The sequence below is a fragment of the Lynx canadensis genome, chromosome E1, assembly GCF_007474595.2.
Source record: "Lynx canadensis isolate LIC74 chromosome E1, mLynCan4.pri.v2, whole genome shotgun sequence".
In the NCBI taxonomy this organism is placed as follows: domain Eukaryota; kingdom Metazoa; phylum Chordata; class Mammalia; order Carnivora; family Felidae; genus Lynx; species Lynx canadensis.
Genome location: NC_044316.2, coordinates 22,941,023 through 23,007,646, shown reverse-complemented (window position 1 = coordinate 23,007,646; position 66,624 = coordinate 22,941,023). Strand labels below are relative to the sequence as shown.

Sequence of the window (66,624 nt, the reverse complement as noted above, 5' to 3'; positions counted from 1 at the left end):
TTGCTTTTCCTACTCCGATGCTCTGTCAAAGCTACAATATGCGTAGTTCAGGTTTATTTCCGGTTCAAGCTCACACTTGGGATGGCGAGCTCTCTTCCAAGTCCCTCGCATGTCAATGACGGTTTCCAGCCACAGTCGCCCAGTATTTTGAGGTACTTGAGACCGGATTTTAAAAAATACTCACTTCCTTCTGGCTGGTTCAAGGAATCAAAAAGCAGGTTTCATTTTTTTATGACACCTTTGAGTAGCTGGGTCACCTTGGGAGTCTTACTGGGGCTTTGGTGATGATGTGACAGGCTGTCTCTAAGGATCTGTGGAGGGTGAACAAGAAAACAACCAACCATTCATGAAAGCAGGAGTGGAGATATTACCAACACAGAAACTATTTAAGAATCAATCCATTCCTCATGCCTCAAGGCCCCTCATGCTGAAATGATGTCGCCTCCTCTGGGACACTTTCTGCCACCTGCCTCTGCCCATGGGGGTGCGGGCCATGAACTGCTCTCACGAGGCTCCCACCAGTTCTTGCTTTTGCCTCGGTTCTCCTGCTCAGCACACTGTATCAGAAGCAGTGGGCTGGGGGGGGTGGGTGTATGCACATCCCTTCCTCCAGAGGATGAGCTCCCTGGGCTGAGCAGAGTGGGTCTAGACTGGCTCAAGCTTCCTCGAGAAGTTTGTGGGTGTCCGAGAGGAAGGAGTCCCAGGGCACACGGAGAGGCAGCAGGTTAGAAAGAGGCACCTTTGCAGGGCTTTGCTTGGGGTCTCAGGATTGCATGGATTTGGCTCTAGGGAGGGCTTTGAATATCATGACGGTGTCGTGGTGAGGTAAATCCTGTCCACGGCACAGCCTGTGGTTTTTCTGAGCACCCTAGATTTTTCCTGAACACCTGTAGCCTCTCCTCTGTGACCCCCTGGCTGGCTGTCATAGGACTTAACACACTCATTCTTCCATTCAGCAAGTTCTTCTTGAGAGCCTCTTAGGGACTGGGGATAAATACTGAGCAAAACTCTCCCCAGCTCCTACCCCCATGGAGCTTACAGACAGTGGGAAAGGTTTACAGTCTTTGTTTGGGACTGAAAGTGTCCAGTACATGGTGAGCTCCTCGAAAGTACAGGTTGAGTTGTATTTACTTTTCAACATTTCCATTTTATTTTATTTTTTAATTTATTATGTAATTCATACAGCATAAAATGCACTATTTTAAAGTGGGCAATTTAAACCATCTTAGTATATTTGCAAGGTTCATAGTATATAGCCAGTATATTGCTATCTAATAGCAGAACATTTTCACCCCCCCCCCCAAAGAAACCCCACACCCATTAGCCATGGCTCCCCATCCCCTCCTGGCCCCCAGGCCCTGGCAACCACCAATCTACTCTCCGTTCTGTGGGTTGGCTTTTTCTAAACATTTCACGTGAATGGAATCATGCCATATATGGTCTTTCGTGTCTGGCTTCTTTTATTCAGCAGAACCTCACCAAGGCTTATCCACACTGCAGCGTGTGTCTGTACTTCGATTCTTTTTATGGCCAATAAATTCCATGATGGGAATATCCCACCTTCCACGTAGTTGGCCACCAGTTGCTGGATGATTACATTGACTTTTGCATCTTGTGCCTCCGTGACCTCTTCCTGCCCTCTTGCTCTTTCTTCTTGCCTCTCTCTCTCTCCTCCATTCCTCCTTCCTTCCCTTGTTCACACTTTCCTCTCTCAGATGCTTCTTATCCCACACCTACTGTGTTACGGGCACTGTAATTAAACATCTGATTAAGGCTCCAGCCTGAGGTAAACTGAAAGGCACCGTGTACAATTCTTTTAAACGAATGCTTCATTTTAAAATAGTTTATAGATCTGCAGGGAGGTTACAAAGATAGTGCAGGATTCCTGTACGCCCATCACCCCGTTCCCCCTGTTGTTAACATCTCACACACTATGGTGCATTCATTCCAGCTGAGGAGCCAGGACTGTGACAGAGCTGTCCCCTCAACCCTCCACTTTGTTCTGATTTCACTAGTTTTTCCCTAACGGCCTTTTCTTGTTCCGGGACCCCATCCAGGTGCCTTTAATCATTGGGTCTTCTTAGGTTCCTCTGATCTGTGACAGTTTCTCAGGCTTCCCTTGTTTTTTGATGACCTTGATAGTTTTGAGGGGTACTGGTCAGCTTCTTGGTAGAATGTCCCCCAGTTTGGGTTTGTTTGATGGTTTTTTCGTGGTTGGACTGGGTTTTACGGGTTATGGGGAATGGCCACAGAGGTGAATAAAGGCACAATTTTAAAACTGCTGTGAAAATGGGGTGCTTGGGTGGCTCAGTCGGTTGAACGTCTACCTCCAGCTCAGGTCATGATCTCACGGCTCGGGAGTTGGAGCCCTGCGTCGGGCTCCGTGCTGACAGCTCAAGCCTGGAGCCTGCTTTGGATTCTCTGTCTCCCTCTCTCTGGCCCTAACCCACTCGCATTCTGTCTCTGTCTCTCTCAAAAATAAACATTTAAAAAAAAATTTGTTTTTAACTGCTATGAGAAGCCCTAAAACTAGGAAGTGAGACCAAGTCTGCCAGGATGACTCAGAAAAAACAAACAGAGAAACTTTACTTTTGAGACCTTCAAATGATAAGAGTGGTCTATGGAAGGATCCCCTGGTCTTTTTTCCAGAGCTGTATGCCCACTATCCCCATGGTGGTGAAGAAAGCCTTTTTCTGACACATAAACACAACTTGACATCTGTTCTTTCTCTCCCCTTGGCTCTACGGTATGACCTTGGGTGAGTCACCTCTTCCTTGGTGTCCGAAGAATTAAGAAGTCGGAACCAGTGACCTTCAAGGCTTCTTCCTGCTCTGACAGCTTATGCTGTAAGAGGTGATTGATTCTCCAGTCTCCTCAACACCCAGCTCATTCCAGAGTTTGGCTCCCCTTTCCTCCATATCAGTCCCAGGAGCTTGTCTTCACATGACATATGTCCCCAGAGAATATGCCCACCCCACCCTCATTTTGAAAGCCATCTTGGAAAATGAACTCTAGAATTTTGCTGCGAGGATCTCCGCTCTCAGGAAGCCGGTGAGTGCCCCAAAGTGGCAGTGCCCAGAGCAGGACCCCTGTCCTGGCTGTCCCTGCTCCCCTGCTGACACAGCACAAGGGCCAGAGTGATGAGGGTCACAGGCAGATCCACACGCCACACGACGTTGGAGACTCACCCTAAGGGGGCTGTTTTGGTTCAGCAGCTCCTGTGGCTTGAATAAGTTAATCACTGATGACAGGAGATTAATTTATAACTGGGCAGCAGACAAGATAGTTCAGGCTTGGGTGGGGTGGCACTGACCTGTGGCGTGGGGCATTCATTACTCAGAAGACGCCTGGTTTGCAGCTTGGTGCAGAGAGAGGCTGGGAACTTCAGATCTGCCCTGGTCCCTAGAGGCCACCGGGACAAAAAAGAGAGGGGAAAATGTGCCGACGACTCCCCTCTCTGTAGCATATTAGCTGGTCTTAGGAAGCCTTTCCGGCCAACAGCTGGGCTTATTAGAAAAGTCCAGTCTGAAAAGTCCAGTTAAGAGGGAGTGTCAGCCTGCCAACACAGCCCAGGCCCGTTGACTAAACTGTGCGGGAGGGGAGGGCGGGAGGGGCCAAGCATGGAAAGACAAGGCAGTGCAAAGACGGGGAAGGATAGTTGGGAGTCCGGAGTGGGGCGTGGGGTGACAGGTGATTCCCACAGTCTGAGGCACCTAGCCTGTGGACTGCTCACTCCTGTGGAGGCGGGTCTTTGAGGCTCTACCCTCCCATCCCACGTGCAACCCCTCTGTCATTCCCACCTTGACCACCCCATTCTGGGCCCAAAAAAGACATGAATCATGATGTGCAGATCCTTCTGTGGCCTGAACTTCATGCCCCAGACATTGCTTTTCAATCAGGTAAAAAGACCCTTTCCTGCCACACTGGACGCGCATGGCCCCGGTGTCGTTTGGGGGTGCTGCTGTTTTGCCAGCTTCAGCAATCTCCTATTTCTAGCCAGGATGGTTTGGAGTTCTTAAGTCAAGCCTATTTCTCAAGGAAGCCCTTGACAATACGGCCCAGGGTTCAGAAGGTTATTCCGGGAGGCCCCAGTCTCACTAGAAAAAGAAGATAAGAAAAAGCCAGAAGGTAAATGGAACCAAAAGTAGGAATGGGGCCTGATTAAAAATGGCGGTGGCTGAAATGGCGGGCTTCCTACCCAAAAGGGTCCTGGGATCCCAGCTGAAAAGTGGGTGATTTATGCTTGATGGTGTACCAGGGGCCCAATTCTTGTCATTTCACTTCAGTCCCACTGCCCTTCCCCCATAAGTGCACCCCATGCAGTCACCTGTTACTGTTTTTGTTCACATGGTTCCTTCAACCCAGAACGCCGTTCTCTCCTTCCTTCACATGACTCACATTTGCCAAGACCTGGCTGAGGCATCATCTCCACTAGAAAGCCTTCCATGAACCTTCAGGTCGGACTTGGTCTCCTTGTATTTGGTGTCTAACGTTCCTTATATCCATGGGTTCCCAAGCCCGATAGGCAATTCAGCATTGCCTGGAGGACCTTGTTCAAAAATACAAATCCTAGACACCCGAATCTCTTGGGGCAAGGCTTGGGAAGCTGTGTGTTTTGGATGCCAGGCCAGGATTGGGTATGTCTTTTCTAGTCTGTGTCCCCTGAGCCTGGGCACAGGGCTTAGGTCATGGAGATTGCATGTCACTGTGCCCAAACTTCCCCTCAGCCTGGAAGAAAGGGACGCAGAAGTGCACGACCCACGCCCTTTGACTCACGCTGTCTCCATCCATTCGTAGCTCCTGCTTCGTGCCCCAGACACTGTCCTCGGGATATAACACAGTCTGTCCTCATAGAGCTTACAGGCTAGTCAGAAGACGGAGGCAAATCGATCACCTACACACACGTTATTGCAAAGTGCAGCGTGAGTGTTCTAAAGGACTAGGAAAGCTGTTCCGAAACCCTGCAGCAGGCAGTGGCATAGGCTGAGAGGTCAGGGAGGGCTAACTGGAGCCCTACATGCAGGGTAGTGAAGGACAGAGAGAAGCAGGGGGCAGCCTCTTACTGGGTTCTTCTTAGAACCATGCTCTTCTGGAAGGCAGCCAAGAGGCACTGGGGGTTTGTTTAAACACCCTCCAGACACCAAGATGGTCTCCAAGAGGCGCTTCTCACGACCCAGCCTTCACTTCTGCCTTTCTGCTGTCTGCTCTTGCCATGAGCCTTTGGGAGATGATGTATTTGAAAGCAGAGGAAACACCTATTTCTCCACGCTGGGGGCTGCTTGCCCGCAAATACAGTGCCCTTGCTGGATTACAAAAAGGTGCATGCACCTCCCTTTGAACTGATATAATCTCGCACGCGGCACACAGCTTGACTGGTGGATTTAAGTCACCCTCCACCTTCACCTCCCTTCCCCCTCATCAGTGGAGCACTCTTGTGCAGTGAACAACTTGGACAACCTTCCGTGGTGGCCCTGCTGCAGTCTCGAGCAGAATGTTCTGGCTTCTTGGCTCTCCCTTATAGCTGGAAGATTCATTTATCCTAGAAGGAGATAATTACAACTTCCATGAGTGTAAATCTCTTTGGACATTTAGAGAGGAATTTATATGTATTTTCTGGAGGACTGGGTGTTTTTCTTATCTAAATTGAAAAGAGGATTCTTTTAAATATGATCCAAGAGAGCTCTTTCATATGGTAATCGCACACACTCTGGCCGATAAGCCCTAGACTTGGCATAAGGTTCAAAGCAGAAATTGGGCTCAGATGAGGCACAGGGATGCTTTTTGATCTGATTTGTTTTTAGCTGCTGACACTGGGATAATTTTGGCTCCTGAGTGGCAGGGGGCCTCAGAAACCTAGGGAAATGAGATCTTTTTAAAGAAAGTCCGAACTACTTAGAATGGTTGGAAGGGTCCTTGTCACCTCTGGGAGCTAGCAAAAAGCAGCATTTTCGGGTGTAAGAGCACTCTTGTCCCACGCTAGCCACACTCAGAGGATTTGAGCTTGAGTGGCCCTTGAGAGGCACCTCATCCAGATCCTTCTTTTCGCCCGTGGGGAAACTGAGGCTCAGGGAGCGCAAGTGGATTGGCCGTGAGTGGCAGAGCCTGGTCGACACCTGACAGGCGCTCTCTTCTGCACCCAAACCTTGCTGGTGTCCAACAGTGTCCAGTATGAGGATGGTATGAGCTAACTGGGTGACTGCGTGTGTGGGGAAGGCAAGGAGGGGGTAACGTAGGGGTTAAGACATGGAGTCTTGCTGAGGCCAGTGCGGCCCCTCCTCTTTCGGATGCGAGAACCTGCTTTTGTTACTGAAGAGGGTTAGGGATAAGCGTCATCTACAGGAGTGGACACTGGGGATGGAAGTAAGGGAAGATGGAAATCCGTCTGACAGACACCAGACCTGCCACATGGCTGTTTCACAAATGATGGTCGTAGTCGGTTTGGGGTGGGGGAGGGTTGGGTGTCAAAGTGACATCCTACCTTGGGTTCCATATCTTTCTATGTCCGATCTTTGTGAAAACACTTTCAGTTAGGAGGAGGACATGAGCTAATGGGTACTCAGTAAATGGTGGCATCTCAATAGACAGCCTGCTAAGGAAAAGGCTGGAGGAAGGGAACTTTCTCCTTTAAACCCCTCAACAGTGCTCTTGGGGGGTGTGATGCCCCCAGCTCACAGATGAGGAAACAGGAGAAGTTTCCTGCCCAGGGTCATACAGCTCGATAGCAGTGAAACTCTGCTCTTCTGGTTGTGCACTGTGTTCTCCAAGCCATGCTGGCTCCTCTGTCTCAGCATCATTTCTGTGGGCTGCAGCTGACGGTTCCTGTCCCTGACTTCAGACCCTTCCCACCCTCCCTGGAGGACATGTAGCGGACATGACCCCTGGATTCAAGTGCATTTGAGTTGAGGTGGGGCACAACAAAAGGGGCAGACAAATGTGTGGGCCGCTCAAGCGTTCGAGAATGCTGGAAATTGGGGTCCCTTTCCCCAAAATGAAAGATCAGGGGACACTGTGGGAGAGACCTGGGTTTGCTTTTGCTCCAGTTTGTTTTCCCTGGGCCCAGGCTCCACCAGCACACCAAGGCCCTGTTTGGATTTGAACTTAGGACATCAGCAGCTCAGGCTGTCCCTGCTTGGCTCCTGAGGGGTCCAGACCGCCTTTCCTTCTCTTGTCTCCTAGTTACTGCGCTTCTGGGGATAAGGAAGGGACAGCTCTGAACAAAGACCTTCATCGTTTCTTTTGTAAAAGTCTCCTACAGATTAGGCAACTGCGAGTTTTTCACCAGTATCTACTTTTCTAGTGAATTTCAACAAGATCTAATTCTAAAAATCAACATTTCCATGCCCTGTGAAGGGTGTAGGGAAAAACGGAAAACAAATTCAAAAGGTGACGGTTTTGAACTCTGAAGGGCACATGCCCGAGTCCTGACCAGGCTGGGAGTGAGGTGACTTAAGTTGTGGTCCTCACTCCCTCCTGCTGCCTGTGTGATCTTGGGCAAGTCGATTAGCTTCTCTGGGCCTCCATGCTTGCTAAGGCCTCTTTCAGTGCGCATGTTTCACTGTTGCAAACATGGAGAGAATCTTCTCGGGAATGTTCCTTTGTAGTGCTGAGGTTTGCACATTGACCATGGCCAGTCATACTTGATGAATTCAGAAGTTTCTCTTGGTTGGAACAGGGATGGGTGTTTGAGACAAAGACTTGAGTTCTTTCCAACTGTGGCCCAAAACCAATGCAGCTATAGGTTCCTATGTGTTTTACATTGTAAAAACGTATCCAATTTGCTTAGAATAAAATCCTGGAGGTAAAGTGGTGTTTCCAAACTCCACCGAGTTGCAGCCTGGGAACTAAGAGCCAGACTGTGTGGTCCAGACTCCTCATCTTACAGGCATGGGGGCCCAGAGTCCAGGGAGGAAGCACCCCAGGACTCCTGGGGAATTTGGCATGGAGCCAGAGCCAAAACCTAGCTGCCATCATGTCCAGTCTAATGCTTGTGTCCTCTCTGTATGAATAAAAGCCAATTAGAAGAGTAAGGGATTATAAAAATCATACCATTACCTTAGTAGCAGCTTTAACATATGTAACTGTGGTCCCAAAGACTTTTATTTATATTGGCAGTTTAACACACGTCAAAACCCTGCACATCTTCAAACACCACTCTGGACGTTCGATGTGTATTTCCTGAAGCCACCCCACAAGCAACTCTGAAATAAATTAAAAGGAATGGTCAAGCCTGAATGCACACTGAGGTTTCCATGTGCTCAACTCAGCAGATTCAGGTATGACCCCTACAGAGCTTGGACTCTGAACTGGCACTAACATTCTCTACGCTCAATGACCATTTCACACAATGAATTCATCTGTGTAATTGTGCTTAGCTGTCCCGAGATTAACTCCATGTTTGCATGAAGATCAAAATGCTTACTTTAAAAAGTTTGGTTTTCTTCCATTTCTGTCTTATCTGGGGAGGTATACATGCTTGGAATTTCCTGGGCTTTTCTTTTTTAAATCTCTTGTAGGCACTGAGAATGTGAGGCAAGAGGAGGGGGAGGGTTGCTTTATTTACCTCTTATTGTCTTTTTTTTTTTAAACAATAATTGGCACCCATTCCAACCAAGGGGTTGGTGTCCTCTTGTCAAACGCAACCCAGAATATTGGGATCTTAAAGTAGGTAACAGCGTTCTTGCTCTCCCCTACCCCTAAATCCTACGCTAGTTAGGACGTGATCTAGAATACTGCTTTATCAAAAAGTTTTCTGTTGGGTTATACCTTACGTACACATCTGAAGTGTACATCCTGATAAACTTTCGTAAAGGCATATGCCTCTGCTCTGCTGTGTCTATAGTTATTGTTTATAGTAGCACTCGGGAGTGGAATATCCGTTCTGGGTTCTTCCAAAGGGCTGCTGCATCCGAGTGGCCGAGGCCGACGTCTGGGGCGCCGAAAGGGTGGTGGCCTGTTTCGAGTCAAAAGGACTTATTTTCTACAGGTTCACCTTACTTGCCCTCCAGATGAAGTCCTGGGAGGAATACTGGAAGGCACACTGCACTTTCGCTCACAATGGGGATTGGCAAGGGAAGGGAGACGTTTGAATGGGGTGGGGTGTTTCCACTTAATCATTACCACTGCTGACATCAATGAAAACCTGCCTGGGCACCTACAATGAGTGCAAAGGAGGCCAGGTTCTTAGTAAGTATTATGATGAGGTAGGGGACGGGCCGAATACAAAACTGAGTGTGGCTTGTATTGCGGCTTCGGCGTGCGGTTGTTTTTTGTGGTTGAAGGGTGCACACTGCCCTGGCTATTTCAAAACAATGTCAGGAGAGGGATGGTTTTGTTTTCCAGCACCCCAGTGGGTGCCCGGGACACAGGCAGCCTTGAGAACAAATATGTCCTTTTCAGAAATAGGAAGTCCACTATTTACTTATGCAAGTAATGCTATAAAAGGACTTTATACGTGGGGTTGCATCTCCTGAGCTTTGGACCGGCCCCTGGATTTGCCCGAAAACCTCCTTCCGGAGGAAGGAAAGTCCTGAAGCTCTCAGGTCGAGCACTGGCTCAAACAACAATTTAGATCAAGTAGCACCTCCTCCATCTAAAGGCTGCACCAGCCCAGGCAAAACACCCTTAGGGCAGCTACTGAACAAAGATGAACGGGCATCACAGCCAGGTTTCAAAATTCATTTTGCAAAGTTAAAGAAAAGTTTTGAAAATAAAATTCACTTAAAATTTTTTTTAATGTTTATTTATTTTGAGAGAGACAGAGACAGAGAGAGAAAGAGTGTGAGCGGAGGAGGGGCAGGGAGAGAGGGAGACACTGAATGGGAAGCAGGTTCCAGGCTCTGAGCTATCCGCACAGAGCCTGATTCAGAGCTCGAACCCACCAACCATGAGATCATGACCTAAGCTGAAGTCAGACACTTAACCAACTGAGCCACCCAGGCACCTCTAAAATTCACTTTTAAATCCTCTGATTACTTGTTAATCCCTTCCTTGAGTGCCCTCAGCTCTCTCTCTCTCTCTGAGCCCTTCACCTCATCACCCTCCTTTGGCAAAGCCATAACTTTGGTTAGATCTGACTCAGCTCACTTAGTGCCTGACTGCGTGTAGTCCAACAAGGTTCGAGAAAAATACGCAATCATGCTGGTGGCTCACAGTTTAAATTCACAACCTCAAGTCTCACGTGGCTCCTTAGCACTGCCAGGCAGTGATTCTATGGATCCCTGGTCAATATATATTGGCATATCCCATTCAATCAGTATTTGTTGAATGAATATATTGAATAAATGAATTTTATCTAGAGTTCTACTGGCACTATATAGTTCTGCTTGTCCGAGTTTACAAGTGAATTTTATTTTCAAAACTTTTTTTTTTTTTTTTTAATGAGTACTGGTCTTGGACCCAGAAGGGTCATATCCCAGTCTCACCACTGCTGCTCACTAGCTGGGTGATCTAAAGCGAGATACGATTCCTTCCTGGGACTCAGCCTTTGCTACAAAATTAGGTGGTTGGACCAGGAAATGGAGCGTCTCTTTAGATGTAGGTCACACAAGTGATATAAGGTCCCTATCTTCTGCTGAAGCTCACAGATCTGTGATTCTTCCTTGAGCCAAGCAAACCCATGGCTGGGAGTCATTCCAGAGAGAGAGGAGTGAGCTCACTGGCATTTAAGGGACCCAAAGAGAAACGCTTGCAGGAAGACCTCTTCTCTTCTGTGTTGGTCTCTGATTTTAGCTTCTGGTCCTGCAGGTCGAGATTCCAGAGCAGACAAACCTCTCGCACTAAACACCAACAGCGACTTTGGTTCTGAGCCAACTTCACATGGAGTATGGTGGAAAGGTAGTATTGGGCTGGGATGTGGGCGCCTGGATTCTATCCCAACTCTGTTGCTGATCTTCAGTCCCTTCCTCCTGTTGGGCCTCTGTTTCCTGGTCTGTATAATGAGCGAATTTACGTTCACTAAGCTTTTATCTGGCCTCCACCACTTTCTGGTACTGGTGGCATCTTTTTGCCCTTTTTAACTTGCCTGGCCTGTTTCAGATTGGAACTGGCACTACATCAGCAAGTTTATGGCCTTACAAACCTTGGAACATGCTTTGCAAATAAATGATGAAGGCATTAGGAATATTGCTTGGAAACATCAAGGTCTTGAACAAGAGCAGGACTTTGGAATGTCAGGAGCAAAGGAGAGGCATTTATGGTAGTAGAAACACCTGCTCTTGAGTGGACCAGCTGGGCGGGTGCCCACAGACGGCGGGAGACCCTCTGGTACTTGAAATATGTACAGCACGTGCCCCCAGTTTGTGGCATACGAGGCAGTTTGGACGCTACACAGGCAAATCATCAAGCACAAATGAAACCCTCTAGTCCTAAAATCATGTTCAGTTATCTTTCAATCTTTCTGACGCCTTTAAGGGGTCTGTTGTTGGGCTAGGGGATTTTTGTAACATTCAAACCTTTGCTAATCTGTCCCTTCCTCCTTGGTGACATTCTCCTTCTGGCCCCCACTTTTTATTCAACAGAGAGAAAACAGGGCTCAGGCTCAGAAGCCTTGCCAGTGTAGAATTTGGTAATACTGTGTTGCTGTATTGCATTTATTTTTGTGGATAATTAATGGAAGGTGATACTATGTTCCCATTTAGAGTAGTGAAAAATTCATCTTAAAAAATACATGCAGGGGCGCCTGGGTGGCTCAGTCAGTTGGGCGTCCGACTTCGGCTCAGGTCATGATTTCACGGTTTGTGAGTTCCAGCCCTGCGTCGGGCTCTGTACTGACAGCTCAGAGCCTGGAGCCTGCTTCAGATTCTGTGTCTCGCTCTCTCTCTGCCCCTCCCCTGCTCACGCTCTGTCTCTCTCTGTCTCAAAAATAAATAAAACATTAAAAAAATGAAAAAAATACATGCACTTAAACTTTAAAAAATTGAGTTGATTTCTATAAAAATATTAAGTAATAATGTATAAAGTAATGCCCTATGTGACAACATAGAGCAGATGCTTCCTGGGGTTTGAGAAACGCTGGCGGGTGGCATTCCCCCAACACAAATAGGGGAGGTTTCTCTAGACACCACAATGGTGCTTCATTTAGATCTAGTAGGTAACTCAGCTTCAGGTCTCTATTTTCTTTAAAACAATTTTTTAAATGTGTCTTTATTTTTGAGAGACACACACAGATTGTGAGCAGGGAGGGGCAGAGAGAGAGGGAGACACAGAATCCGAAGCAGGTTCCAGACTCTGAGCTGCCAGCACAGACAGAGCCTGACGCTGGGCTCGAACTCACAGACCGTGAGATCATGACCTGAGCTGAAGTCCAACACTTCACGGAGTCAACCACCAAGTCGCCCTTCTTTTTTTCTTTCTAAATAAATGTTTACCTTTTCCTGTTCACTGTTGTATAAAACTTGGAAATACAGAAAAACACACGGACTAAAAGGAGAAAATATAGAAAAATCCCTCTACAGAAGAGAGTGAAGAGGCACCTGGGTGGCTCAGTTGGTTAAGTGTCTGACTTTGGCTCAGATCATGATCTCGCGGTTCTTGGGTTCAAGCCCTGCGTCAGGCCCTGTGCTGACAGCTCGGAGCCTGGAGCCTGCTTCGGATTCTGTGTCTCCCCGTCTCTTGCTCCTCCCATGCTCATGCTCTGTCTCTCTTGGTCTCTCAATAATAAATAAGTGTTAAAAAAAAATTAAAAAAAAAAAAAAGAAGAGAGTGACTCATGCATTGTCTCTCTACTCAGAAATAACCACTCCAAGTACATTGGTAAATTTTTCTTCCTCAGTACACCAATACAGCTGTTATGATGATATATGTATTTTATTTTTGTAGCCAAATTTATTTCCCTAATATTATAGTATAAGCATGTCCCAATATCATTCAAAACTCTTCATACACATTATTTTAACATAGAAAAGCCCTGTAGTGGCCCCAACCATTCTCCAAGTAGTGGGCACTTGGGTTGTTTCCAGTTTTGTCCACTAAAATGTTGTGATGAGTGTCTTTTTATTTTTTTAAATTTTTTTAATGCTTATTTTTATTTTTGAGAGACAAAGGGAGACAGCATGAGCGGGGAAGGGGAGAGAGAGGGAGACAGAATCTGAAGCAGGCTCCAGGCCCTGGACTGTCAGCACAGAGACTGATACAGGGCTTGAACTCACAAACCCTGAGATCACGACCTGAGCTGAAGTTGGACGCTTAGCCTACTGAGCCACCCAGGCGCCTTCCCACCTTTTTTAAGTTTATTTATTTTGAGAGAGAGAGAGTGCACATGCAAGCAGGGGAGGGGCAGAGAGAGAATCCCAAGCAGACTTTGCCTGATGAGGGTCTCGAACTCACAAACTGAGATCGTGACCAGACCAGGAGTCAGACGCTTAACCCACTAAGCCAATCAGGCGCCTCTGTGATGAGTATCTTTATGCATATCACCTTGTATGCATTTTGTTTTTGTCTGCATTTTGCATTTGTCTGCACCTTACAGTAATTCCAGAAGGGGCATTCCCAGGCAGGAAGATCTTTAAGGCTTTTGAGATACAGACTTTTTCCAAAAAGATGGGGCCTGAAGGCACTTAGATCTGGACCAGTGTGATGGGACGCACGCTGGTTTGTGTGTGCAAGGTTGTTACTGGAAAGAGCTCAGCCTCTGCCACTTTGGGCAAGTTACCCGACTTCACCACCTCCTGCTGGTGCAGGTGGGACCCGTCACCCGCCTGGAATCCAAGAGCACTTCACATCTAGGCTTGTGAGTGCCCGTATTTCAGCTTCAAAAGTTACACACGTCATTAACTTATGTGATTCTCCCTTTGTGTAAAGGGATCAACAACAGTTTTCTGGAAAATTACTTATCGCAACGGCCTAAAAAATGCTCATTTGTGGCCAAGCTAGGAAAGGTTTGAATGAACACTGGTGACTTTAGGGGAAGAAGTGTAGAGGGCGCTCATACTCGCTCGGGGTCCTCTGTGCATGGGCCGCAGCTTGCTGATAGCCATGTGTCTAGCATCTCACTGAATCGTCCACAACAGCTTTTCCCAAAGTGCATTACAGAGATCCTTAGCTCTGCAGATGCTAACATGTGTTCCTTGCAAAAATGATTCTGTTGCTTGGCAAAGGCTGTGTTGATCGAGGTTAAATGGATTATTTTACAGGTTTCTCAGAGCTTGCTTAATCAGGAATTATTATTATTATTATTATTATTAGTCAGGAATCCCCAAGATGGAGATGTGATATTCAACATTTGCCAGACTCACCTAACAGCAAAACCCTCTCTCACACACCTCATCTGATTGATATTCCAAAGCACACGTTTTGAGACTCACTGCTGACAACACTTTGCAAGATAATGTTGATCCTTGTCATTTACAAATGAATAAACTGAGGCTCAGGTAAGTTGACCAGGGCGTCACAGCTGGTAACCTAAGGCCACCTGACCTTAAGCCCTCATTCTGCTCCACTGTCCCCTGCGGAGCAAGGAATGGGGATCAGAGAGCAAGGCGCCTCTTACCCAAACGTTGGGTGCATGAAACCAGAGGGGGAACGTGAAATCAAGATCAGAGCTTGAAAAGAGGATCCCATACTGAGGACATAGGTCATGGGGCCAGAGTCAATCAAAACTGATGCAGCTTAAGAAACCAAGGAAGTGAGATGCCCAGAAAGCCGAGATGGAGCAGTGGACGCCAGAGGCGACGGATTCTGGTGGCCCTCGTAGTAACACTTCATGGGTCGCTTTCTTATGCACTCAGTTGGTTTTTAAGGGAGGAGGTTTCATCCTCTCTTGTGCTTGGGGTAAGCCAGAGATCAAGAAAGGAACGTTATCTGTTGTGTGGTGGTGTGGGAGAGCCCAGAAGACTCTTGCCTTATCACCCAGCAGCTCTTTTTTTTTTTTTTTAATGTTTTTATTTTTGAAAGAGAGAGAGAGACACACAGAGAGAGAATGAGCAAGTAGGGGAGGGGCAGAGAGAGAGGGAGACACAGAATCCCAAGCAGGCTCCAGGCTCTGAGCCGTCAACACAGAGCCCGATGTGGGGCTCAAACCCATGGATCGTGAGATCATGACCTGGGCCAAAGTCAGAAATAACCGACTGAACCATCCAGGCTGCCCTGACCCGGAAGTCTTGACTGCGTTTAATGGCTCCCTGCCTCCCACTGTAGGCTCTTCCTTGTTCCCCATCTCCCCTGTGGTCTCTGCTCAAACTGTTTCCTGCTGGGGCTCTGCTGTCTAACAGCTGCATGCCTACTACAGGTGCGTTACACTGACTTCCGAGGTGTGGAAGAAATGAAACCTGATAACACAACAGCATAATAGCCGAAGAAACTTCCATGCATTCAACAAAAATTCGCATCCTGGTATTGTTCTAGGCTTCAGGCAGGTATTAGTAAACCATCCAGATACAAATACCCTACCTGGAGTCAGAGTCGTTCTAGGGAGGGACAGAGACAATAAACCAGATAAGTAACATGTTAGATAGTGATAAACAATGAGGAAGAAAAGGGGACATGAACAAGGTTGGGGTGGACAGTGGGGGCTCACATTTGCATCAGGATGGCCAGGGAGGCCTTACCGAGAAGGGGCTTTTTTTTTTTTTTAACGTTTTATTTATTTTTGTGAGAGTGCAAGCAGGGGAGGGACAGAGAGAGAGGGGAACAGAAGATCTGAAGCGGGCTCCGCACTGACCGCAGCAAGCCCGATATGGGGCTGGAACTCACAAACTGCGAGATCATGACCGGAGCCAATGTTGGACGTTCAACCAACTGAGCCACCCAGGCGCCCCCCCTGAGAAGGGGCTCTTTAATCCCCACACACCCTTTGAGCAGGGAAGGGATCCCACATTTGTTGCACCTCTAGTACGTGCCAGGCATTGCACATTTATATATGCCATATGTATTTTTTTCCTTTTCAATTGACAGATGACTATGGGTGAGGCTCAGAGAATCCAAGTCATTTTTCCTAGGCCACACAGCCAGTGTATGCAAGAGCCCCATTAGAAAATGGTTCTGACACTGGAAAGCCCATGCTTTCTCTGCAAACTCACACTTCCTTCCTGAAAGAGTTAGCCGGGCCAGGCACCATTCACTCACTTTGTAGGGAAGGGCAACAGAGTCCAGAGAGGCATTGGCGGAGGTCAGAGATGCTGCTGCATGGTCAGGGGTCCCGCATGCTGAGAGTAGGCTCCAGAACAAGGGATTATCCTGCCCCAGGGGTCGATAGTGTTGAGGCAGAGAAACCAGAAGTAGAGGGAGTCTTACACAAGGTAGGTGAGCTCATGGCACTGCTCCGCTCATGACCTCCCAAGGCTGCTGTCTTCTCAGAGCCAGCCCAGTATCCGCAGGGGGTGGAGGAGGGGGAGGGCAAGGCCCTCACGGTTCTGCTCCTGTTCTCTGCTCTACCCCCTGTTCCTCGGAGCCTCGCCCCTACATTCCTCAAATGTCTCCTTTGCTGGACGGCTTCTCCACTGCCTCATCTAAAGCTGCAGACCTGGCCCAGTGTTCCCCGTCCTCCTGGGTTATAGGGCCACCTGCCTCACTGATGGCCTGACACACTAAGTTAGTTATTGTATCATTTTCTCTTCCCCCCCTAGAGGGTAAGATCCACAGGGAAGGCATATTTGATTTGTTCACTGCTGTACCCCACTGCCTGGTGCAAAGAATCCATTTGCTGAATGAGGGACTACATCAACATCATGTTGTCCCGGACTTGCTCCTCTTCCTACGCCTGCTACCTGATTCATGAGGCCACCATCTAGCTGACACCCGCATCAGCAAACCGAGGGTCGTGCTTGAAACTTCTCTTTCTCCCTCTAACAGCGTCATTGAGGTACAACCCACATCCGCTTAAAGTGTGCAATTCAGTGGCTTTTACTAATCAGGTGGGTATCCATCACGTGATTTGAGACCATTTTCATTACCCCTCTGCCCCGAAAACCCCATAGCCCTTAGCCATCCGCTCCTAATCTGCCCAGCACCCCAGCCCTAGGCAGCCAATAATCTACCTTCTGTCTGATACACGGGCCTATTCTGAGCATTTCATATAAGTGGAATCATACAATATGTGGTCTCTTGTGACTTTTTCCAGTTAGTGTAACGATTTCGAGGTTCATTCATGTTGTAGCAGGTATCAGGACTGCATTTCTCTTTTTTATTGAATAACACTTCATTGCATGAATTTCCACCTCGATTCTTCAGTTGATGGACATTTGGATAGAGTTTTTGTATGAATGTATATTTTTGTTGCTCTGGGGTATGTACCTAAGTTGCTGGAACACATGGTAACTCAATGTTTAACCTTTTGAAGAACTTCCAGACTGTTTTCTCTCCCTTTTCTCCAAGAAGCCACATCCAACCACCCACCGTGGGCTGTCGTTCTCTCCCCTGAACGTGTGCCCTCCTGCATCTCCAGAAACTGCCTGGCCACTTCTTACCTAGATGGCCACAGTGCCTCCTACTGGGATTTCTCTCCAGTGGGTCACCCTCTGCTGTACATTGGACTCGGCAGGGAGGAGGAGTTCAACATCCCAGTGCCCAGGCACACCCCAGACCCACTACAGCAGCCTCTCTGGAGGGGGAACCCAGGTATCAGTCTTTCTACAGCTCCTAGGCAATTACAAGCACAGCCAAGTATGGGAGCCACAGCACCTCTAACCCAAGCTTCATGCTGCCATCTCAGTGCAAATCTGAGTGTGTCACCCACATTCTTCTTAAAACCCCTTATGGCTCCCTGTGGCCCTCGAAAAACCTGAGCTCCCCAGGATGGACGCATGGTCTCTGTGACCTCCATGCACCTACCTCCCTATCCTGCCTCCTTCCCCTTCCTGACTCGTATGGCCCCTTGCCACCCTTCCATGCCTTTGGACAGACTGGTCCCTCTGCTGTCTGCTCTCACAGGGGGGCTGGCTCCACACTGACTGTCACGTTGTGTTTACTGGCCTCTCTTTGAGCTCCTTAAGGCCAGGGTGAGTGTATTATCCATCTTTATATCCTCAACCTGCAGCTGCCTGACAGGAGGCAGATTTGTGTGGTGGGTGGGGGAGGGTGATGGGTGAAGGACAGGATGCCTACTGATCTCTGGAAGGACTGGAGCCAGGTAGGTAATCCTACCAGTTGCCTGACCAGCCTCTTCCAAGTCCCAGCACTAATCCTGGGGCAATCAGCTGGCCCCGCCCACCACCACTACCCGGACTGTGGAGTTTCAGCCTCACTTCCACACCTGGGCCACCTCCAACCCCATTTCCCTACCTAGGCAAATGTGCTTCGTCTCTCTAGCTGCGGCCCTGGTGCCAGCAGGTGTTGGCAGAAAAGCGGGGACTGCAAGTGACAATCCTTCTGCAGCTAAAGGCAAAGTGCCCCAACCCAGAGATAATCCTATAAGTCCACTTTCAAAGGGCCTGAATGGAGTGGAGTGTCCCTGTCCCTTCTTTAGCCATAAATCTTCAGGCTGGGGAAGGTAATCGTCTTCCTCTTGAGGAAGCTATAAAGAGCATGCCCCATCAACAGTTGGCAGAGTGTGGACTATACCCGTCCCTCTGGGTGGGGCCCAGACCATGCACTCTCTGCCTGCTGAACTGTCCTCTCCCTGCCCCCTGGCACGGCCTGTGCCATCTCTGGAGGGCCTGTTGGAGGATGCAGGGCTCTGCGGCTTGTGCTGGAGGCTTCCATGGAACATTTGCCCTGTAAATAACTGAACTCCCTTCAGCTGCTCAGCCATGCTGACACCACTTTACTTCTCACGGATAAGAGGAGCACTGGGGGGAGTTCAGCTCTGCTGTGTGGCTGTGGGTGACTGACTTCCCTCTCAGAGTCTTGATTTGCCTTGAGGTGAAGGGGTAAAGAGGGTGGACTGGATGACCCAGAAGGCTGCTGTCAGCTCTAATGTCACAGCTTGCCCTCCTGAGAGCAAGGCTGTATGAAGGTCTTCCCTTGAGCTCCTGAATTATCAGGAAAACCATAGCTGGCAAGACCAGAGTAAAACACAGCAGAAAAATAATAGGCTTGAAAATCACTCCTTTTTGTATTTTCATTCCTTCTATATCTGGCCTCAAGGTAATAGCAGTATAGAGAGAACAGCATTGGACAAAGGAGTCTCCAAGGCCTGAATTCATTTCCTGTTCTGTCCCTTACTGGCAGCATCATTAGGGGTGAGTCATTTTTCCCTCTGTGGGACTCAGTTTGCTCATCTGTGAAATAGGGATATTTCACATTGCATTCAGCAGGCACTTGCTGAGCACCTGCTCTGTGCTTGGCCCAGTGCTTGGTGGGGGAGATAAAAAGGTGAGAAGACACGATGTTAACTCTCAAATTGCCCACAGTCTGGTAGGAAGACAGCCAGGTAGAAGGGTGATTGTAATACAGGGTGGTGAGCAATATGGTAAGGAGCATAATAGACACAGTGATAATAGCTAGCATTCACTTGCGTCTTATTAGTGCTTGGCTCTCTGCTAGGGGCTTGATCATTTCATTTAATCCTATTAACAACCCTATGAGCTGAGCACCACAATACCCCATGTCAGGGGTGCTCACGGAAGGCGGCCCAGAGGACATGGTGCCCGAAGGGCTGGGAGCCTCTGGACTGACCAAAGGCCTGCACAGGCATGGAGCCCACCGGTGGCTGGGGTGGGGGAGGGGGCTGGTAGGCAGTGACGCCATGTGAAGGGCTCAGGGAGCAGTGAGAAAGGGGAGGAGACCTACGGACCTGTTAGTGGCAGATCACCCACTTGGAGGCTGTTGTCATAGTTTCAGGAAGAAGGAAGGGCCCGGGCTTAGGGACTGGTGGCCATGTGGGTACAAGGTGATGAAAGCTAATGAGATCGTGTATCCAGGCAGCCTCCTGGAAAGGTAGAGCCTGCAGGTTCTCCCCTGTCCTACCATCAGTCTCACTCCCAAAGTGACCACTGACCCACCCGCCATCTCAGTTGTCAATACACTGGGCACTAGCACCAGGATAGAGGGGCAGAGGGCTGAATACACTGGGAAGCCTACCACAGCCCTGTGGGAGTATAAGCAGGTAGCATCTGAGCAACAAAGCACGTCAAACCCAGGAAGGATGGTGTGATTATTAAATCAGTGGTACAGAGATGATCGGAGAGGCATACAGTTACAACATCTCTGCCTCATATCACACATCCAAATAAAACTCTAATGTCTGTGAAAGAGCTGCATGTAAGTCAACAAACAATTGGAAAACACCGTCCAACAATGGAGAACTGGTTAAAATCACGACGTATTGACTGTGGACTACTCTCAAGTCATTAAAATAATGTTTTAGGAAAATATTTAAGGCTATCATAGGTTATTAAATAAAATAGCAGACTATCCAAAACTACATAGGTTATTATCACAATTTTGTAGACTAACTTCCCACCCTATATATCGAAGAGTGATCATATGAGTCCACATGGATGGCATACACTCATACTCACACATGCATGTATCATCAAAAGTCTAAAATGAACTTAAAAAGAATTTTTAAACAAAAAAAGAAAAAAAAGAAAGAAAAGGAAAAAGGGACGCCTGGGTGGCTCAGTTGGTTAAGCATCTGACTCTTGGTTTTGGCTCAAGTCATGATCTCACGGTTTGGGAAGTTCGACAGCACGGGGCCTGCTTGGGATTCTCTGTCTCCCTCTCTCTCTGCCCCACCCCCACTCGCCCTGTCTCTGTCTCTCTAAAAATAAATAAATAAATAAACTTAAAAAAAATTTTAAGTCTAAAATGAAACATACCAAAATGGTAATAGCAATCATCACAAGTCATTTTTACTTACACATACTTATTGGTTGTTGTTTTTTTGTTTGAAAAAATTCTATAGTGAAGATAGATTCATTACTTTTATAATATGGAAAAGAGGGGTGCTTGGGTGGCTCAGTCGATTGAGCATCCGACTTCGGCTCAGGTCATGATCTCACGGTTCGTGGGTTCGAGCCCCGCGCTGGGCTCTGCACTGACAGTTCAGAGCCTAGAGCCTGCTTTGGGTTGTGTCTCCCTCTCTCTCTCTGCCCCTCCCCCCCCTTGCACTCTGTCTCTGTCTCTCTCTTAAAAATAAATATTAAAATTTTTTTATAATATGGAAAAGAGATAAATGTTATTTAGAAAATTAACTATATAGGCTCTAATATTAAATAATTTAAATACTTCGGTGAAAGAAAGTGAAAACAAATCTGGGGAACATACTTCATGAAGGCTGGTAATCCAGTTGCCCAAGGACCTCAACTTTTTCCTAATCCCCTGCTGCAAAGTGGCCAAATATTAACACTCTTGGAACCCGACAGCAGCTTGTGCTTCTCTGGAGAGGGAATTGGCTCCTGTGTTCTACAAGATAGCCCAGCTGACCCAAGGGAAAGTTCATGGTTAGCGTTGTTTTCAATTAAAATTTATCTGCTATAAGATTTTCTTAAACATTTGATGCCTGAAGTTACTGGTATATTAGAATCCAGTATAAAATGATATCAGATTTAGTCCTGTCTATATATTTAACTATAGCAATATGTCACCCTTTCGGTATGCACTGGTTCTCAAAAGAATGAAGACTCCAACAGCCCGAGTTTCTGTTTTTCACAAGTTCTCCAGGTGATTCTGAAACTCGCCAGCTTGAGACCCACTGCTTTTGCTCCTTCTTAGGTAGTGGGTCTCAAACTTTGCTGTGATTAGAATCGCTGGTACAGATTTTAAAGCTGCTAATGGCAAGACTGCACCCCAGGCTGATAAACTCAGAATCTGTAGTTTTTAAACTTCTCCAGGTTCGAGATTCAGTGCTCTACTTACTGAGAGCGACGCGAAATCTAGGTGCCCGGGCTCCCGAGCCTGAGAAACAAGCCCCGGGTCTAAACGACTTTATGTTCTCTGTCTCCATCTGCTGGCCATTCTGCTGCATTGCCACAATTTACCTGAACAAGAGGTGATGCTTCTTTATAGTTTTAAGAACGTCTGCCTCAAGAAACAAAGAACAAAAAAAGAGTTGAAATTTTTAAGCAATAAAAATAGCTACAGAATATATTCTTGTATGTAATAGGATGGTTTAAGTTATAACTGCGGTAGGATAACACATCCAGGATCTTTTCTGTGCTTGGTAAATTAAAAGCAGCCAAAAGATGTTAGTTAGCTCTTAACATTATTATTAGGAATATTGGCCCCCATATTTTGAGTACAGTGAGTGATTTCTTTCTTTTGCAAGTTTATTTATTTTGAGAGAGAGAGAAAGAGAGCGTGAGCAGGGGAGGGGCAGAGAGATAGAGGGAGAGAGAGAATCCCAAGCAGCCTCCATGCTGCCAGTGCAGGGCCTCACAGTGGGCTCGGGGCTCCGAGCTGCATCTCATGAATCACTGCCTGAGCTGAAATCAAGAGTCAGAGGTTTAACCAACTGAGCCACCCAGGCGCCCTGAGTACAGTGAGTCATTTCAGAATGAATGCTTTTCATCCATTTAAAAGATACGTTTAGTGCTACTCTACCTGGCACACTGTCCACTATGGGTACCTAAAGGTGAACACTCTGTACACTGACTGAGAGAGACATTGAGAGAGAGAGAGAGAGAGATAAAGATGCTTTAAATTATCATTATTGGGGCACCTGGTGGCTCAGTCGGTTAAGCTTGATTTTCGGCTCAGGTCATGATCTCACAGTTGGTGAGATCGTGTGGAACCTGCTTCAGGTTCTCTCCCTCGCTCTCCTTCTGCCTCTCCCCCACTTATCATTGTTATAGACTTTTGAGGGAGTATATGTTCCGGAGTCTCTGAATAGATTTATGTAAGCACCACAACAAGGATTCCATCAACCCCAAAACACTCCTTCAGGCTTCCCTGCAGTTGGATGCTTCCTCCCATCCTAATCCTTAGCAAACACAGATTTGTTTTTCCTGCCTATGTTTTGCCTTTTCCGTAATGCCATGTACATAGCATCATCTGGTATGTAACATTTTGAGAGTGGCTTTCTTCACTCAGCATAATTTTCTTCCTTCTGCTTGCTTTAGGTTTCTCTTATTTTTCTACAGCTTGTGTTTGAAATGGAGATTATTGATTTGAGACTGTTCTTCCCTTCTAATTTTTCTAATGCTGCAGATTTCCATCAAAGCCCTGCTTTAGCTGCACCTATGCATTTTGATGTGTTGTATTTTTTGTTTTTGTTCAGTTTAAATGATTTTCTGACTTTCTAATGTCCTCGGAGACTTTCCCTTGGACCAGGGGTTACTTAGAAGTATGTCCATTTCCAAGGATTTAGAGATTTTTCCAGTTATTGATTTCTGGTTTAATTCCTTTGTGGCCAGAGCTCATATTGTGTGATTTTAACTCCTCAGAATTTGTTGAGATTCATTTTATGATCCAGACTATGGTCTATTCATTCTATTATTGGTTACTGAAGAAGGAGTAAGTGTTGAAGTCTCCACCTCTAATAGTATGTGGATTCAACATCTCTCTTTTTGGTTCTAGCAGTGTTTGCTTCACAGTTTAAATATTTGTTGTTAGGTACATGGCCATTTAGGATTACTATGTCTTCGTCGCGTGTTGACCTTCTATAATGTCCTCCTTTATCGCTGGTAAATGTCCTTGCTCTGGTGTTGATTTGTCTGATGTTAATGTAGCTATTCCAGCTTTCTTTTGATCAGTATCTGCATGCTATAGTTTTCTTTTTTGTCCTTTTATTTTTAACCTATACTATTTACTTAAAATGGGTTTCTAATAAATAATAAATAGTTAGGTCTTGAGGTGTTTTTGTTTTTTTTTTTTAACATCCTGACAATCTCTTTTAACTAGCATAACTTAGATCTTTTGAATTTAATTGTTGACATGTTTAGATTTAGGGCTACTCTTTTATTACTTGTTTTCTATTTGTTCCCTATGTTTTTCATTCCTGTTTTTCTTGTCTTCTTCCAGATTATCTGAAATGTTGTTTGCATCCCATTTTTTAAAAATTGCATCCCATTTTTAAAAATGTGTTTATTGAGGGGCGCCTGGGTGACGCAGTCGGTTAAGCGTCCGACTTCAGCCAGGTCACGATCTCGCGGTCCGTGAGTTCGAGCCCCGCGTCAGGCTCTGGGCTGATGGCTCAGAGCCTGGAGCCTGTTTCCGATTCTGTGTTTCCCTCTCTCTCTGCCCCTCCTCCGTTCATGCTCTGTCTCTCTCTGTCCCAAAAATAAATAAATGTTGAAAAAAAAATTTAAAAATGTGTCTATTGAGCTTTTTACTGTATCTTTATGTGTGATTTTTTTAATTTAGAGAGAGAGCACAGGAGCGCTTGAGAGACCAGTGGGGGAGGGGCAGAGGGCATGAGAGGGTCTCAAGCAGGTTCTCAGCGTGGGATGTGGGGTCGTGCCCAGTGAGGGGCTCAATGTCACAACCAACCAGGAAGGAGATCATGAGCTGAGCCGAAATCAAGAGTCGGGTGCTCAACTGACTAAGCCACCCAGGTGCCCCATTTTTGTGTAATTTTTAAATGTGGTTTCTCTAGGGATTTCAAAAAACACTTAACTTTTCATAGTCTATTTAGGATTAATATTTTGTCACTTCAAGTGAAGTGTAGAAATCTTACTACCATATAGATATATATTTATTAAAAGTCCCACCAGACCATGTTATGTAAATTTTGCTTTCGCCGATTATACACGTTATAAAGGGCTCAAGATGAAAAAAATAGTTGGTTACATTTACCCAAATAATTCCTATTTCTGTTGCTCTTCTTCCATTCCCAAAGTTTCAAATTTCCCTTTGGTGTCAGAGTTCTATTAAGAAAATGCCATCGGAGCACCTGCGTGTCTCTGTCGGTTGAGTGTCTGACTTCAGCTTAGGTCATGATCTCATGTCTCTTGAGTTCTAGCCCTGCATCGGGCTCTGTGCTGACAGCTCGGAGCCTGGAGCCTGCTTCCAATTCTGTGTCTCTGTTTCTCTCTGCCCCTCTGCTGCTCGCGCTCTCCCTCTCTCTCTCTCTCAAAAATGAATAAGCAAGCAAGCAAGCAAGCAAGCAAGCAAGAAGAAAATGTCATCACAGTAAGAGGTCCAATAAGAAAACCCAGAGGGAGAGAGGGAGAGAGAAAGCAATGGTCATCACTCACAATGGTCATCACTCCCTTGCAGCAGGGGACTGCGGTTCCACTGGACAGAGAGGAGTTCCTTCCCTGCACTTTTAGGCACCTGCTGCAGTGGGCTGCGGTGGGCTTGCCAAGGGGCTGGTGTCAGGGAGAAGCAACAACAAACAAACAGGACTCCCCCCACCCCACCCCAGGGTCCTCCTTCCCTGTCCTAGAATAGGAGATAGCTTCTCTCCGTCTGCATCTCGTCTGCAGGGCCAGGCCTCTGTCTGCTTGGAGTCCAGGCCAGGGGAGGCCAGAGGGGGAAAATGGCAAACCTCATGCCGGTTTGGTGGGGCTCTGACTTCTCTGGTCCCTCCCTGAGGTTCCTGTTTATTCCTTCTGTTCATGATAGCTGCTCCATGCATTTAGTCCAGGCTCCATAGCCGCATCTGGTGGGAGAAACAGCATGGAGTAGGACTGGAATGAAAGATGGATTTTTATGGAACAGGGCGTGTAGATTTACAGAGCCTGGAAAGTGCTTCCATGGGGCACACTAACTGAGGGAGAAACTCTCTTTTCTCTCATGGGGTGGTAGCCAAAAGCCTGATTCCTTGGTTTGAATTTTTGCATTTACTTTTCTAGATGAAATTTAGAATCATTTTGTCATTTAAAAAAATCTTATTTTGACTTTGATGGGAATGTGGTTAAATTCATAGATTTAAAGAGAAGTGGTCTTTATAATATTGAGTCCTTCTATCTAGAACATCGTATACCTTCTCTTTTTTAAATGTCTCTTGTGACCTTTGAAAAATTTTTATTTTCGCACAAATTCCTTGGACTGGCTTTCTTTATTTCTAGGTATTTTATTACTTTTGTGACTTTTGTGAACGGAATCTTTTTTGACAAAAAAATATCATACCCATTATTGCTGACATACGGAAGAGCTAGCGATTTGGGCATATTTGTAAACAGCTACCTTACAGAACTTTCATTAGTTCTATTATTTGCCGAGTTGATTTATCTCGACTTTCTGCAAATAGTGCTTTGTGGATTCAGTCTCTCAGACTGGTGTTCTACAAATAATCATAATTTGGAAACTCTTTGAAAAAACTTTCTGGAAAATTAATTGCATTGTTGGTTTAATCACCTTGATCATTAAATCTTGTATGTTAGGTAACAGTCGTGATGACAGGGTTCCTTGTCTTGATTCTGACGTTTTAAGGAAAGTCACTGATAAGATAGGTATACTTTATGATGTTAACAATGTATCTTTAGTTTTTTTTAAATAATTTTCATCAAAAAAGGACATTGAGCTTTGTCAAATGCTCTTTCAGCATTCATAAAAATGACCATTTGGGTTTTTTTTATTTGATATGTGATAAATTTTGTTAATAGAACTTCTCATTCAAGAAATGCCCCTATTCCTACAGTAAATACCAGCTGGTCATGGAATCAATGGCAGAGCAGTGATTTCCTTTCTTTTTTTTAATTTTTAAAAATGCTTTATTTTTGAGAGAGCACAAGTGGGAGAGGGGCAGAGGAGGACAGCGGATCCAAAGCGGGCTCTGCACTGATGTGGGGCTCAAACTCAAACCACAAGAACATGACCTGAGCAAAGTCAGATGCTCAACCGACCGACCCACCCAGGTGCCCCAACAGGGCAGTAATTTTCAAGGAAAGGTTTTTGCAAATGGCATACGCTGCCGCTGCTTTGAATTAAACCTGCAGGCCGCATTCCTGTGGGCTGCTGTGGCAGTGCTTTAGTCCTCTGACCCCAACCCTAATACAATATCCTTGTCCACTGGAGCTGAGGATCCCTTCAGTTGTGACCCGAGGCCTCCAGGTGTGTACCAAAAGCAGGTCCCACTCCAATGACCTTTCTCCAGTGAAGAGACAGACATTCAAGCCCAGGAAGGACATCAGAGAGGTGTGACAAGGGCACCGTTTATTGCTGAGTGCTTGCTCTGTGCCAGCTCCGAGCCAGATATCATGCGACCTACTCCTGAAACCCTAGGAGGTACTATTATCCCCATTTTACACATGAGAGGTCAAGTAACTTGCCCAGGGATGTGGTTATTAAGTTGCAGAGTTGTCCTGCAAAACTCAGGTGTAATTTCAAAGCTTGTGGAAACTGGATGTTAATTCCTGACTGGCCCTCGGGGATGCGTCCTGAGGCAGAACTAGGAAAGGGGTCACTACTGCCCCGTTAAGTATGTGGCCTCCCACACATCCAGGAATTTCCCTTGTCCACGGGGTCCTGTAGGGGCAAGATGGAGGGCTGTATCTGGCAGGCTACTGAGGTCCTGGGGTGGTGCCTCTCCCATACTGCTGGATTCAGGTTCCCGAGGCATCCCAGGTAACACCTCACCTGAGGGTGCAGTCAGGAGACTCCAGCTATTTACCAACACGAAAGGTCATGGTATGTCGACCGTATTTCTGTCTAGTGCTCTGAAAGTTCAAGGAAAAAAAGTATCTGACATTTATTGGGTGCCAGAAGCTGTCTGAAGAACTCTCCGCATACTAACTCATTTACTCATTATAATATCCTTATGAGGTAGGCACTATTATCCCTCTTTTGCAGATGGGAAAACTGAGGCACAAGATGTTCACAGATAGAAAGCAGCAGAGCCAGGGTTCAACCCTGGGCTCTGAAGCACTGCACTGTATTCACAAAGTGAAGGCCAAATGAAGCCGAGTAGCTAGAATTCACAGAACTCTTAGGCTGGAAAGACGGTGATGTTCAGCTCAGGGTCTGTGTTCACGCACAGATGTCAAAATCAAGGAAGCTCTTGCCCTGGTGTTCCACGGTGGGGGGGTTTCTGCTGCCCTGTAATCACCATAGGACCCCTGCTTTACCATGAACTACTAACATACAACAGGTTATAGCGTGTGCCTTCCTCAAGTTCTCCAAGTGGGTCGGAATTAGTGGCTTTTAGTGGTCACAGACAACTTCAAAAGTAAGCAAGGTGTCATCATGCTGTCAGTTTATTAAACAGAGGCTCTAGCCATCTGTACCTGGATAGCCCCTTCTCCTGTTTTTTTTCCTTTTAATTTTTTTAAATGTTTATTTATTTTTGAGAAACAGAGAGAGAGAGAGAGACAGAGAGAGAGAGAGAGTCACAGAGTGCGAAGATGGGGGGCGGGGGCAGAGAAAGAGGGAGACACAGAATCCGAAGCAGGCCCCAGGCTCTGAGCTGTAAGCACAGAGCCCGATGCGGGGCTTGAACTCACAAGCTCATGATCTAAGCTGAAGTTGGACGCTCAACCAACTGAGCCACCTAGACGCCCCTGGTTTTTTCCCTTTTAAACATCAAAAGAAAGTTCAGAGTTTGGTGTTCTGAATTAGAATTCTGCATCAGAGCCAGACTTTCTATTGTTTCTGCATCAGAATCAGTTCTAACCCTTTACTGTTTGTGAGGCTTCCTTTCACAATGGCAGCTTTCCTGAGGCACCAGCACAGGGCGTGTGGGAGCCCCTGCCCTTGGGGTACACCCACAGTGCTACGGCAAGGAGAGAACCAGCATCCCATCCAGACAGAAGCTGTACCCCGGGCTCCTGGAGTTTCTAGAAGTGCTTACCCTTCGGCTTTCCCTGCATATGAGCACCTGTTTTCAGAGACAAGGAAACCTGTACAGAAGTGAAAGTTTCTTCAAAAAATGAAGTTTTATTCAAGATAAACAAAGGATAAGAGCAAATCATCAAATCAGACCACTCAAAGTCATTTCACAAATATTTTTATCAAGAAGGTCACCAGTGAAAGCCCCCCAAACAGTGGGTATCTATGCCACATTTTTACTTTTAGGACAGGGACAAGTAAACAAGCTGCTGCTCAGAACATATTCCTTAAAGAGAAGGAAGTTCCAAGATTCATCATTAGGATCAGTACAGGTTCAACTCATTCCCTAGGCCTCTGTAATAATTCGTGTCCAGAGTCATCTCCAAAGAAAAGCAACTTTAAAGAATGTTCTACATGGGTGTTTTTACTGTACCATAGTCTAATTGTTTGGAAACTGGTTGGCACTCTACCAATGGAAAAGTGGGCCTTCAGTTACCGGACTAATCTGTTCCCCTGTCTGCTTGGATAGTATTTCCTGAACAATCAACAACACAGTAGAGGGAAAAGAGCAACTCAGGGGCAAATGAGAAATGCTGAGGACATATGTATGCCCTAAAATATGAATTTTAAGCTAAATAACAACAGTTAAATAATGTATTGCCAAAATCCATTCTATGTATCTTGATTTTTATTTATCCGAGATCAAATATAAGTATGGAGTAATTTTAGTTGGTTCTTTTGTGGATTGAAGTTCCTACCTGAAATCAATTCTCATAAAGTGTTGGTGGTTAATAGAGGAATGCAAAATTTAAATGTAAATAATTCTTCAGGGAGAAATCACTTTTATAACGGCTTAGACATTATCAAAATATAGTTTAAAAAGCTTTATAACCATCTAAATTAAATTAGAGAACTCTTTTTCTAAGGCACAGATGCAAAGGTGGTGAAACAACCATACCTTTAGTGTACGGACCACGCTCTCCTCGGGGACTTTAGAAGCTGAGACGGAAGCGGGTGGTGCGGCTACGGTGAACTGGACGCGGGCCCAGGGTGGCAGCCAGGTGCCAGGAGGCAGCTCTTTAGCTAGCAGCTCGTGGGGAGGCACACGGAGGGCTTCCAGGGTGTGTACCTGGGAAGCTCAGTGCAGTAGCTGTTTAGCAGCCTGTGAGGAACTTCTCAGTATTTTAGCAACTGAAGCAGCTACACCAGTGCAGACTGGCCGAACATCAGCTCTGCCTGAGGCTTTCTATAAACGCAACTTGATCTAAAAACAGAGAAGGTTATGGGCACGCTAGTTTTCATTAGTTTATTACAAAAAGAAAAACAATTCCGAGACACAATATATAACATAACGATTCCTAAATTCCTTCGTTTTTTTTGTCTTTATCTTGGTGTCTGAGGCCAAACACCCTTCGCAACCGTCCAGTCTGCTCAGCCCGCCCTACGACCGTATTTCCCGGCTCCCGGCTGCACAGGTCAGAGGTTCCAACAACCTGGACTGTGGCCAATGCAGCGGAACCACTCCCTAAAGTGGTTGAGCCCTTTGGGAAAAATTTAAATAGATGTGAGCCCATTCTGAATAAAATTGAATGGGTTGTTTCTGCCCCTAAAATTGAATCCTGCATATCTGATACTCAAGCTTGGGTCTTTCCATTACCACGACACCTGGAAGGTATGGCAGACCATTCACCGATCTGTCAGTCCCAGGAGTGCTACCTGTGATCCAGAGGAGTCAAAATAAATGGTGAGGGTATCTTCTAGAAAGTCCATGATGGCCCTTTTGGCTGAGTCGCCAGCCAGTGCCTGGATGCTGCCTATGTGCTCCAGGGCCGTTCTGACCATCTGGTCTCTTTCGTGCAAGCTGTGGGGTGCTCCGGTATCATCTCCCTCTGCTCCTGATTTTAAAAACTGTAGGATAAAGGACTGCACCATGTCCCCATTCGATTCGAGGGTTTCTCTGATGCAGGGCAGGTCTGAGGCAGTGGCCAAACTCAAGAGGTGGATCAGTGCCTGGCAGATTTGGGTCCGTAGGCTGGCACAGTACTTGAACTCCAAAAAGTCTGTGGTGTCTTCGCTCTTTTGTAAGGCAGTGACCAATGCGTTCCAGATCTGAACGTACTGCTCAGCTGACCCATACTGCTCTCTCTTGCTTGGGATGGAAAGGGCAGTGGCAGATCTGATGCGCACTTTGAAGTTCTTGCATGATGTCACAACCGACGTCAGGGCGTTGTAGGCCTGGGAGGTCCACGGGGCTGTTCCTAGAAAGAACCCACCGGCATTACAACAGATGAAGGCTTAGAAACAAGCAGGGGAGTGGAGAGGGTGGAGGAAATACACACTTATGCTCCAGCTGACACTAGGTTTTCATTCAATTCTCACGCTAACCCTATAGGATCAGGGTGACCAGTACTCACTGTGGGATTCTAGAGAAGGGGCTGAGTACGGATTCCCAAACTTCCCATTTCCTTAAACAGTCTGCTGCACACATGGGGGCCTCTGCTACTCTAAATGGGGACTTTGGCGACAGTGAAAGAGGCTTCTTCTCTGGGAAGAGGCTGTCCTACGGGGGTAAGGCTTGAGGAGCTCGGACTAAACTGTAGTGCCACTTGTGCTCAGTTGCCTGCTTCTGAGCAGTGCACACACTGCACAACCGTATGCCCAGCCTTGTTCATGATGACAAAAAAATATCTCATCACCCAGATTAGCATCCAGACACTGCTCTGGACATAGCAAGTCATGTGTTTTATTGCAAAGAAAAAGAAGGTACTATCTAGGCAGTGACTAAGGAACAGAGTACTCAGATTAACCAAAGGTGCAATTCTCTAATTTTGAGAAGATGATGTCCCAGTTTCTGTCTTCTTTCCCTTCCTGTTGGTCAGTCCCAGGAAATAAGCCTGCTTTCTTCCTCATCAGAACTACCACTCCCCACTCAATTTTGGGGTGGCTCTTATTCCTCAAGATGGACAGTAGAATAGAATTCAGCTTCCCTGGGGTGCCTGGGTGGCTCAATCTGTTTAAACATCTGACTTCAGCTCGCTCATGATCTCACAATTCATGAGTTTGAACCCCGCTTCGGGCTCTGTGCTGACAATGCAGAGCCTGTGTGGGATTCTCTCTTTCTCTTTCTCTGCCCCTCACTCACTCATGCCCTCTCTCAAAAATAAATTAATTAAAAAAAATTTTTTTTAGGAGCGCCTTGATGGCTCAGTCGGTTAGGTGTCTGACTTCAGCTCAGGTCTTACCATGGTTTGTGGGTTTGAGCCCCGCATCAGGCTCTGTGCTAACAACTCAGAGCCTGGAGCCTGCTTTAGATTGTGTCCTGCTCTCTCTCTGCCCCACCCCGACTCCTGCTCTGTCTCTCTCTCTCTTTTTCTCTCTCAAAAATGAATAAATATTAAATTTTTTTTTTTTTTTTTTTTTTTTTTTTTTTTACAAGAATTCAGCTTCCCTCTTTCAGCCCTTCCGAACTTCTTTGCTATCTTTGAAGGCAGGCAGGCAGACATCCACCTTAATGAGCTCCAACTCCAAAGGTCACTTTGGGTTATTTCCTCTGTAGAAAACGCCATGAAGCTACTTCTCCATTAGCCCTCGGTTGGGAGCATTTTTTTTTTTTTTTTTAATTTTTTTTTTTTTTTAACGTTTATTTATTTTTGGGACAGCGAGAGACAGAGCATGAACGGGGGAGGGGCAGAGAGAGAGGGAGACACAGAATCGGAAACAGGCTCCAGGCTCTGAGCCATCAGCCCAGAGCCTGACGCGGGGCTCGAACTCACGGACCGCGAGATCGTGACCTGGCTGAAGTCGGACGCTTAACCGACTGCGCCACCCAGGCGCCCCGGGAGCATTTTTTTTTAAATTGAATTTATTTATTTAAGCAATCTCTACCCCCAGCGTGGGACTCAAACTCATGACCCTGAGATTAAGAGTCACGTGGTCTTCCAACTGAGCCAGCCAGGCACCCCCTGGCTGGAAGATCGTGGCAATAAAAGGGGAGTAGAGCCAGATCTCCCTAACCTGATGCATGCTCTGCTGGCCCAGAATGGTTTTACCTCTCCAGGAACATAACTTGTTTCAAATCTTGTCACAGAGACAAATGTATAAGGCAAATGCTGGTAAGGAGAGGGAATGGGAATTGGGAGGCTTTGACCTATATGCCTAAGCAGCTATAAGCCACTGATGCTCTATCAAGGTGCACGGCACATCATTACTGAGATGCCCTCCTACACAGCAGCCCACTTCAGTACCAAGGGCTCATTTGGGATTTCCAATCTGTACCTCTTCTTCCATGCCAGCTTTTCTCCTTCATTGCCCTCCCCGCCTCCCCCCGGTTGTTAGAACAACATTTTCTTATAGAAAATGAAAGCAGACAAAAGTCCTACTCATCATCCCCTCCAGAGGCAACCACCGTTAATGATTAGGCTAATTTCCTTTCATTCTTTTTTCCACCCGTTTATTGAGATCATGTCGTAGAAACAACTGCATATCCTGTTTTAATTTGCTTAACATCAGAAGTACTTTCCCAGATTATCAAAAACTTTTTGTACACATAATTCTAAAGGATCCCTTTGAATATGTATACTATGATATATACTATGATTCCCCTAAAGTTGGGCATTCGAAACATTTCCATTTTTTCTAATATGTGATAAGTAAAACTACGAGGAACATCTTGAATACTACTGTAGGCTGGAGTGTGCTGTCCTGAGGCCCTGCACCAGAGAGACACCTTCTTACCTAATGGAAGAGCAGGATTTTTAAATACATTCCCCACTGCGTAGCAAGCATTCCATCGGACTTTCATGGCAGCCTCATTCAGCACAGTAGAGATGAGGGCCTGGATAGACTCCTCAATGATTTCAGCAAACCTGGGCTTTTCTATATGAGACGGTTGCAAAAAATGAAGCAAATTTCCAAGGGCCCGCACTGCGTTGCTTTTTACCTATAATAAAATGTAAAAAAAAGCATTCGAAATCTGCTTTGCCAAAGACATGTTACAGAAAGTATCATTTCAGCTTTAAAAAACACAGGAGGTCTTGGACAGCTTAAAGTCGGAAAGCCAATGAAAACAGCAGCCTGTAAAAGTGTGGCTTCTTGAAACTCTGCAAGGTCTTATGTGCTGAACAGCCTATGCCATCAGAGAGGTGAGGTCTTCCACAGCTCCTCACTGGTATTTTTGGATTAGACTCCAGAGAGGTCTGTCTTCCTCGTTTTACAGAGACCGTGTGGAAGACCCAGAGGCTACAGTGCAAATCTGGTTTGCAGCAAGGTGACGAGGAGAGGCGAGGTTTCAAAATTTCAGCCCAGTACTTTTCCATTAGAAAGTCTCTCTCAACCTTCGCAGCACACTAGAATCATCTGAGGAGCTTTCTTTCTCCAAAACCAATTCCCAGGCCCTAGTCCCAGAAATTCTGAACAGATTAGTCCACATAGGGCTTCCCAGGTTTTCAGAGTCACTGTACTAAATTAAGCCCTCAGTATGGGTCAGGTATCATGCTAGGTACTTTAACACAAGGCATCTCCGAGGCCACTGAGGTAGATGTAATGACTTCCAGGTTCCAGATGAGGAAACAGACCTTCAGAGAAGTTAATGATATACCAAACGTCACCCGGCTACTAAAGGGCAAGCCAGGATTTGAACCATGTCTACCTGACCCTAAAACCCATTTCTATGCTTTTAACTTATTAGTCTAATGGGAGCTATATAAAGCCAAGGGCTGTTCATTTTTCTGACTTGTCACTTCTACTGAAAGATTTTTTAGAAAAAAACAAAAACAAAAACCAAAAGCAGACTAATATTAAAACAAACACGGACAGATCATGGAGCAGTATTACAAAGAGCATTGATATTTTTCATGAGACAGGAGACAGGAAGGAAACTGTATAAGTGTGGAGTAGGCCACATTATACCTGAGTACTCTCTTGATCTCCTTTCAACAGGGATACATTTGGGGGATACAACTATAATACACTAAGTATCTAATGGAGAAATACCAGGCTTTGCTGTGGGTCTACCTTGTCTTTATCCCTGGACGCTTCTATAGCTGATCGCAACATCTTCAAGAGCAGGAGACCAGAGAACTCTTCCTGGAAACTTGGGTCTGGGGTTTCCCTGTTCCATCCAAAGCAGACAAAACACGTTAAAAGTTAAAACTCAGTTAAATATATACATATACAGAGGCATTCACTTAGAACTATAAAAATGTGGGAAAACAGCTCAACAAATCTGTTCCGATTATATCAAGAACTTAAAAGTTTATACCTTTTGACCCAGTAGGTCCACATCTAGGAATGTGACCAAAAGGTGTATCTTGAAATAAAGATTTTATGTACAAAAATGTTCATTGCTTAGAAAAGCCTAAGATAATGCACATGTTCGGTAACGGAGTGGTTAAATAATCACTTCACAGTGGTGATTATGTAATAGTAATGAACAATTTATAAAAAGCCAGCAGAAGTTGGGAGGATGCTTAGACATGCTGTATGGGAGAACTAAGCAATGATAAGCAGGGCACTAGTACCTGAGGGACAATAGCTGCCTCAGGGAGGAAGGCTTTATACTGATGACCCCTTTTGTATTGTTTCAATTTTTTTTTTAATTACTCTGAAAACTTACAAATTTGATAAAGAGTAGTGCGACCTATATTATGGTTTTGAATTTCTACTTTAGTATTTTCCACATTTTCTATAATGTGGATACGTTACTTATATCAGCATACAGTATTAAATACACACACACAAACACATACGTGTATATATATACACGTGTATATATAAAGAACGACTTACTAATCTCATTACTTGAAGGAGAATAAAACACAACAAAGCAGGAAGACTGACTACACGATATGGGAGAATTACTGTTCTTTTATAGTAGAGATCAAAGATAACATCCTGGGACCTCAACCTCAGAAGTCACCCAGGGGAAATGAGCTGAGTCACCTACATGTTGACAATCAGAGTGTCTGTCAAGTTGCCCAGGGACCAGGCTGCTTTGGCCCGGACATTCAGAGATTTGTCTTGAAGTGACATCAATATTGCATTCGCTGTGTCTGCAACAAATATGACATCCTGTAAGAGAAAATAAAACACTGTAGTTACTTTGGGAGCTCACACAGCTGCCTTAGAAATTCTGAAATTTATTTTCAGACAATGATATAAGCCTTTACCACAATTTCTATTTGAAAATCAAAATTTATTTACTCAATTTACTATTCTACTTATTATAATGTGGACACTCATTAAAACCCCAGGGGAAGGTCTTCTGGGATTTTGGTATGTGCCATGCACACCCGAGGGGCCTATGGATTTTGCTCTTGTTGAACATCTTATAACCTGGTCTGCGACAGTGATCCATGAATTCTGTGCTTAGACTGATTTCCACCTTGGGAAATGACACTAACAATGAAATGCATTTCTAAAACACATCCTATTCATTACACACTTCACAGTGAGATGTCACAACTAAGAGTGAAAAAGAAATTTATTCGCTTCTTAGCCAAAACTCTACATCAGCTTTCTAAATTATTATTATCCCATGGCAATATCCCACTTCCTTTTTTTTTCAATTATTCATTAATGTAAATCTAGGGTCCTGGGCAGTGTGCTAAATAATTAGAAATAAATGAACTTACAGGCATTACCGTATTTTAGTAGCAATTAAAGAAACTAAGAGCAATTTGGTGTCCCTTACTGTCCAACTCAGAAGCTCTGTATGCACCCAAATCAACACTGCCCTGGCCTATCACAGAGGCAGAGAAGGGCTGTGCAGGCTTGCTCTGACCTGTCTGAGACAGGGGAAAAGCACATAGACTCCAAGGGCCCGCGAGGTCGCCGCTTTCACTAGACGGTTCTTGCTGTCGTTCAGCCCAAGCAGCATGGTGATGCACAGGATCTGCCTGTCGCTCTGTAGTGAGAAAGGTGGGTGAAGGGAAAGTGAGAAAGAAAGAACCACGAGCCACTGTCCTCAACACGCGACTGGGACGTGTCTGCATCTGAACACAAGGGAGACCTTGAGGCTACCTTAGCAGAGAGCAGAGGGGCAACGCGGATCCAGGTATTGGGTGAGTGCCTGCTTGGTGCTGGGCACACACAGCACCTGTGACCATTAACCTTTCCCACTGTGTGAGTTAGGTCACCGTGTTCTCCTACTTCCTGAAAGCAGCCTCTTTATAAAAGCTAATTCATGCAAATGCCACTGAGGACTAAAGAAGGGGAGCAGCCTGAATATACATGTGGTGGGCACTGGCCAAGTACTGCTCACACTTCGTGTTATTACATTGTGCCCATTTTATAGATGAGAACACTCAGGGTTAGAGATGTTAAGAAAATCAGGGAGTGGAGTGGAAGAGATAAACCCAGGTCCTCCTAACTCTTGGTTTTGAAGTCTTTCTGAAACGTCTCTTCCAAGCCTCCTCCCTCACCTGCCCTCCGAGGACAGGGAAGAAAGGCTCCTCTGAGACATTAAGATTTGAAGTGTTTCCACCGCCCTCACCCCACACTCAAGCCAGGAATGATGCTGAATACCGGCTCAAGATGACAACGAATCTGAATCAAACTCAAGCTCTGCTGCTCGGGGGCACCACGTAAGGTGAGAAAACACTCCTGGAGTTACCGGCAGGCTGCTGAAGGCTTCGGGCAGGATGGAAGACAGGGCGTCACAGGTGCTCGCCTGCAGGGTCGGGTGCTCTGAGTTCTGCAGGGCTCTGGGCAGAGGGCCGTTTAGCATCATCGTCCAGAACATCACCACCTGGATCAGGGGCACAGTTACAGCTGTGGCCCCAGACACTATAGCAGAACCAACTTGCCGCTAAGACTACCTCAGGTGGCCCTAGTAATGCAACGTTCTTTAAAGCAGTAGCCTTCAGGGTGCCTGGGTGGCTCAGTTGGTTAAGCGTCTGACTTCAACTCAGGTCACGATCTCGTGGTCTGTGAGTTCGAGCCCCGCATCGGGCTCTGGGCTGATGGCTCAGAGCCTGGAGCCGGCTTCGGATTCTGTGTCTCCCTCTCTCTCTGCCCCTCCCCCGTTCATGCTCTGTCTCTGTCTCAAAAATAAATAAACATTAAAAAAAAAATTTAAAGCAGTAGCCTTTTGTCAATGCTTCCGCTAGTCCTTGCACAGCAGGGGAAGGAGCTTTAGAAAACAACTGCAGGGGTGCCTGGGTGGCTCAGTCGGTTAAGCCGCCAACTTTGCCTCAGGTCACGATCTTGTCTTTCCCGAGTTCAAGCCCCACATCGGGCTCTGTGCTGACAGCTCAGAGCCTGGAGACTGCTTTGGATTTTGTGTCTCCCTCTCTCTCTGCCCCTCCCCTGCTTGTGCTCTGTCTCTCTCCTTCTCTCAAAAATAAGTAAACATTAAAAAAATTAAAAGAAAAAAAAAAGAAAACAATGACTGCATCCTTCCACTTTAGGAACTAGGAAACAGCTGGCTACAGCTAGGTGGCCGGAGTGATGGGAGTGATGATGATCATGAGGAGGGGCAGGGGGTGATGGTGGTAACGGCGGCCATGGCTTGTGTTTTCCAGAAAGCCTCTCACACGCCAGGCACTGCTCTAAGCTTTACACATATCTACCCATTTCAATCCTCAGTACAACTAAATGAAGTATGTGTCATTATCTCCATTTTCACACAAGGAAACTGAGGCACAAACATATGGTGCAACTTGCTAGTGGGCATTAGGGCCCTGCACAGCCCAGAGGCCATGTGCCAGAGTCTAAAGAGCACCAGATCCAGAGGCAGAGCTGGGGCTGAATCCTTCAGTGGCTGTTTCCCATCTCTGCAACCTTGGGCAAGCCCCTGAACCTAAGTGTTGATTCCTCTTCAATAACACAGGGTGAAGATGTCTACTTGGCAGAGTCTTGGTGACAGTAAAATGTAACACTGTGTGTCAAGTTCCTTGCACAGTGTCAGGTGCACAGTGGAGACTCTTAAATTGAGCACTGGGCTCTCTTGTGGGTACTATGAAGATTTACCTTTTTTTTTTTTAATCTTTATTTATTTTTGAGAGAGAGACAGAGTGTGAGCAGGGGAGGAGCAGAGAGAGAGGGAGACACAGAATCCGAGGCAGGCTCCAGGCTCTGAGCTGTCAGCACAGAACCTGATGTGGGGCTCGAACTCACAAACTGTGAGATCATGATCTGAGCTGAAGTTGGACGCTCAACTGACTGGGCCAGCCAGGCGCCCATACCTCACTTTTATTAAAGCTCTCAAGGCAGGCATCTGAAGAGTACCTTGAACCGTTTCCTTCCCATGCTTTCTAAAAATCCTAGGATTTCAGGTGCATTTGCAACTGTCTGTGGTTTTGGAGTCTCTACTTTCTGCCCCACGAATTTAGTCCCAAGTTTTGCCATGTGTCCCACACATCAATTCTGTCCTCCCCTAAATCCTAGTTTCTAGAAACCCAATCTGGGCCTTCCCCACCCCAAACCAGAAGACTTTAGACAGGTATGCTTGCCAGCCTCCAAGATGGCCCATACAGATTCTTGCCTCCTAATGTTAAGGAGGTGGCCCCCCACCTAGCCCCTGTACAGGCCGACCTGTGTAACCAGTAGGGTGCTGTGGAAATGACAGTGTGAAACTTCCAAAGCGAGGGTGGGATGCCTGGGTGGCTCAGTTGGTTAAGTGTTCAATTCTTCATTTCAGTTCAGGTCATGATCTCACAGTTCATGAGTTCACACCCCAAGTCAGGCTCCACGTTGATAATGCGGAGCTTGCCTGAGATTCTCTCTCCCCCTCTCTCTGCCCCTCCCCTGCTTATGTGTTCTCTCTCTCAAAATAAATAAATAAACTTAAAAAAAAAACAAACCCAAAACGAGGTTATAAGAATACAGGGGTGCCTGGGTGGCTGAGTCGGTTAAGCGTCTGATTTCAGCTCAGGTCATGATCTCACGGTTTGTGGGTTTGAGCCCCATGTCAGGTTCTATGCTGACAGCTCAGAGCCAGGAGCCTGCTTCGGATTCTGTGTCTCCCTCTCTCTCGGCCCCTCCCCTCCCTCACACTGTGTCTCTCTCTCTCTCAAAAATAAATAAACATTAAAAAAAAAAAAAAAAAAGAACACCACAGCTTCTGTCTTGCTCTGTCTTGATTCTCTTGCTATGGGGGAAGCCAGCTGACATATCCAAGGACACTCAAGCAGCCCTCTGGAGAGTTCCGTGTGGGAAGGAAGTAAGAGAGGGCTGCTGCCAAAAGCCAGCACTAACTTGCTAGGTATGTGAGTGAGCTGTGTTGGAAGAAGATCCTCAAACCCCTGTCAAGTTCAGTTGACTGCAGCCCCTGCCAGCATCTTGACTGCAGCCTCAGAAGGACAAAGCTAAGCTACTCCCAATTCCTGAGCCACAGAAACTATGTGAGAGAATATATATTGCTGTAAGCTGCTAAGTGTTTTGGCTAATTTACTACTCAGCAACTGACAAGTAATATAGAAAGTATATCTCTTTTTTACAAATGAAAAAACCTGAACGTGATGCCTACAGTCATTTGACCAGCAGGGGGAGAAGTCCAGGTGCAAACCCAGGTCTGTCTGAGCAAAGCTCAACTCCTCTCCCTGTGAATGGTGACGTTTCAGCTTGAGTGGCAGTCTCAGGAAAGGACTAGGGCTAGATATTCTTAATTGCTTGCAGGGATGATGGAAATTGCAAAGGGAAAAGAATGGGCAGGATGAAGAGGGCAGAAGGTAAAAAACACCACTAATGTTGAGTTGACTTTGCTTTTGGCACCAAGTAGAAGCCCTTTTTGGTAGGGTCACGTGTTCCTCCTCCAAAGAACTGGCGCAGTATGGAGACAACAGAAACAACCTAAGGTCACAGGAATTTACTAGGAATCCTGGAGCGGGGTGGTGAGGGAGTAAAGGGAATCAACATCTATCAAGCACCTACTATTTGCCAGCAGCCTTACATTTTATTCAATCTAGTTACAGATTATTATTCCTCTTTATGAGGAAACTGTGCTCACACATCCATTAATGTGCTCCCTACATTTGCTCTCATGTCTTCAGATTCCAAATCCTTGGCTCTTCCCACCATTCTAGTCTACCTCTTGGGCAGGATGAGGTTTTATGCGAAAGAAATACTGGTTTTTCAATTGCTGGCTGTACATTACACACAATCTGACCACATACTGAACTGCAAATAAACAGAAATGCAAATAAATCTTATTCATGCTAGTCTCCTGTCATCACATATCATTAGCTGTAGTTTTTGACACTGGAAGAAACTACACAGTTTACTTCACTTCATCACTGAGCCTCACAACTGACTGCAGCACTAGGAGAGCACTGAACAACGTGTACTTACCACGGTGACTGGCACTCTCTGGTCAGGAGCTATGGTAGAATCTGGTTTATACTGCTGTATTAAGCCTGTCCCCAGTTCTTCCAGAAGCTGCCAAGGCGAAAGAAATATAGATTATCAAAGCAGATTTGATAATCTGAATTACGGAGGCAGAAAACCTCACTTGTTTGGAGACGACCTCAAATCAAAGGGAAAAATAGTTTCCAACCAAATTTTCTTTCTTCTTTCAGTAACTCTGACATCAGAGGCATTCTTTCAGGAGCAAAACCACCAGAAACATATTGTTTATTTATTACCAAATGAATTCTTTGGGTTTCTCTGGCGAGCTGAAAATGAAGGAATGTATGACTTTCCCTACCTGATACCCCTTTAAGAAACCTCAGAACTGACAGACATAGAACAGAGGGAAGAACATAAAGGAAGAGAAGAAAATAGCAGGTGGCTTTTCATCAAAGTTACCTTTGCTCCATGAAGCTGAATAGACGGATCTGCTTCCCCCATGCACTTGCAAATCACCTCTCCAAGCTCCATTAAGTACACTTGAGCCATTGAAAAGTAGCCCTTGGCCAGATGAGCTAACACCTGCAAAGAGAACAGAGGTATAACCTCAAGACCTAAATGCAGGGCTGCAATATCCAGAAAAGTGTTTTCATATTTCAGAAACCACTCACATTTAACAAGGGGTAGGCAGGAATCTGATGTTGAATGAAATGAACAACCATAATCTTTATTTTATGACTGAAATCAGTTAACTCTATCATGTAACTTCACGGTGCTTTATAATTTTTGAAATGTGTTTCATTAAGGTTGTCAATACTATTCAAGCCTGGGAACAATTTTCTGAGGCAGGTACTAACTGAATATTTCAGCTAAAGAAGCTAAGGCTAAAAAAGTTAAAGGTTAAAGGACATGTTTAATATCAACCAATCAGCAGCAGAGCCCAGGACCAAACCCATGTCTCAGACCACAGCTGAGTACCAAAGAAGCGAATAAATTAATCTAGGGTTGTTTTCTTCCTGTTTTCTCTAAGCAGACAGAAGATGGAAGAGAAGTTATGGAGAATTAAATACTGAAAGTCTCAGAAATCAAAGCTTAACTGTACAACGTCTTTCAGAATTACTGTATAATCCAGCATACCCAACTTGTCACATAAAAACTATGGTCACTAAAGTGACTTGCAACAAAAAGGAATAAATGTGACATTTACAACCAAGTCTTCTCCTAACCACCGCCAAAACCAAAACAACAAAGCACTCACACCTAAAACACAGGTCTCTAACACCACTGACCTGCGGCTCAGTTATATGTTATTTTCATAGACTCACTCCTCACAATCAATGCTTTGAAAGAAGAGTGATTACTTCCATTCTAGAAATGAGGAAACGAAACCTCCTACCTGTAAGGCCTCCAATCGCATGGGGGATGGTTCATAGATGCTCCCTGCTGCACAGCCAGCATCGCTACTGGAACAGGACTCCTCCTTGGGCAGTACAACAGTGGAAATGCAAAGTCGGATGAGCCAGCAAGGCTCTGAAGACCCCTTAGGGGAGCTAACTGAAGCCTCTTCCAAAAAGGGTCCCGAGGGGGCTTTCTTCCACCAATCAGGAGCACTGAGGTGAGGAGTTGCTGAATTGCTATTGCTGAGTCCGGAAGAGCAGGGCTGTTGTAAAAGGAGCTGGACTTCAGGTAGAGGCGCGTGAGTGGACACTATGGCTCCCAAGAGAGTGAGGCTTGACACTCGAACATTCACATCTGTCAAAGTTGATGGGAATCACTATCACTGTGGGAACAGCTATCGCAAGGATCACAATTATTTCCGCAGACAATGAAGAATGATGGCGTCCTTGTGTAACCTGAATCCAATGAAACCTCCAGACCCAACTTCCAGTTTATAGAAATACATGGGACAGAAACAGAATTTAAACAACACTGTAGGGACGCCTGGGTGGCTCAGTCGGTTAAGCGGCTGACTTCGGCTCAGGTCATGATCTCGCGGTCTGTGAGTTCGAGCCCCGCATGGGGCTCTGTGCTGACAGCTCAGAGCCTGGAGCCTGTTTCAGATTCTGTGTCTCCCTCTCTCTGACCCTCCCCCGTTCATGCTTTGTCTCTCTCTGTCTCAAAAATAAACGTTAAAAAAAAATTAAACGTATCTGGCAAAAGAAAAAAAAAGAACGTATCTGGCAAACTGAGAAGGTAAAACAGTCTTTAAGACAACGGTCTTGGACTCTTCCCCAAATCAGCGTGGTGAAAGAACAAAAGGGTGATGGGACTACTCTAGATTAGAAGAGACTAAACTGACATAATAATGACACGAAATGCATGAACCAGGAATGAACCCAAGTCCTCACAAAAAGGGAGGGAAGACTTTTTGAGACATGGTGAAATGTGAATGTGGAGTAGATACGAAACAATATTATGGAATTGATGTGGATTTCTTAGGTGTGAGAATGGGGATGTGTTTTTTAGGAAATTGTCTTTGTTCTTGTAAGATGCATGCTGAGGTATTCAGGATGAAATATCATGTCTGGAGTTTACTTTCTTTTTTTAAATTTTTTTATGAAAACAAAAAAAATTTCTTTAACATTTATTTATTTTTGAGAGACAGAGACAGAGCACAAGCAGGAGAGGGGCAGAGAGAGAGGGAGACAGAGAATCCGAAGCAGGCTCCAGGCTCTGAGCTGTCAGCCCGGACCCCGACGTGGGGCTCGAATTCACAAACAGTGAGATTGTGACGTGAGCCGAAGTCTGACACTTAACCAACTGAGCCACCCAGGTGCCCCAGAAGTTTACTTTCAAATGGTTCAAAAATATACCTATTTATACACACATATGTATACACATGTACACAGATACATACATGCAGAGACAAAGCAAATATGACAAATGTTAATAACTGTTAAGTCTAGGTAGACATATGCACATGTTCACTGTACTATGCTTTCAAGTTTCTGAGGGTTTGACCATTTTATTCATGAAAATGCTGAAAGACAAAGCCAGACACTTGGGAGGGACGTGAGACATGGTCCACTCCTCTCAGTTTACAGATGAAGAAAAGCTGGTGCAGCGGAATGAGCAGGGGACTGAGCCCAAAGACTTGAGTTGTTTCAATCTTACTTCTGCCACTGACATGAGAGACGTCAAAGGCAAGATTTATCTTTCCCATTTTACACATTGGTGAAACAAGTGAACTGGACCGTGATGTCCAGTAATACGTGTGTATACATCATCATCTCCTTTAAGCCTTATAAAAATCTTCCGAGGTAGGTCAACGTCTTCCTGTTAGGAGGAAATGACGGTTCTGACAGAGCCACAGTTATGAGATGGAGGAAATGGGAATGGGCTGCAGACCCTCAGCCTGACTCCAGGTCTAGTACCCCTCCCATGACATCACAGAAACATCACTGCCTCCTTCAAGAACTCTGATTGAAAAACTTATCAGAATGTGGTCTGGATAACAGACCACATAGTACTTTCATTGCCTGCTTGCTAGCAAAAGAAAAACAAATGTTCTCTAGGCAAATGTTTATAGCACAGATATATCACGTGTGGGAGTAAGTCAGGAAATAACAAGAAATAAGACTCTGCAGTAAGTGGGGGAGTTGAGGTTCTGGAATTTTATCTAAACTGCAGAGGAGATAATCTTACAGCAGTTATGTTTTATATTCCAGTTTTTCTTTCCAAAGAGAGGATGATGTCTATGTGATTGTCCACACATCCTTACTTCTGCCTTAAGGATAGAAACTACGTATTGTGTACCAGAGCACTGCCCCCCCTACCCCCCCCCCCCAGCGCCGGCCCCCTGCACTTGGCTCAACCAGAATTCTAAAGTCACTACACTGCAGCAGCAAAGAACCACTAATCTTTACAATTAATTCTCCAGCTCACTGGGGCTTCTGGGGTCAAAAGCAGGCTTCTAGCAATAGCTGCTTTCCCTGAAAACTTGAGAATGAGTAGAGATACCTTAGAGCTGTAAAAATGCTCTCAATATTTTTAAAACTAATAATCTAGATTTGATTGATACAAAAGAGCAATCGATTTTAAACTACCACCAACCTTTGTGGCGGATATAAGGCTTTATCTGGTTCCAGACTTTGGTCAACAGGCTGAGTTTCAGACGGTTGTAAGGTGAATTTGATACTAAATTTGCAAGGCACTGCAAAAGACAAGAATAGCCCATCAATAGGCCTGATTAAGCCACAGCACAGACACAAAATGTTATAGCATTTAATTAAAAAAGAAAAGTCTATGAAGACTCATTTGAAAATCAGTTTTTTTCTTTTTTGTCCTTTTTTTAGGGGACTTGCACTTGTGTTCTCACTGGTACAACTTAATACTAAAAATATGGGAGTATTTTTAGTAAATCATTTATTTGGATATACAAAGAGTGTAGGTAAGATCAAGCGAGGAGGCACAATAGGATAGCTTTTTTTTTTAATAGAATAGCTTTAAATAAAACAAATAGGATAACTTTAAATAAAATTGTTACTTCTATTCTTAAGTCAAATTACTTTTGGACAATGTAAAACATTATACAAGATTGAAACAGAGAAAACCCATCCAGAACCCGTTGATAACTTGGCATGCTTACCTTAATTATCTGAGTGAGGGTCTGTGAGGATGACTCCGCCACCAAAGCTAACAAAAGACATCTGTGTAACTCTCTAATGCTGGATGCGATCATCACGGAGAAGGGAGTAAAAGCCCTTCTGTGGTCACTGGTGTCTTCAGCAACAGAAAGAAACTGCTTTGAGCCTTCCAAGATGGCGGATAAAACTTGCAGAGCACACGCACGTGTCTGAAATTTCAGAATGATTCACCTTTATTAGTTAATAATCAGGAGTCAAATCCCCTTCTTCCTATTTTTGTTTTTAATTTTTGAAGTATTTAGGATCATTTTAATTAGAAAATTAGAGGCAATAAGATTATCTATCAGGTCCTAAAAGTAGCCATGAACTAGGCCACTTGCACCCTCACTTTAAAAAAACTTCTATCACATTGCTGTTAGGTTTTCTTACAGGAAGGAGTAAGTCTAAGCTACATGATAATATAAAACCCTGAAATCATGAACATGAGCATAACTTAAAAGATTAGAAGTCTAGTTTATTCAAGCATAAGGCCAAGTAAAAAGAGAGAACTAAATAGCTCGTGGGGTAGGAAAAAAAATACCCAAGTCTAGAGTCTGTTTCACACTAAACATGCGACACTGAAGCATCCATGAGTGCTCGAAGTTAATTAAACAGTATATTAGGAACTTTGTGCACATTCAAGTTGGCAGGCATCATTAATGATCCAACTTTTCAGAAACAGTCTTAGGTACAGAAAATAATACTGCCTGTAGTGAGAGTCTTTGATAATCAAAGAAAGGAAAACTATTAACTATAACCTTATGGAAGGAAAGGAAAATATGTGCACCTTTGTCAATGGTCTGCTGTACTTGTCAGGAAAAGTGTCAATGAAGCAAAATTTTGTTTATAAGATTAAAGCATTACTTTCAATTGGTACTCTGATGATTCCGTGGTATTAAAAATCAGGAAAGAGGGGAGCCTGGGTGGCTCAGTCAGTTAAGCATCCGAATCTTGGTTTCGGCTCAGGTCATGATTTCGCCGTTGTGGGACTGAGTCCCACATCTCTCTCCCTTTCTCTCCGCCCCTGTCCTGCTTGCACACACTCTCTCTCAAAATGATTAAATAAACATTAAAAGCAAGGAAACAAAAAATCAGGTAAGAAAAAAATAAAAAGAAAGCCAATTTAACCATAATGGAATGCAGGTGATAAATGTAGGACCAGTTATATAATACTATACCCTCTTTGGCCAGCCCCCCAAAATACCAACTAAATACTTCCAGATATTTTAAAAGTGGGGAATCAACATTATAATTCTAATCTAAATATTTGCTCACCATGAAGCATATCTGAGTTTGGTGTGAAAAAGGTTCTCCAGAAAATCTTCAACTATATCATCTCCAAGTAACTAAGGAATAAATCATTTCTGCGCATCTTTTGTAGAGTGGGCTCACAAACAAAAAACTAAAGATTTACCGCTCTGAGAATAAATTTGTAGTATGACAATATAAGTCTTCAGAATCAAGCATAATCATTTAAGTTAGGAAGCTGACAATGTATTAGGAAATTTTGTGTGTGTGTGTGTGTGTGTGTGTGTGTGTGTGTGTGTGGGTGAGAGGGTGAGAGAGAGAGAGAGAGAGAGAGAGAGAGAGAGAGAGAGAGAGACAGCAAGCGAGAAAGAACGCAAGTCACAAGTCAGCTGACCCAACAAAAACTTAGATAAGGGGCTGCCAAACTTTTTCTGCAAAGGACCAATAGCACCTACTTTATATTTTAGACTTTGTAGGCCACAGCCTCTGTTGCAACCACTCAGCCATGACAAGACAGATGCTAAATAAAGAATAAATATTATATTCCAATAAAATTTTACTTATGGACAATGAAATCTGAATTTCATATAATTTTCACATGGCATGAAATACCATTTTAAAAAGTTTCTTTTTTTTTAACAACAATTTAAAAGTATAAAAGTATTCTTAGCTCATGGGTCATACAGAAACACAGTTTGCCAACCCCTGATTAGATGGCGGGTCTGAATAAAGGTATGCTATGCTGAACCTCCATTTCTTTATAAGGCAGTTAAAAAATCATGATTCCCACAGGTGACAAAGCAATTACAATTTAAAACCAACTTGTGGAAAGAAATGAACTGATACTCAAAAGCCAAAAGTTTTTAGCCTCATTAACTTTGGTACCCTAAGAGGTAAAAGTATCCATGACCATCACAAATGAAAACAAAAGGAAAGTCACTGAAATATATCACCGAGGTAGGAAATCTATGAAAAATATAATACTATATCACATGATATTTCTCATAGGTCTGATTTAATTTCCTTTAAACCTTGTTTAATAGATCTCTGTTGCTAAAAAAAAAAAAAGCTACTTATGACACTGAATCATTCAAGTTCTGCTTCACTGATTCTTACATCAATATTTAATATACTGTTTACCAGTTCTGATCAGCACTTTCAGCAGAAATTACTGATGTGCAAGCAAATCTTAAGAGGGGCAGCTCGGGGCGCCTGGGTGGCGCAGTCGGTTAAGCGTCCGACTTCAGCCAGGTCACGATCTCGCGGTCCGTGAGTTCGAGCCCCGCGTCAGGCTCTGGGCTGATGGCTCGGAGCCTGGAGCCTGTTTCCGATTCTGTGTCTCCCTCTCTCTCTGCCCCTCCCCCGTTCATGCTCTGTCTCTCTCTGTCCCAAAAATAAATAAACGTTGAAAAAAAAAAAAAAAATTTAAAAAAAAAAAAAAAAAAAAAAGAGGGGCAGCTCTCCAGAGAACTCATTTTGTTCAGTTTTTATTGTCTGAATATTTACAATGATGGATGAAGACTTTTCAATCTGATAAACATCAGTGTGCTCTGTTTCACCAGGGGGTAGTTTCACTTCCTTGGACATGAAGACTTGTTCAAAGGTAATGAAACAGGAAAACACTTTCCCCTTTTTGCTACTTATGGATGTGGCAGAAATGTTTGCAGAGGTAGCTCAGTTAGTCCTTAGTTTTTCCTTTTTTTATGTTTGGTCTCAATCTTCCTGGGAGGATGATAAAGAAGTCATGGCTGGGAGTGGGTAGCAGTGAGGTTTCAATGTACTTGGTTGTTCCCTTCTTTAGCTTTGTCCCAGGACTGATTATTCTGCACACGTGTTCAAGGTTAACTTTATTTGATCACACTCCTAAAGTTGGTTGCCTTTAGGGTGGGGGCATTTGAACACTGTGTCGGGGTCTCTAGATTTGGAGATATCCAAGCCAAGGCCATCTGTTCTTGGTCGGCCATATAGGGGAAAACCCGATTACCTACCAGTCCATGATAGTTACAAACCTGCTTTATTCTCTTTCCTTATAGGGCTATTACTCTAGATTTTGATTTGTTTCCACATTTCATACCTCTCCAAAAGAGAAATAAAAAATCATGAAATTTGAAAATTGGGATAGTTCTCAAGGTACCAAGAAAGTTTGTCCCATAGTTTGTTCCCTAGATCAAGTCTTGCTATAGCCACATAATCTACCCTTTTAACACCCAAAGAAATCCTATAGAAGAAATTCATAAATTAGTCATGGTATTTTTATTGATAATTTGCTCTGTGCCATCTGGAAACATACAGGATGTGCTTTCTGAAGCACATTTCCAACATGTAAAAATATGACCATTTCCCAAGTACTGCCCACTGCCAAATCCTAAAGGAAATTTCTAAGTTTTCTCCTTTGGAATTAATCACTCTAACATTTCATACTGCAATTTCCCGAAAGTAATCTATTGCCAGTGTTCTGAATGAAGAGTCCAGTCCCCTTCCTTCTGTCCATTTCTCTTTGGAAAGTTTCTCAGCATATCAGTAAAAACTGTGCTTCCAGTTGAATCTACCCTAGGTCACACCAGAGCTGCCATGAACTTGAAACTGTCATCACTGTGCACTTCAGCAAGATGCACTACTGTCATGTTTCATCCTAAGAGAAACTTCAGGCATCCAACTCTATACTTACAACGAGCCTTTGAGCAGATGACCACTCAGCTTTTACACATGACTGTACCTTTTAATCTAGCTCTGATCAACGATTGCTGCTCCATTGCATTTATGTGAACTTTTAAGTTTTGCACACAACTTTCTAGGAGTCTTTGTAAAAAGTCTCTCTCACTGACATCACCGACCACAACACTTGCTTCTAGCACGTGTCTTGGTGCACAGGGACAGTTTGCAGAGGTGTGTACTAAGGCTCACTGTGGACCATGATCACACTTCTTTACACCTTTCTAACCTAAAATCTGTGACAAAGCTTCTGGCTACAATCATTTCACTTGCCATTACATGCAACTGACAAGTTCTACTCATTACTTCGATCTTTCTAAATCCTACGAATGATGACTGCTTTTCCATTTCTCCAGGACCTTCATGTCCTGGAGCTAGGACATCTCCAGAACGAAGTTCTATACGTTTCCTTTTCATCACATTTCTTGCATTGCATTCATCAAAGTTAAAGAGCAAGACCATATCTAAAAGGTACCCAAATCAAGGAGGACCACTTTGCAGCATGTAAAATTTCTCATGCACTCTAAGGCAAATGTAAACATTAAAAACTATAAAGACATAAACACCATGACACAGATTTCAATCCACTTTCATGAGATCCGACTCCACAACCTCTCTGTACTCATATCCCAAACTCATACGTTCGCTGTCCCCTTGGCTGGGCAACTGCAGTGTGGGTGGTTTACCTAGCCTGCCACTTGCTCCATAGGACGATCTCCTCAGCTCCTGCCGGCAGCTCCCCGCAGCCGGAGGCTTTTCTTTTCTTTTTTAATTTTTTATTTATTTATTTATTTTTAGGGGAGGCTTTTCAAATATATGTATTTTTTAACCTTTATAGTATTTTTCCTTTCACTTACAAGAATGGCTTCAGTACTGACTTATTTGTCACCCCTTATTTTCCATTTTTCTTACAGGTTCTCATTTGCTACTGATTCAGTTAATCTGAAAATTTCCTGCTGGTTTAACTACTCAGGATATTGGATGTTTGAAATTTTTGTGCTTAACTGAGGCCTGTTTATTTTTTTCACCCTGTAAAAGCTTTTGAAGGGTCACCCACAAGTTTTCTTATGTGTTCTTATCATAAGACATTTTTCTATGTTTTACGTATTCTTCGTAACCATTATGGACGAAGATATTCCACTGAGTGTTTAAACTGCTTTTGATTTTTTCCTATTATAAATCCCATGGCAATCAACATTCCCATAAAAGGGAAAGAACCACGGCTGTCTCAGTGCAGCTCCAAAGGAATACGGAGGCTACAAGTCAGTGCGCTCAGGCTCCAAGCAAGCCCTAGGCAGCAGGGCCCCTAGTGTGAGCCTTCTCAGCCTGCTACTCACATACGCCCGTGTTCTGTCCTCCTGCCTGTCCTGTGGTTCTCGAGTCAGGAGTTGGATTGTTAGTAATGAGAGCTGTGTTCAGATGAGACCAGATAAGGCAGGGAAAACAACAAAGACTTTCCTGCTTTTATGCTCAGAATTTAAGTGCTCTTACCTTTGGAGAAGGATCTTTTAACGTAAGAGTCATCAGGGACACTGACTGAGGGCTTCCAAGCTCAGGTGTATCAGGAACAAAGGCTGACCAGTAGCCATAAAGAACTTTTTTTTCTATTGATTTTATAGTAGAAAGAAAACAAGCTAATGCTCCTTGGCGAACTTTGGCTTGGTAAGACCTATCCAAGAGAAGGAAGAAAAAAAGTCTTTAAAAAATACAAACATGAAATTCTATTTATTCCAGCCAACTCACATGATGCACTGAGAAACTCAATATTCTGAATAAACCCAAAAGTAAATATGCGAACGTGATAGTTGAAAAAATAGTTTTCAACATGCAATCAAAACATGCTAAAGCAATTTGTTTACATAACAAGTTAATACAGTAAACAATATAAAACACAACTAGACAGAAAATAAGAGGGCAACAGCTTGGCATCAGGAGTAGTGAGTATGTGCCAGGCACTGTGCTGAGGCTGGCAGACATAAAGCCCGCCCTGCCCCCAAGGAGCCTGCGAGGGGCAGAGACAGACGGACAGTTAAAGAGATAACTGCAGGGCATTTTGATTGATGCTAAGGTGGAGATACATCAAAGGGTCACAAGGAAGGCACCAAAGCCAGAATTGGGGAGCAGGGGTGCTAGTAAGAAAAGGCTTCTCAGAGGACATGATTGCTGAGCTCATACCAAAGTGGAGTAGTGGTTAATAAGAAGGCACACAAAGTGGAAGAAAATTCCAGGCAGAGGAACAACATGTACAAAGGCAGATGAAGGGGACAAGGCAGATGTAGAGTGACACAAAGCCCAGCATAAATGAATCTTCAAATTAAATCTTGTGTAGCAGTCAGGTTTTTAAGCAAAGTTATTAACTTATGTGCACCTGAGATTAGAAGGCGTAACAACATAACAAAATACTACTACCTCATTTTACTCTGCATGCCTCCTTCAGCATCCGAATAGTCAGACTCACTACTGCTGACCTTTTTCCAACTGGCAGAACGGAAGGGGGTGGAGACTCGGTCTCTTCCTGCCATGCTGCTTCCCTCTACAGGCAAACTTTGGACTCCCAGGGAGGAGGAGCAGGGAGTGCTCCCCTCACGCAGGTTCTCTTTGCCTGAGCTAGTGATGGGGGCTGCTTCTCTTTCACCACTGGATTCTTCCTCTTCCTCTTCTTGCTGGATTTTCCTTGATTTTACTTTTGATTTCTTCTTTTTATTCTGATTTTAGGAGCAAATGAAAACATACATATGAGAGCTATTGGTACTTTCTCATTTGATAATTACTAAATATGTCCCCGACACGTAGTCTGAAGAAAGAAGAAAAGAGGAGAGGAGGAAAAAATGGCACTTACTTAATACTCTGTGTGTCAGGTGCTGTGCTAGGTGCTTACACACACCCTACTGGACTACAGGAAACAAGGCATGACGTATGTACAACAGAGCCATACTGGTAGCCTGGGTTTAAATTCTACCTCTGTGACTGTGGGCAAATCATTTCACCTTCCACTTAGCTTGAAGTTCCTGATCTGTGAGTATAAGGCTAATGCCACTTTCCTTGCACAGTTGTGAAAGCATTCAGCAGCAACAGATTTCAAGTCTATAGAAAATGACTAGAGTGACAATTTTCTCAGTTCTTCCAGATAAGACCCATAGCTAGCACCACTCTAGATGTAGAAGACAGACGTTAATCCACTATATACAATGCACGGTTTAGGTCACTGAGGCTTTGTAGATAGTAAGTAAGAGCCAGTTTCTTTCTTTTCTCCTGCTTCCTTTCTTTTTTATTAAATTTTTTTTTTCAACATTTATTTTTGCGACAGAGAGAGACAGAGCATGAACGGGGGAGGGGCAGAGGGAGAGGGAGACACAGAATCGGAAACAGGCTCCAGGCTCTGAGCCATCAGCCCAGAGCCCGACGCGGGGCTCGAACTCACGGACCGCGAGATCGTGACCTGGCTGAAGTCGGACGCTTAACCGACTGCGCCACCCAGGCGCCCCTCTCCTGCTTCCTTTCTGGCATCCAAATATCTTTGGAATCTAGGCCTCCCTCTGCATTCTCAAGGTCCCCTGAATTTAAGAAAGGAAGGTCCTCATCACTTCTATTTTGTATTATTAACATGGCCCCAGACTCACACCTTTTACTTGCTACCACAGTGATGTTTCCTAGATGTGTATCTGATCATATCACTCCCCTATATAAGAGTCTTCATCTCTGCCACCTGTAAGATAAAAACTAACTCCTTAGCATACTATAAAAGACCCTTATGATTTGGCCTCTGCTACCTACTTGTCCCAGCCTTCTCCTGCACGCACCTGACACTCTAGACTATTGGTTAACAAATAGGCTACACACATGCTCATCCTCTATGCCTAGGCACCTTCTGTTTCCTCTGGCGGAAATAAATAACCAACACTTTCCTTCGTTTTTGTACTCTACTCATTCTTTAAAAAAAAAAAAAGTTTATTTATTTATTTTGAGAGCGAGAGAGAGAGAGCAAGCAGGGGAGGGAGAGGGACAGAGGGAGAGAGAAAATCCCAAGTAGGCTCTGAGTTTCTCCCCTAAACTCCTAAAAACAGAATCTATATCCTTCATGTTTAGCATAATGTCTGGGATGTAGCAAGTATTCAGTAAATGTTGAGTAACTCAATGAGTAGAATTTCGAATTATAAACATTTTATAAGTAATACCGGATACACGTCCAGATATAATACAGTGGCCCATATATCTGTATGCTCTAGGTTCTCCAATGGAAACATGAGGGAGATGGCAACTATATGAACAGGCTGGGAAACCTGGCAGTTGTAACAGAGACCTACAATATTTACCAATTAGCCTTTTGTAGAAAAAGTGGGTTGACCTGTGGTCTCGAGCATTTGGGGAACGAGGATGTGCAGCTTCAGGCGTAAAGTGAATGTCCGCTGCTATAGCTCTTACACTGCCTAGACCTCTTAGAAATATAAGATGCTCTAACCAGTGTTTTCAGCAGTCTGATGAATTTACATTTACTATGCTAAAAACCCAAAACTGAAATCAAATTTAAGGTCAGCCTTTGGCGCAAGTAGGGATGCAAATCACAGAAAATATATATTAAAAACAATCCACAACTTCGTGCTAAGTAAACACAAGCATACCACAGTTGGTCGAGAAGTGTTGGATTCGGATTGCTGCGGTTTGACAGGTGGCCGCCCGTCATACTGAGGAAGCGGAGTGGGGTATAACACCGTGGGCAGCTCTATGTTTAGTCCTGGGAGTCCGTGAAACATAGATTTCTGATGATGATGATGAAGGAAGCGCACACACAAAAACAAATCATAAAACAGAATGATTTGCCATGTTCTGAATCACATCGATGAACCGATTAATGTCTAGAATCTTATTGAAGAAATTCAAAGGGACAGAAAATTGGTATCTTGAAGGTTTAGGGCTTACAGAAGAGTTTAATCCCATCTGGGCGGATCTGGTCTGGTCAGATGAGTTTAAGTTTGATTTTACTTTATTTACTTACCATTTTTATTAAGTTTAAAAATTTATCCAACCTGTTTTATCCGATTATTTTATCTATGATTTTTTTAAACAATCTATCATTTTTATTTCACTTATCCATGTCCACATCTAGCTGTCTATATGGGAGATGGGACAGGGAAAGATTTAAAGTTTTAGTCACGATCAAGGTAAGTTAAAAATGGCTTTGACCCGAGGCCACTTCCTGGCTGACCTGAAAGGTGGGTCCCCAGAGAGGTACCTTCCCACCGACCAGCAGGCTCAGAAACGAAAGGAGGCAGCCTACTAATTGCCATCTGACTGGCCTGTCTACTTATGTGGGCCAAGAGCCAAAGAGAAGCCCTGGTTCCTCTTTCAAGTACAAACAGGTTTAAGAGGATCTACAATTAAATTGTCTACAGATCATAAGCTATTCCCTTCCTAAGTGAAGATTCATACGTAAAGTTTTAGAATTTTGATGAATTTACTTAAAGCACAGCTTACCGTTTTCAGTTCTTAATTTGACATATGCCTACATATGAACATTTGAACGATCTCCTAATATATACTGCCCAAAAGCTAGCTTTAGAGAAATGACATAAAGTGGTCCCTATGCCTGGGGTCTGAGCAGGAAAGACACTCATCGCGATGAGCACTTACCTTTAGCACAGCCAGAAGAGCTCCAAGTTCCTCGGTCTGTGTCAGTTTCATCTTACCCCCATTGAGAAGAGACTGTATACCTTTCAATGCATTTTGTAACAACTGGGGGAGAAAAGAGGCCAAGTTAAAAGGTACAGAAAATTTGGTTATCCAGGGGTCAGCTTCCTAGGTTGAAGAAGTCTTTCAATGATGAAAAAAAATCATGCAACAGGGGAAAAGAAAGAAGATCTAGAGGAGAGATGTGATGAACTACTAATTATTTTCCAGAAGAACAGAGTGTTCTCACTGAAAAGAGTGGTCTTACTGTACATGTTTATAAGCTAGCATGTACAAATGGTGAGCAAGGAGGAAAAAAAAAACAGGAGGTGTGTAGTGGGAAGGAGGTGACAGGGATGGAAAAGTGGCAGCAGAGACTGGAAGCGGGGAATCTCTATGATACAGCAGCCTCACTAGTTCTTAAAGTCAAAGGAATGTATGTGGGAACAGGTTTCTAGAGGGCAATTCTGATCGAGATCGATCTTTTGACTCAGCATTCTCATTAAGAAATAGTCCTTGGGTGCCTGGCTGGCTTAGTCGGTAGAGCATCCAACCCTTGATCTCAGGATTGTGAGTTCAAGCCTCATGTTGTGTGTAGAGATCACGTAAATAAATAAAACTTAAAAAAAAAAGATACTGTCCTTAAAAAACACTCCCCACACAGAGAGGATGTGGAACATAGCCTTTTTCTGAAATAGTGGAAACACTGAAGAAACTTCAATGTCCATCTGTTATGACAATCGTTATGTAAGAAGCTAGCCCTCTGCTACATGGGAAACTCAATCATGATAACAGGAAGCATCTGCCAAGCACTTTAAATGATGTATTTCATATACCGCTCATGTAACTGTATCATTCGTCTCATTTGAGAGAAAAAGTATATGGAGACTCAAGAAGTTAAGTAACTTGCCCAATGTCTCCCAGCTACAGCAGTTAGAAATGCATGAGGTACATTAATAGGTACTGAAAAGATGCCCAAGAAATATTCACTTTAAAAAAGAGATACAGTGGTAAAAAACAGCATATTTAATATGATCCCACTGAAAAATTCTAAAATATAGTCATTTATATACAGAAAAAAATGTCTAGGGGCATGTAGAACAAATTGTTCCAGGTGGTTATATCTGAGCAGGGAACTATAGGGAACTTTCACTACCTCAGATCTGTAAGTTTTGAAATGTGTCACTCTGAATTTAAAGCATGTTAACAAATTGCCATATCTGCATCAGAGTTTTTAAAAAGAAGTAATACTGCAGATATTGCTGAAATCTCCTTTCCCTTCCATCTAAAAGACTGTTACTAGTCTGAAACTGTATTGCTTTTATAGTCAGGAGGGGAAAAAATACTTTTCTTCAAAAATCTAGAACCACAAAACAAACAGAAACTGTTTTGTAATTTAAACCTGAAAGATATGATTTCCATCTTTGCAGGTTATAAATATCTCACTTATGCCTTTATCTCCAGACAAAACTGATTCAACAACCAAATTATATTCTTTAGTCACAGCTTCTGTTCGACTACTGCTTCTAGACACATCTGTAACATTCACAAGATTAGTGGTAGCCCCACCTACCATGCAAAACGTGATATCATCCATATCAGATGATTTTGGAGACTGTAAAGTGGTCAAGAAAGCCTGGAAGCAGATATTTGGGTAGGGTTCCTCCAAGTATGGCTGTCCTGGTACACTAAAACACATACAGAGAAAGTAACTCAAACTCAGTCTCCTTTGAAATGGGGCTTGCAAAAGAATAAGAATTAAAAATAGCAGTAATACAGACTAGTGGAGTTGGAATGTACCTTCAGATGAAACTATATTAAGGAAGACTGTGCACTTCGGGTAAGTAACTATGGCTGTGGAACAGCACATGGCTGGAATGAATACCAAGAAGGAAGAGGGGTTTCCACAGGGAAAAGTTACAGAAGTTTGTAGTGGAAGAAGTATGGAGAAAGAAATCTTTTTTTAGCTCTACTTTTCAATGTGTAGAGGGAAACAATGCACACAGGTCTTGTCTGGCTAGAATCACACAGCTGAGCCCGACTCCTCCCCACTGGAGAACACCGCAATGGGGAGTCAAGATACATCGGTTCAAGTCTGTGCTCCTCAGTTTCCATTGCACGAATCTACAATTTGGTGGATGGGATTGGTTCCATTTTCTTAGAAGAAATTGGCTTTGATAGAGGCCTCAACAAAGCTTAAATTCATGACTATATCCTTCTAGAAGACTTAATATGGTTAGAATTTGTATCAACAGAAAACAAAACCTTGACATATTGCATATGTACTGCTCCTTCCCTATTTTAGGGATAAGATCCTAGTCTATTTTTTCCTTTACTTTACCTTTTTAAACAAATACTACTAAAATAAACAATATACGATGATCTTATTAGCAAGGAACATGGGAAACACAAAGTAGGTTATTTTTCTAAGTTGGCTCTGGCTTCAGACATGAGAGGCCCTGTCTCATCACAGCCAGGAGATGTGGCCGGACTCACATACCTGAGACACAAGTTTGCCATGCAGTGCACTGCAGCTCTCCTAGCTTCAGGGTCGGGTTGAGCCGAGTCACTCAACTTCATCAAAATCCCGCTCTTGCCGAGCAAGTCTGGGAGGTACTAGAACAAAATAACAGCTAACGTGCGTCAGAAAAGGCTTCTTGGAAAATTATTACTCTTTAGGTGGGTGTCATTTTTTTTAACTAATGGGCGGTTAAGTCCCAAAAGACTAGCTGCTAGCTAAATCTTTCAAATGGGCATGCAAAGATGTGCCCTGAAACACCAGTAGCGATCATCACTCTCAGCCCAGGTAGCTGCTGAAGCTCTTCAGTCTTGGGTGCACACTGAAGGATGACGATAACAATAGCGGTTCATGTTTAGCGAGTGCCAAGCACTTTACAAGGACTGTCTCACCTCATCCTCAAAGGATCTACCGTATATATGAAGAAATGAGATTCAGGGTGGTTGAGTAAGGGTTGACCAAGGTCACACATCTCATTAACGACAGGATGGAAACCTGAGCACGAGTCTATTGGTTCAGAGCCTGTGTTCCTAACCTTTGGAAGGAAAGGCAGAACACAGTTTAAACTACCTTTTGACATTTTGAGCCATTGCAGTAAACCAGAGCTGCCAGGGCTTGGAGAATCTCCATGTGTGTCCAGGAACTACACTGCTGAATAGCAGAAATAGTATATGCCAACAGGAAATCCAGGTTTTGTTCATCAACAATCACCTATCAATACAGGAAAAAATATGCATCATCTAACTTGTAAAAAAAAATACTTTTATCTTTTTCAGACATGTATGCTCATCTGAACCAAGCTATGAAAGAAAGGGCACATGTGTCCATCTTTTTGGTGTCAGAAAGATCAGCTTTAAAGGCTTTGAACGTCTGATCAAGACAGGGCCTTCTCCTTGTCCCAGGGCCTTGCTCACTTCCTCCCCTTTACTCCCTCCACTCAAAATAGAGCCTGGCAAAGTCCCTGCAGCTTTTCCTGGAGCCAACCAGATACTGGTAGCTGTAAATACACAGATATGTAAGACTCAAGCCACTGAAATGGGCTTCTCTACATCATAAATGCTCAACAAACACACTATGAATATAAATGCCTGCTAAATAGCTACTATGTCTCACTATGATGTGGAGCATACAATGGGAAGAGACTGCATATCCTTGTCATCAAGTTTATAATCGTGTTGGGACAAAGGAGGCTAATCGAAGTAACAATTCATGAATAACTGAGATAAACTGTCATCAAAAGCTAGAAAGTTGATTAAGGGCTGTAGGTACCATCTGTGATTAGGAACTTTTCCAATTGCCAGTGCTACAAAGGTAATACATCTGAGAACAGTAAACCTTCAGAAGCTATGGTACCAGTGTGAAAAATTATGAACTTGAAAACAGCCTCATTTCATTTAGGACGTCACAGGTAGCAGACACTGCTTACCTATCAGCACTCATCTCCTCTCTCCTGCTGGCAGAGTATTGATTTTATTTGGGTACTCACCTCTTGCACATGGGACCTGAGGGTAAATCCTAATTAGCTAAGATACTGGTTCTCTACCAGGGGAAATCTTATTTCCCAAGGAAATGGGAATGTCTGTAGACAGTTTTGACTGTCACAATCAGAGGGATGCTATTGCCTTCTAAGGTAGAAGCCAAGGATGCTGCTAAAATCCTACAATGCACAGGAGAGCCACCCTACAACTAAGAATCACCCAATCCAAAATATCAGTAAGTGTCGAGATTGGGAAACCCTGATATAAAAGTTGAGCTGCACAGTGTAATCATCTAGGGAGCTTAAGCCCTGCAGTTGATTCTAATGTGCAGTCAAGGTTAACCCCTGGTTTCAGTCACCCATGGTAATACTATTCCCTTGATCAGACCTAGGTCTCCCCAGCCAGATATGAGGGGAGGTCTGATGGAGAGTGAGGGGACAACATGCTTCATTCTTTTTTTTTAAATTTTTTTTTTAATGTTTATTTATTTTTGACAGAGAGAGAGACAGAGCATGAAGGCGGAGGGGCAGAGAGAGAGGGAGACACAGAATCTGAAGCAGGCTCCAGGCTCCAAGCTGTCAGCACAAAGCCTGACGCGGGGCTCGAACTCACGGACCATGAGATCATGACCTGAGCTGAAGTTGGACACTCAACTGACTGAGCCACCCAGGCACCCCAACATGCCTCATTCTTTTTTTTTTTAATTTTTTTTAACGTTTATTTATTTTTGAGACAGAGAGAGCATGAATGGGGGAGGGTCAGAGAGAGAGGGAGACACAGAATCTGAAGCAGGCCCCGGGCTCTGAGCTGTCAGCACAGAGCCCGACACGGGGCTCGAACTCACAGACTGTGAGATCACGACCCAAGCTGAAATCAGACGCTCAACCGACTGAGCCACCCAGGTGCCCCAACAACATGCCTCATTCTTACAGAGACACAAAATAAATCATTTTTTTGCTTCTGCTGGGGGTTATTTATTTATTTCACATGGAATGCCTGGAACTGAGGCAGCCATCTTGACTAGGAGAGATGCTAGCTGAGGACAGCCCATACACCGATAGCAGAATGGAAAAATGTCAGAAGTTTCTCATAAAGTGCCCCTGGAGTGCCTCTCTTGGGGGTTGTGGTATGATATAATTAAAAAAAAAAATAGTTTTTAAGCTGTTCTAGGTTGACTTTTCTGTTTCTTGCAGCCAAAAGCAGCCAAAAGGTTACATGGTGCTAATTGTAAATTTTGTGCTAACTACATTCACATCCTCATGTGGCATCTTATGGTAACAGCCTCAATGTCTGAACTGTTCCTAAAAAGATATGAGATTTATTTAGCAAACTGAAAACATTCTGGAGAAAGGAGAGCTACAGCATGGACCTTGTTATAAATAACAAGGGTCTTTCTATCTTTTTAAAAAAAAAATTTTTTTTTTTAATGTTTATTTATTTTTGAGACAGGGAGAGACAAAGCATGAACAGGGGAGGGTCAGAGAGAGAGGGAGACACAGAATCTGAAACAGGCTCCAGGCTCTGAGCGGTCACCACAGAGCCCGACACGGGGCTTGAACTCACGGACTGCGAGATTATGACCTGAGCCGAAGCCGGATGCCTAACCGACTGAGCCACCCAGGCACCCCAAGGGTCTTTCTATCTAGTGTCCTCTTGCTCCCAAGCTACTTATGTTTATGAAGATCAAAAGCGGACCACAAAAATGGGAAAGGGGAAAACATATTGGTAGGAAAGGAGTAGTAGATTGTTTCAACTTATTCTTAGATATATCTTGGTCAAATACATCTTCCATGAAAAATTCTAAGACCTGGGGGACTCAATGATATTGCTTTCTTGAACCAAACAGAAAGGGGTAATTCTAATGGACAAACTTCTAGAATTGTGCAGAATAATTTTTTTGGTCATAATTATATTTAATATCATCCCTTCTTCTAATTTCTCAAAAGATCAGCCTATCGCACCTAGCACAGATGTAGCATTTCAAAGGTACTTATTTAGTTCATGATAAATTCTAAAGTTATGCACATGATTACCTGTAATCTGTTAAGTAAATGGTGGATAAGTTGAGACACTTTGCTGACAAGATGATTCTGATTAAGAGGCACCAGTCGGCAAGCTTGGACAAGAAGAGCACTGACATCCTACCAAAAAAAAAACAAAAAAACAAAAAAACAAAAAACAATGAAAGGTGATATGCCTATTTATTAGTCAAGTAAAGAAGCAACCTCTGTCCCCCAAACACAGCCAAACAGAAAAATGAAAGGCAATGTTCACACTCAAAATGAGGAAAGATGACGTGAGGCAGGAAGTAGGAAGAAAATTAAATGATAGCACAGAAATGGGATGTGCTAAAAAGAAGGAAAAGACACAATATGGTTTTTGTCAGTCTAAAAATTCCAGAGTCTCTACATATGTAGAGAGTGCAATTAAATAGCCAAAGAGAGGCTTCCAGAATATAAAAACACACACCGAAGTTAAAAATACCAAAAAGTAAGCAAACAGACACATGAAAAGATGCTCAACAACACTTACCATCAGGGAAATGCAAACCAAAACTACAATGAGATATCATGTCACACCTGTCAGAATGGTTAAAATAAAAAACACCAGAAACAACAGGTGTTGGCAAGGATATGAAGGAAAAGGAACCCTCATGCACTGTTGGTGGGAATGCAAACTGGTGCAGCCACTGTGGAAAACAGTATGGAGGCTCTTCAGAAAGTTAAAAATAGAACTACCCTAAGATCCAGCAACTGCACTACTGGGTATTTACCCAAAGGATACAAAAACACTAATTCAAAGGGATACATGCACCCCTATGTTTACAGCAGCGTTATTTACAATAGCCAAAGTATGAAAGCAGCCCATGTCCATAAACAGATGAATGGATAAAGATGTGGTGTGTATACACACACACACCCACACCCACCCCCCCCACACAGAGTGGAATATTACTCAGCCATAAAAAAGAATGAAATCTTGCCATTTGCAATGACCTGGATGGATGGAGCTACAGAGTATAATGCTAAGCAAAATAATAGAAAGACAAATATCATATGATTTCACTCATCTGTGGAATTGAAGAAACAAAACAAATAAGCAAAGGGGGAAAAAAAGAGAGAGACAAACCAAGAAACAGATTCTTAACTATAGAGAACAGACTAATGGTTACCAGAAGGGAGGTGGGTAGGGAGGGATGGGTGAAATAAGTGATGGGGATTAAGGAGTGCACTTGATATGATGAGCACTGGGTGATGTACGGAATTGTTGAATCACTATATTGTACACCTGAAACTAATACAACACTGTATATTAACATACTGGAATTAATTTTTTTAATTAAAAAATAAAACTCATTCATTCCCATCTTGAAAAAGAAAACAGAAAGCAAGCAAACCATATTTTCAAGGCCACTGGGAAAATCAGGAGTGACACGTGTATAAGTTTAATGTAAAATTAGGTAATTCTAAAAAAAAAAGCGGGGAATCTATTTGCAAATCACACCATTCATTCCTCTACAGACGTTTACTGAATTAAAAGTCTGGAGCACTTATTATGTGTTAGATCTTTGGGATCCAAAGGTGAACAAACATATTCCTGAACTTCAAAGAGCTCATTATCTAGAAATACTCACAAAACATTAAAGTGAATTAAATGTTGAAAGAATTAAGTACAAACTCTATGGGGAAATGGTAATTAAGGAGGTCTTACAGAGGTGATTTTTAAGCATAACCTGGAATGATCTGAAGGATGACTTAAAAATCTGCCAGACATACAAAGCAACGAAAGACGCCGCAAGCAAAGGGAATGGAGTGTGCAAAACCTGGAACACCAGTAGGTGTGAAACACTAGTAGAAGCTTGAGGAAGAGCAGGTTTTAAATGACTGCACACAGGGCACAAAAGAAGTGATGGGAGACTGGAAAAGCACATATTTTTGACATAAAAATATCAAATTATACCAATAGAGCAAAAGTGCCCGAGTCCTCCCCGAATTCCACTCCACTCCCTAGTGATACACACTATTTTGTTGTTGTCAACTCTTCCATTTGTTGTTGTGAATGCTTTACATCTATAAATACACACAGTCTGTTAAACACGCTCCTCACCCTATACTGGTGTCACACTGCATGCATGAACTGTTCTGTAACTTGCTCTGATCACTTACAGTATGTAGTGAAGATCATCCCAAATCAGAGCTTTGCTTTCTAGTCAGATTTTTTTCCCACAAAAGAAAAGAGCACTCTAGCAGCAAAGCAAAGAATGGTATGGAGAAGGGCGGGACTGGAGGCAGAAGTTTAAGGAGAGTTCAGGAAAAAGTCATCTTGCCTGAAGGCTTAAGGCACTGGCAAGGGAACACAGAAAAGGAGATGAGAAACATTTATGAAATAGAGTCTGAAGAATCTAGAGTGGATAGATCCGGGAGGAGGGAAAGGGAAAGCACCAGTGTTTGTGCCAGTGTGATTTGGCAGACTGTTCATGTTTCCCTGAGTGGGGGGAGGGGACGGGTTGGGGATACAGTGGTCTCTGCCGAGATAATGTAACTCATTTTTAGGAACTGTCAGGTCTGAGGTGCCTCTGAGCACCGTAGGCAGTGGTATGACTGGGTCAAGAGTTCTAGGAGTTCATTAAGTAGTCTCCAAGGCCCGATGTGCGTGAATGTTATTATTATTCAGAGTCAAAGTACTTCTAAAGAGGAGGCAAAGAGAGAAAAGCTAGCACGGAGGAACAGAAAATGGCAAGGGACCATGTGACAGACTTAGGCTCCAATTCTAGCGCTGCCGTTCGCCAGCAATATGACACTGGACCTTTACGTGCCTCCGTATTTTTAACAGTAAAACAGACCTAATATTACCGACGTTGTAAGATTCCTAGAACCGTGCGCGGTATATAGTACGTGACGGTCCGAGTTCCATTACTTAGTAAATGGTAATAGTGAATTTTATATACAAAGTGTTTTTGTATGCAGAGAGTGGAGCGGAGGCGAGGGGCGGACCGAATGACACCTGCGGTGTTACCAGAGCAGAAGTCATTAGTGGCGTTTTGAAAGATGCCGAGTTTGCCAAGCATTGCGGGGTCTTCCAGACAGAGGAGGGCAGAGACTGCCACAGTCGGAGGGAGCAAGCATGCCTGGAACTAAGTAATGCGAAGCGGTACCGAGAGAAGCCAGGAGAGGCCAGGAGAGGCCGGCGGGAGCTGCCAGCCCGGGTCTCTGAGGGTGGGGCCGGGGCGAGCAGGCGTGGCCCGAGTCCTCCCTACCCAGCAGGCCGCCTACCTCCGGGGCCACGCCGCCGACCTCGCCGTAGTTCTCAGAGATGAGCTGGTCGAAGAGCAGGTGGATCTCGGTGCGGGCGGAGCTGCTGTCGTCAGGACGGAGGGCGCAGAGCCTGGCCGACAAGCAGCGGAACCCACTACCCTGCTCGGGCGGTGGCTCTCGTGGAACGTCTCGCGCTTGCCCGCCCGGCAGCGACTCGGCCACTTGCATCGCCGCCATCTTTCCCACGTAGGACCACAGGGAAATACTTCCGGGGCATTCCCGGCTCCGGGCGCCAGCTCCGGAAATAACTTCTTTAGACCAGAGCTGGCGTTCCTAGACGTTGGGATCTGCTTGCACTGCTGTGCGAATAGGTTTCAGAAACGGCTTGGAGGCTTTACTTGCCGCCCACTTCGCTTTGAGCCCTGACTGAAATTGAGACTTTATTTGTCCTCCTAAAAAGTTTGTTCCTGGGCAGGGCTGACATGCCTATTTAGTACTAGCATTTCAAAATCGGACTGGAATTGGGGAGGGGCCGTTGTAGATGGCAATGGCAGAAACTGCTAGGTCTGCGACATCTTGGGCTCTTACCTTTTTTCCCAGGCACAAAACCACCCTGCATAAAGGATATAGTAACCAGTATTCCTTGCAGCTAGCTGTGCATCCTTTTGTGAATCTTGAGGCACTTCACCACACGAGAAAAGTAATTTGGAAGTTCAAACTCAAGCCATGTGAAATATAACCTGCCCGAGGGTGACCTAGTTGAGATTGGACACCCCAAGATTTCCTGTAACCTTAAAAGCAAGAAACTGGAAAAGAAAATAGCCATTTTAAATGCTATAAACAGTTTTTAGCCACCCAAGAAGTGAAGGCATGAAATTTACATTTGGTCATCTCAAGCCTTTTGAGTTATGCAAATGTAAAAAAATTATCATCAATGGTTCTTAGGGAAAACCTTGAAGGCACCTGAATATACATGTTTTATCTTGAGACAAACACTTCTGTTTAGCAATGGCAATTGGGGGCATACTTTAGAAGAGCTAGTTTTCTAAAGACTTTGGGCTTTTGGGGGAGGAATATTTTTTGTTTGACTTTAGATTTCATTATGCTTGTATATTATTGCTTATTCTTGAGATGTGTGTATGTGTATGTTATGTATGTGTATTTGTGATGTTCAAGCACTTGCTCAGAAGATCAGGAGCTGAGGCCGAGTCACAGATGTCTTAGTCTGAGTTCTTCCAAAGCAGAGCCTTAGATGAGGTTGTTATATGAGTGATTTATTCAGGAATGAACAGGGAAGAAAGGGGAATCAATATGCATATGGGCTATTGAATTAACCATTGCAAGGGGTGGTATTTGCTCAACCCTCAAGATTTTCTGAGAAGCTTTATGGAATGCTGTCAGAACCCCCTTCCTGAGGAATGGAAGATGGAAGCATATATCTGCCAGCCTTTGAATTCTGTTGTCAAGCATTGCCCCACCAAGCATCAGTTCTCTAGTGCTTTTCATTTGAGCATGCATCAGTGGGTGGTGGCTCTTGTGGCTGTTTCTAGATACACAGAGAAGCCCTGAGGCAAAAGTGAGAGGTGGAGGGTACTGGGGTACAGCCCAAGACAAGGCCCTGATAAAAGCCTTAACTTATGCTAAGCTAGTAGATGCCGGATAGAAGCTGGTTGCTGTAGCAATGATTAGACTAAGAATAAGAGTGTAAGGCCAAGAGTATTCAAAGCAGTGCACAAGAGATATCCAATACACTGGGCTAGAAGGATGTGGGACCTGATCATCATCACAGTGGAGGTGGTGTGATAGAGACTGTGGAAAGGATCAGGGTTTGGTGTGGCTTATCTTAGGTTGCAACCTGAGTGGCCCACGCATACTGTTATTCAAGACTGAATGACCCAGATATTGTAAAGTATACTGATACCAGTCTGTTGAGTTCTGATGGAATGTACCCTAGCAGATGGCAATGTGGTTTCTCCAAGGAAATGAACATTCCTACCCTTTGCTGATCACCAACTGAAGAAACATATATCAAGCTTTCAGGGAGGACTTGAAGGCCCACTTCATTGGCTTGTGTTTAGATGATATCCCCCAAACTGTGGAATTCATAGCTTGGCAAAAATCTCTCCCAAGAAAATCTCACATATCCTTATTCCTCCTCACTCTCAATCTTTTTTAATCCTACAGTGGCATTGGGACTTTAAGGGATGCCTACCATATTCATAGCTATTTCCTTTTGTAAGTTCTGCATAAAGTGGTCTGGAGCCTTACTCTGGAATATCACCTCTTTCATATTTTGGAACTCTGTCAAGACTTCA

General features: G+C 44.2%; 1 protein-coding gene across 2 annotated transcripts; it reads right to left on the bottom strand.

The window, feature by feature from the left end:
- Window positions 1–29,199: 29,199 nt before the first annotated feature.
- HEATR6 (HEAT repeat containing 6) lies at window positions 29,200–64,553 on the bottom strand. 2 transcript variants are annotated; one of them, XM_030296062.1, is made up of 21 exons: window positions 64,328–64,543; window positions 61,088–61,195; window positions 58,147–58,287; window positions 57,559–57,674; window positions 56,632–56,746; window positions 55,023–55,124; window positions 54,014–54,151; window positions 51,804–52,099; window positions 50,886–51,063; window positions 45,398–45,604; window positions 44,863–44,962; window positions 42,206–42,561; window positions 41,269–41,391; window positions 40,813–40,899; window positions 37,136–37,270; window positions 36,305–36,427; window positions 35,468–35,592; window positions 34,537–34,633; window positions 33,259–33,463; window positions 30,241–30,782; window positions 29,200–29,788 (listed from the first exon to the last, which is right to left on the bottom strand). In XM_030296062.1, the coding sequence occupies exons 1-21, from the start codon at window positions 64,535–64,537 to the stop codon at window positions 29,771–29,773; spliced, it is 3,522 nt and encodes a 1,173-aa protein (XP_030151922.1). In that variant the 5' UTR covers window positions 64,538–64,543; the 3' UTR covers window positions 29,200–29,770. The 2 variants fall into 2 exon arrangements, with proteins under 2 accessions (XP_030151922.1, XP_030151921.1); XM_030296061.2 differs by having other exon boundaries at window positions 29,200–30,782; window positions 64,328–64,553.
- Window positions 64,554–66,624: the final 2,071 nt, after the last annotated feature.

Bases quoted from the DNA above. Each gene is read 5' to 3' on its own strand.
- HEATR6 (XM_030296061.2), bottom strand. From the start codon at position 64,546: ATGGCGGCGATGCAAGTGGCCGAGTCGCTGCCGGGCGGGCAAGCGCGA. The intron at 40,900-41,268 runs GTAACTTTGATG...TCGCCTTGGCAG, and splicing joins TTCAGCTTCATGGAGCAAAG to CTTCTGGAAGAACTGGGGAC. The intron at 33,464-34,536 runs GTAGACCCACAG...ATTTTATTATAG, and splicing joins CGTCCAGGGATAAAGACAAG to GTAAAAAGCAACGCAGTGCG.